Genomic DNA, 72,089 nt, shown 5'->3' with positions numbered 1-72,089 from the left:
ATGCATAACCTTGAATTTTTGAATTATGCTCTTGCATCATGTCATGTTGAATAGGTTGCCTTGGTCCTCTTGGAGCTACATAACATAGCTGCATTGGCAATTAACTTGTTCCATTGTCCTCTTGGTAAACTTCCTTCAACCTTGGTAATGATGGACAATATTTAACATCATGTGATTCTGCATGGACAACACAAATATCAACATCTTCTTTTTCTTCATCTTGCATTCTTAACATTTCTACTTGTTTGGTTAGATTGCTAAGAATTTTTGTTTTAAAATCATCAAACAAATTTCAAAGTTTAGCTTGACTTACCGACCTTGACGCTGATTTACCTACTCTTGCCTTTCCTCTTGATATGTGTTTGCATGTTTCACAAATTTCTTCAAATGATAATTGTTATACATCACCTCCACTCATGAGATCAAGGAGATGAATCCCCTCATCCCTAATTGTTCTAAGTAAGAGGGTTTTTAGTGTGCCAGATCTTAAATGATGTAGTTTTCCCCTCTTAACATTGTACATGAACCTCTCTATTAGATCCTCAAGGCTCGCACCTTCTCTTTGATTCATTCTAAAGATTTCTTCTTTAATATCATGATCTTTATATTTTTCTATAAATGTATTTTTCATATCATTCCATGGTCTTATTGAATTAGTCCCTAAACTCATGAACCATTTAAGAGCTATATCCTTCAAAGTAGCGGGAAACAATCTCAGTTTTTGAGTTTTTAATAAATAACCATAAGATCTACAAACAATCTCAAATTCAAAGATAAAGGTTTCTGGATCCTCTGACCTTAGACCATGAAATTTTGGAAGAAAAAATGGAGGGATGTGCACACTACCATCAGTGTCTTGAATGGGAAATCTGAGAGGATCTTCCTCATCATCTCCATCCATTTCTTCTACATTATTTTCCATCTTCTTCTTCTACCTGCAAAAGTGAATGGTGATGTGGCTCTTACTGCACCACGTGATCGAATGGGGGGGTGGGTTGGTGTTGGAGATTTTTGGGTTTTTATGATTGAATGAAAACTATAATGAAATGCAGTTTTCTATATTTAAAATTAAATATGCCTAATGTAAATATTTTTTTTGTTTTTGCAAAAAATAAAAATAAATGAATCAACTAGGGAAGAAAACCATGCATACTTTGACACCTCCCTGGCAACGGCCAAAAAGTGATGAGCCTTAATATTGCAACAAGAATGTTGCAACTCCCAAGGTTACCGACTTTAATTATCAACCCGGAGTTCATACAAACTCAAGAGGTATCGGCACTATATGTGCAACATACAATGTGTCCTTCATTTGTTGTCATGATGTAATGGAGTGCATGTACTGAAGTCAAATCCTAAACTAATTTCAGAAAATGAAATGGTCGAAATTGAACCTTAACCTATTGTAAGAAAGAAAGTACAACGAAAGAAATCTATTCTAATTGCATAAAGATCACGAACTAAATGTAAAAGGAACCTAGCTTAATCCTATATATCACATGTGATGATTTAAACTCACTAAGCATGAAATCTTATCCAAAGAGTACTAACTGTTGTGTGCATGTGTAAATATCAAAGAACTCATTTTTTAAAATCATTTTGCTTTATAAATGCAAATGTTAATCTTTCCTTGATCTTTGGCAGGGGAGGCAAGTCTAGAACAAGAGGGGTAAAATGTCCTTGATGGCATGGAGATTAAGTAGAGGCTTAATCCCAGCTTCAATGATGATTTTTCTCAATTCGAGCTCAAAACAAGCTTTCCTTCAGGTTGCTGTAGTGATTTCCTACAGGATGCTATAGTGATTTCCTAAAGGATCTCATGATTTACTACAGGATGTTACAGATTTACTATACAAAGTTATAATTCATCGAATGACCAAGCAAATAAAATCAAAATTAGATGGGACAATTTTTTTTATTAACTAGGATGTCTTAGGTCCCCATTCCAAGTGGAATCACTTAAAAATACCTCTGTTAACCCATGCTAAAAAATATAAAAGCATTACTAGTCGAAAATTGAGAAATTCGAAAACTAGTGAGCTAGTAAATCTAAAAAATGCCTGACCTAATAAAGTGAAAATGTAGTGGGGTGATTTTTGTTATGAACTAGAATGTTTTTGTGATCTAATTCAAGTGGAACCAACTCAATTGAAGCTCGTTAGCATGCTCTAAAAAATAGCAGAAATTTACTATTCTTTGCCACAAAGGAGTTCCAGAAATCTAGATTTGGGAATAAGAAAGTTAATCCAAGTAGCTCAATGATTACTATGACCTTCCCATTATTTTCCAAGGATGAAATGATGTTTGTAATCCTACAAAAGAACTTACACTAACCATTTAACTCAATCCTACAACAAGAAATCATTAATACTAAATGTAGAAGAAGAGAGAAATAAAAACAAGAGATGCATGTGAATAAGCAATAAAAAGAAGGAAAGAAAATGATACAAAAGGGATCTGAGGCTCTTTGGATGGCCAAGCCCAAGGAAAAATGGATACCTATGGAGGAGAACAATATTTAGAAGTTGAACATAACACCAATCTTCATTATTTTCATCAATAGAATTACACCCCTGCAAGAAAATACATTGGAGCTACAGAAATACAAGTTCTCTCCACAATGACACTAATGAAAATCTATATCTAGAGGCAAATTCGACTTGGTACTTATAAAAAATGATTAGGAATCATTCCCTATGAAAGGAGGAAGTTTTTCCCACCAAAATCCCTTGATTAGTGGATCTAGTCCCCAATACTATGAATCTGCATTAAATGGCAAGGAACACATTCCTAGATTTTCTCAATCATTGGAGTTCCACAATCTGTGCCATAATTCCATAATATCTTGTTGATTTATTATTTATTATTGATCCTCTTGTAGTAGGGAACAAGTCCCTAAATTATCTCCTCCTCCAAATCTTCATAGTCTGCCCAATATTCTCATAATATTCCACAAAAATAAATAATATTAGGCACAAATATGCAATTATTCATCAACCTTCCTAATGAATATATTAAAGTTAAAAATAAATTATCTAATGCAAAAATAAAGGTTTAATGTGCTGAAGGATGGTCATAGGCCTTAATTTATGTTTAATTTAGAGGCATGGGCCTTAATTTATGTCTAATTTAGAGGCCCATCAGGTGGCCAAGTTTACTGGACACCTTCAGCCTATAAGACATTCTCTCATGTGCATTGAAAACAATTTTTTTACCTTAATATGCTCAATAGGAGAGGTGAAGAACAAATGCATACTTGTGCCTAACAGATGTCAAGCTGATGTAGATGCATTCATGTTATTGCGAGGATTCATATCATGATGGGTTGAAGGAGAGGCATGCATGCTGCTACTAAGTTAATGATCGATCCATGATTCTCTGGAGGTGCTAATTTTCTTTGCTTGCTTCTGCATAGGCCTTCATATGTTGATGATTCTTTGACTGATAAGGTTGTTGTGTGCATGTTTATTTCTCGAGTTCAATCTTCTGCTAATGGAGTGGATGGAATACTTCCTAAGGAGGGTGCTCGCCCTTCTCAATCTTCAGAAATGGCTTCATGCTGCTCAAGGTTGCTAGATCTTCTGCCATGTGAGTGAAAAAATAATTGATGATGAGTTATGTTGTAACTATGCAGGCTTCTTACAGGAGGAATCCTCTTCATGTAGTAATCATTTAATTCTTCTTCAAGACCTCATTAATGCCTGTGGGATTGATGGAAAGTCATAGGAGGTATAAGGATAGGGTTAAATTCATCAAGGGGTAGCGTAGGTGGTGTAAAAGTTGATGACGAAGTTTTTTCTGATTTTTTTCAAGGCATAATGGAATTTGAAGATGAATTTTGGTTAGATGGAGTGGATGAGTGATGAAAGTTGTGTTGGGGGACCTCTCTCAACCTTCCCTAAATAATACATTACCTTTTGAACCCTTTCTCCAATCGGATTGCCTCCTGTAGCTTCTTCTTGGCCATCCTGTAGCAATTCAGAACTTCATGTAGCATTTCAGGACAACCTCCTATAGCAAAACTATTTTATGCCTAACTTTCAAACGATAGACTGGATTGATTTGAAATTAGGTGAGCATGTTGCCATCATCCCTATGCATATCCCCATTAAACCTATTAACCAATGGATGCATGAATATCGAGAAATTTTTAAAATGGTTGTAGGTGATGGAGGTCAATTTCTCGAAAAGTGTGCACTAGAATTTGCTGAAAATTCTTGGGCATGTTACCATAATCCATATGCATCTCCCCATTAAAAATTTCAACAAATAAATGCACAGTTTTTGAGATATGATAAATAAATTTTATGCTCTGTGTATCTTGGCTTCCTGTAGCAAAACAGAGCCTTTCTGTATCATTTTAGGACAACAAGGAAAATGAATGGGAAAATCTTGGGAATGATGGGTCAATGGTGGAAATAAATGAGGGTGATGAATTGGCATGGATTTGGTCCTATTGTAGCATCTGAGCAAAGGAGGAGAAAGTCCAAGTTTGAATTTCTTTGACTAGGCTTTTGATCAACTTTTCTTTTAGTATCTAACTTGATTTTGTTGCTTGCAAAGGTTGGAGAGCACTTGCATTCATCAGAGAGAGATACATGGAGCAAGGATTTTTTTCTTTTTTCATTTTTTCTCTTTTTTCTTAAGCCTATTAGCTGTCTCAATGAGGTTTTCAGCTAGTAGGTCTACCTAGGCACCTCAAAGAAGGTTTTCACCTAGGATCTTTTATTTTTCTCTTTTTCCAACCCATTGACCACCTCATGGAGGTTTTCAATCAATGAACTAATCTCAAATGCCTTAAAAGAGGTTTTCACTTGAGATTTTATTTTTTCCTCTTATTTTTCATTTTTACCATTTTTTTTACCTCTTTTTCTCTATCCTACTCTACTTGAAAAAATAAAATCATTTTCAAGTGTAGGAATATTTCCAATGGATCCACTTGCATAATAGGATGACAGATAAAATCATTTGTAGGCTCAAGACATATGCTTTGACATGTACCTGAATGTGAGATACCAACTAATTTGAATGAGATGAGATCAAAAATTGTTGAAGAAGAGTCTATTGCTACAACTTAAAAAAAAATGGAACCATATTTCAATATAGTTGTGATGCCCCTGGTCCACTTGCTGATTTGGATCATCTTGGATGTCTTCTTCTTCCATGGAATTTAGATCTGCTTCCTTTTGCTGATTATTATCTTGAACACATAGAGGATCTAATGGAAAACATGATGTAACTTCCTTAATCTCTAATTCTGATGTCTTCTCTCCATCAAGTGCAGCCCATGATTCTTTGGTCTTCTCATTTGAATCTTCTTTTTCTACATGTTGTCCCTCAATGACATCAATATAATATATTTTTTTCAATACCTTTCCCGATCTAAGATGACTACCATTTAGATCAAGAGAAGATATTTGGAAGTGTTGTGCCTCAACATTGTAAGTGGGTTGAGCTACTTCCTTGTGTGGGTTTGGAAATGGTGGTACATACAGTTAAGTGGGAGTGGATATTTGAGATGGATATGTTGGGGTTGTGGCTGTGGTGGAGGTGGATGGTAGGGATAACATGGATTTGGGTATGGAAGAAATTGAGGAAAATATTGAGGATATTGTGGATGGCTCCCATAAGTTCCTTCCTAACCTTGTTTCCAAGATTGGTTTTGGGGTTGAGATGGCCAATGTTTCTAAGGAAAGGGTGTGTTACAATCACTTTGAGATGGATGTGCATAACCTTGAAATTATAAATTAGGTTCTTGCATCATACTAGGTTGACTAGGCTACCATGGTCCTCTTGGAGCTACATAACATAGATGATTTTGTGATTGACTTGCTCCATTTTCCTCTTGGTAAACTTCCTTCAACCTTGGTAATGATAGGAAATATTTAATAGCATGTGATTCTGCATGGACAACACAAATATCAACATCTTCTTTTTTCTCATTTTCCATTCTTAATGTTTCTACTTGTTCACTTAGATTGCTAAGAAATTTTGTTTTAAAATTATCAAGAAAATTTCCAAGTTCAACTCGACTTACCAATCTTGATGTTGATTTACTTACTCTTTCCCTTCCTCTTGATATGCTCTTACATGTTTTGCAAATTTATTCAAATGATAATTGGTATATATCACCTCTACTCATAATATCAAGGAGATCAATCCACTCATCCCTAATTTTTCTAAGTAAGAGGGTTTTTATTGTGTCAGATCCTAAATGATGTAATTTTTCCCTCCAAAAATTATACATGAACCTCTATATTAGATCCTATAGGCTCTCATATTCTTTTTTATTCATTCTAAATATTTCTTCTTTAAGATCATGATCTTTGGTTTTTTCTAGAAATATCTTTTGCATATCATTCCATGATCTTATTGAAGTAGTCCCTAAACTCATGAACCATTTAAGATCTCTATGCTTCAATATTGCCAGAAAAAATCTCAACTTTTGAGCATTTAGTAAGTAACCATATGATCTACAAAGGATTTCAAATTCAATGAGAAAGGTTTTTAGATCCTCTAACCTTAGACCATGAAAGTTTGGAAGAAAAGACAAAGGGATGTTCTTCATGTGCACACTAACATCAATATCTTGAATGAGAAATCTAAGAGGATATTCCTCATTCTCTTCATAGCGATCCATTTCTACTACCTTCTTTGTAACCTCTAATTTTTCTACCTTCAAAATGGAATGGTGATGTGGCTCTTACTGCACCACATGATCGAATGGGGGAGGGGGGTAGTTGGTGTTGGAGAATAATTTTTTTTTTATGATTGAATGAAAACACTAATGTAATGCACTTTTATGTTTTTGAAATGAAAGATGCCTAATGCAATTTTTGTGTATTTTTGCAAAAAGTAAAATAAATGAATCAACTAGGGAAGAAAACAATGCATACTTTGACACCTACCCAACAACGGTGCTAAAAAATGACGAGCCTCAGTATTTCAACAAGAATGTTGCAATTCACAAGGCTACCAACTTTAATTATCAACTCAGGGTTCGTACAAACTTAAGAGGTCTCGACATTATATGTGCAACATACAATGTGTCATTCTTTCACTGCCATGATGTAATGGAGCGAATGTAATGAAATCAAATCCTAAACAAACTGCATAAATGGAAATGTTACTTTGAAAAGAAATTAGTCTTAGGATAGAACAACAATTTGTAATTGAAATCCTAAGATCTTGAATTCAAATAAATAGGCCTAATCTACTTTTTAAAAAGACATGTCCTAATTGGTGTTTCACTCTTCCTCAATCATGTGTTTAGATCCTATGGGTTATTATTCAACCCCAAGGGACAAAAACCAAGCGTTTTGAGTAAATCTGGTCAAGTTTACATGTGCTAGAGGAGTGTTATAGGAAGTTACAATGTTTGCTATAGGAAGTTACAATTTTGCTACAGGAAGATATAACTCACCGAATGACCAAGTAAATCAAATCCAAATGGGATGGGTTTTTATTGAATAGGATGTATTTTGTCTCCATTCCAAGTGGAATCACTCATAAATACCCTTTTTAACACGTGCTAAAAAATAACAAAATATTACTAGTCTAAAATCTTGAAATTCGAGAACTAGTGAGATAGTTAACCTATCAAATGACTAACCTAATAAAGTGAAAATGAAATGAGGTGAAAAAATGTATTAACTTGAATGTTTTTATGATCTAATGCAAGTGGAATAAACTCAAATTAAGCTCAATATCATGTTCTAAAAAATAGCATAAAATTACTACTATTTGCTACAAGGGACTTCCAAAATTTTTAGATTTGTGAATAAGCAAACTAATCCAAGTAGCTCAATCATTACTATCACCTTAAAAATATGTTCCAAGGATGAAATAATGCTTTTGATCCTGCAAAAGAACTTAATTCAACCATTAAACCCAATCCTACAACAAGATATCATCAATGCTAAATGCAGAAATAGGAAAAACAAGAACAAGAGATGCATGTGAATAAGAAGTGAAAAGAAGAAAAGTAAATTATAAAAAAAGGGCTCTGAGGCTCCTAGGATGGCCAAACCCAAGGAAACTCAGAGTACTATGAAAAATACCAAGGTTTAGAAGCTAAAAATGGCACCAAACTTCATTATTTCCATCAACACAATTACATCTCTGCAAGAAATGAAAGTGGAGCTGCAAAAATACAAGTTTTCTCCACAAGAAGACTAAGAAAAACCATCCACTAGAGGAAAATTCGAATTGGTACTTATATAAAATTATTAGGAAGCATTCTCCATGAAAGGGGGAAGCTTTCCCCTAAAATCAATCAAATAGTGGATCTAGTTCCCAACACTAGGAATCTGTTTTAAATGACAGGGAACACATTCCTAGATTTTCTCAATCATTAGAGCTTGAAAATTTGTGCAATAATTTCATGGTATCTTGTTGATTTATTATCCAATATTGATCCTCATGTAGTAGGGAGAAAGTCCCTAAATTATCTCCTCCTCCAAATCTTCATAATATGCCCAATATTCTCACAATATTCTACAAAAATAAATCATATTAGGCAAAAATATACAATTATCCATAAACCTTCCCGATGAACATAATAAAGTTAAAAATGTGTCATCTAATGAGAAAAGAGAGGTTTACTGTGTTAAAGTATGGTCAGATAGGCCTTAATTTATGTCTAATTTGGAGGCCCATATGGATCTAATGTACTTCCCAACATCCTGCTGAAGTTTCGGCCAATAAAAATATTTATGCAATACCGCCACTATTTTTTTTACTCTGAAATGTCCAGCGACCCGACTGTAATGTGCCTCCCAAATCATCTTGGCACGCTCTCTTGAAGGAACAAACATGTGTCCCAGGTGGCATAACAGTGCATCCTGAAGGTGAAAATTTGGAACTTTCTTCCCTTCCAGGAGTGTCTGATATGTGCACCCTAATTCTGAATCACTCTGGTAAAGATGCGTCCACCCTGAAGTCTTGTGTCCATGGGAGTCAAGCACAGTGATCATCGCCATTACTGGTGGTTGGTTGAGGTAGTCTGCAAAAATATTGGTGTTTCCCTTCTTATACTTAATGTTCAAATGGAACTGTTGCAGGTAGGTGGACTATTTATGATGGCGATCATTCTACAACTTCTCTTGTGTCTGTATGAACTACAGGGGTCAATGGTCTGTGTGGATGACCGTTTCCTTCCTCAGAATGTAATGCTTCCATTGATGGAAATTTTTCACAATGGAATACATTTCTTTATCATAAGTGGGATACTTTCAGACTGTTTCTGAAAGTGTCTCACTGTGATAAGCCACTAAATGCCCCTGTTGAGTAAGAACTGCACCAATAGCATAGTTTGAGGCGTTTGTCTCAATCTCAAATGGTTGTTGCAGCTATGGTAATGTGAGAACTGGTGCATACTAGATGTGATGCTTCAACTCAGAAAATTCCTTCTTTTAGGTTTTAGACCAAAAAAAAATTGTTTTCGCTCTGCCCTTGGTGACTTGACTTAACGGCCAAGTGATATGAGAGAACCTTAACATGAACCTGCGGTAGAAATTGGTAAGACCCAGAAATTTGTGGAGCTTTGATAGAGTGGTTGGGGCTAGCCAATTGTGAATGACTTTTCTCTTGGTTGGGTCCACATGCACACCTTGGTCATCAATGATGTACCCAAAACATTGAACCTGGGTCATGCCAAAAGTGCATTTCTCTAAATTGGCACACAACTTGTGTTGTCGCAGGGTTTGAAGGACCTGTCAAATATGGTGGAGGTTCTCTTCCCAACTCTAGTTGAAGATCAAGATTTCATCTAAATACACCACCATGAATGCATTGGTGAAGGGTCGTAAGATGTCGTCCATCAATCTCATGAAGGTTGTGGGGGCATTCGTCAACCCGAAAGGCATGAGAAACCATTCGAAAAGGCCCTCCTTGGATTTGAGGGCAATATTCCACACATCAGAGTGTTTTATAGGTACCTGGTGATAACCAAACTTCAATTCAATCTTGTTAAAATATTTGGCCCCCTTGAGCTAGTTCATAATGTCATCAATCCATGTGATTGGGTACCTATTCCGGATAGTGATCTTGGTCAGCACCTGATAGTCAATGCAGAGTCTCCGGGTCTCATCCTTCTTCTATACCAACACAACCGGGCTCCCATAGGGTGATGATCTTGGTTTGATGTGCCCTTTCTATAATAGCTCCTGAATCTTCTTCTTGATCTCATCGTTCTCTAGAAAAGAGCGTCGATAGATTGTTCCATTGGGTAGTGGCGCACCCGAGGTCAGATCAATGGAGTGATTGACCTGAAATTGCAGAGGTACCCCTGTAGGTGAGGCGAAAATGTCCCTATACTCCTCCATGATCTTGTCCATTTTCTGTTGTTGCATGAAGGAGCCCTATCTAGAAGCTGTGGCCATAACCTTCTTCTTGCCCTAAGGGCGAATCATAAGGAAAACAAATTTCCTAGTCCTGGAAATGATCTTAGTGCATTTCTTTTAAGTGATCAAATAGATGGCAGTAGGCAGGGTTACCTCCGGTATCTTGTACAACTTATTGCCCAAAGTAATAATCAAAGAGAGAGGTCTAGACTCATATACATCATGTTGCTTCCACAATTATAGTTGTCATAATAATACATCACAAACTTCAAGAGGGGAAACATCACACAGAACCTCATCTGTGAAGGGTTTGATGTTGTAGGGAAGGCAGAACCGCTGGCTGATGTGACAATCTCGTCATTGGTGAAGCCACCTGATGGTGTATGGTTGTAGATGTGTTGTCATCGGTAGGCCCAACCACTTCATGAACTCTATTGAAATGAGGTTCTTTTGGCTTCTGCTTTCAACAATGAACAACAGTGGAGAAACCTACACCCACATCTATGAGTGGAAGAGGCATTCCCCCTCCTATGGATCGTTAGGCTCATTCTTCTAGATCTTGGTGGTGACCACGGTGGCACTAGGCTCTGCACCAATGATCTGCTTCCCTTTTTCATTCCCCTTGTTGGGTTTTGACTCAGAGTCAGAACATGTGTCTGAATCGAAAGCCTTTAGCTCGACCACCCGTGACTGCTTGAACCGACACTCACTTGTGTTATGAGTGGAGCTCTTATGGAACTCACACCATTTTACCATGATCCAGGTGGATATTGGTGGCCACATGCCTATTCCACTTGGATCCTCACCATTGTTTCTTTCAGTTTCCTTAATTGTAGCACAATTTACTATTTTTGGTAGCTTTTCGGGTCTTGAACTTCCTCAGGGAGATCTTTCCAACGAGGCATCATACGTATCAAACGAAGATAATATGAATAAGTTACGACCCTGGGAAGTTGGCTGCCCAACTAACCCTAAGAGGGCCCATATAATCTTGGTGTTGCATCTCCTCGGGTTAGGGTTTTGGTTTTTTAGGTTTTCTCTTATTATTCAATAATAAAAATATCGTAAAGTGTCATTGTAACTCAATTCAGAGGCAAGTAGCCACCACATCTCTTCTTAGAGATAAGTTACCATCGCTCGAACTATATTATTTCAATTCTGTTTGTAAGCATAGTTCATTATTTTTATATTAATGAAATGACGTGTTTTTCGGCTGCATATCTGTGTTTATAATTATACCTGTAAGTTTTTTTGTTCCTGTTTAAGTTCAGATCAATGGTATTAGAATGGTATGCTCTTTCCCTCTTTTTCTTTGCATGTCCCCAACGAGGTCGGGATATAAGGAGTTAGGTCTTGAACTGGTCAAACCTTTGCAAGACCAGCTCACAAATCTCGATAGCCTCCCATGGAGGATGAAAATAAAGACGAGGGGTAGGAGATCCTATCAAAATCTTGCTTGAAGAATCCCTCGAGCGGCAAAGGAATGCGATGATGGACAACTTTGCCCGAATCCTTCTGCGGCTACCCAAGGGCGATGCATCTACTTTTAGCAGCTACTCTATAATTGCCACACCTTTAAAAGTACAAGTTAATTTTGACATTCCCATATTTGAGGTCCAGATAGATGAAAATGTTATAAATAAATGGTTAAATATGCTAGAAGGATATTTTTTTGTTCATGATTTTTCTAGTCGGGAAAATATCAATTTTTCACTTCTCAAAGTTTCCCCCCACATCAAGAACTAGTGGGAAACCTACTGCGAGCATAAGGATGATAGTATGACCTCACTATTTTCAGCCACACCCACTTGGAACTCATTCCAGGATACTATCAAGGAGTAGTACTTACCTGTCGGAAGATGTGAGGATAAATACATAAATTGGACCACGCCATGGCAAGGAAGGGACCAAGACATGCTATAGTTTACCAATATTTTTCATACCCTTTGCATAAAGTTGGGTATCAAGGATTCTGAGCAGCATTTGGTACTCTAATACTGCGACTGCCTACATAAGTACATCCAGGACAAGATGGAGTTCCTAGACATATCCTCGCTTGGCACGATGTACCGATACGTTGTTAAGATCGAGAAAAAGTTTAAACAAAAGAAGCGAGACTTTGGATCTACGAATCTGAAGAACAAAGGACAAAGCCAAGGCATGGTGACCCAAGACAACCTATCGAAGCTGCAAGAAAAGAGCACCACCATGAAGTCAAAGAAGGACATAGGAAAGTGGTGTGAATTCCATAAGATCCCCACTCACAACACAAGTGATTATTGGACCAAGCTGTCATTGGTGGCCAAGTTGAAGGCTTCAGAATCAAATGCATGTTCTGACCTTGAGTTAGAACCTGACAATGGAATAAAAAAGGGAAGAAAATTATTGATGCAGAGCCCAACGCCACTGTTTCCAACGCTAAGATCTAGAAGAATGAACCCGAAGATCTAGAGAAGGGGGAGCATCTTTGCCACTCACAAATGTGGGTGAAGTGTTCACCACTGCAATTCATTGTAGACAGTGGCAGCCAAAAGAGCCTCATTTCAGTAGAGGTCATGAAGTAACTAGGCCTACTGACCATACCACACCCATAGTCATACAACATTGGGTGTCTTCACCAAGGACGATATCTTTGAGTCAGCCAGTAGTGCCACCTTCCCTACAACATCAAGCCCTTCACAGACGAGGTATTGTGTGATGTTGCTCCTCTCGACGTTTGTGATGTATTATTATGACAACCATACTTGTGGAAGCGACATGTTGTATATGATTCTAGACCTCGCTCTATGATTATTTTGTTGGGTAATACATTATACAGGATATCAGAGGTATCCCCACCTACCACCACCTCTTTGATCTATGCTAAGAAATGCAGTAAGATCATCTCCCAGACTAGGAAACTTATTTTCTTTCTGGTTCGCTCTCAAAGTAAGGGGAATATCATAGCCACATCCATGGCCCCCGGGAAGGGTTCCTCCATGCAATAGAAGCAGGTGGATACAGTCATGAAAGAATATAGGGACATCTTCTCCTCACCCACAGGGGTATCGTTGCACTATTAGGTAAAGCATTCGTTCGATCTGACTCCTGGGAAACCTCTAACTAACGGGCTGATATATCGTTGCTCCATTATGGAAAATGCCAAGTACAAGCAGTGGCATGATCAACATCGGGTGCCACACAAGTTTGAGGTAGGCGACAAAGTCTAGTTGCATTTACAGAAATAACACCTTACAAGAGCCCATCGGAAGCTCAGAACACTCTGATATGGTCCTTACACCATTACCAAGGTTGTGGGAAACAATTATTTGGAGTACAACATTCCCCCATTCCTTGGCTTCCACCCAGTGTTCAATGTAGATCGCCTTCAGCCATATTGTCCACCATTATTGGACACATCTAACATTGCAGAACAACTCACACCAACATATCTCAACTCAAAATGCATGGAATAGGCCACAACTAATCAGATCATGGACACATAGATCAAGAACACTCGGCAATAGAGGATACAACTATATCAAGTTGTCAAAGCAGGCCAACTCCTTGACCAAGCAAAATGGCTCACCAAGGACCAAGTTCAGTAGAAGTTTCCTCATCTCATGGAGGAACTCAACGCAATGGGGACCATTGCTTCCTAAGGGGGAAGAAATGATCCAGGTGGATATGGGTGGCCACCTATCTATTCCACTTGGACCCTCATCATTATTTCTTTTAGTTTTTCGGTTTCCTTAATTGTAGCACAATTTATTATTTTTGGTAGTTTTCAAGTCCTGGACTTCCAAAGCCTTTTTGAGGCCCTAAAAAATGTTTTTTTGGAAAAAAATTCTTAGTGATTTCTAAATCAATCACATTGGCCGATGTAGTCCTCGAAGAGATATTTCCAACGAGGTATCATACGCATCAAATTGAGATAATATGACCAAGTTACGACCCTGGGAAGTTGGCTGCCTAACGAACCCCAACGCGGCCCATAAACTCTTGGTGTTACATCTCCTCGGTTAGGGATTTGGTTGTTTAGGATTTTCTCTTATTGTTCAATAATAAAAAGGCCCTTGAGCCTCATTGTAACTCAGTTCAGAGGCATGTAGCCACCACATCTCTTCTCAGAGATAGGTTATCATCGCCCGAGCTATCTTATTTCCATTCTCTTTGTAAGCATAGTTCAATATTTTTCTATTAATTAAATGAAGTGTTTTTCTATTGTATCTATGTGTTTATGATTATATATGTAAGTTGTTGTGTTCCTATTTAAGTTCGGATCATACCATATCCTTCTTTGTCTTAGTGGTGTCGTTCTTCTCTTATGGATTCGACTGGTTGTCCTAGGTCGCCCTGCCTTGGCTTTGGCCTTTGCTCTATGGTTTGGGGGAACCTTTTCCTTGCTTCGGATTAGCAGATCCAAAGTCTCACTTATTTTGTTTAAACTTCTTCTCAATCTTGACAGCGTATTGGTATGACCAAGCGAGGCGATGTCCAAGAACTCCATCTCATCCTAGATGTACTTGTGTATACAACTGCGGTACTTAAGTACCAAATGCATCTCATAATCCTTGATACCCGACTTTGTGCGAAGGGTATTGAAAACATTTGTGAACCTTAACACATCTTGGTCCCTTCCCTGTCGTAGCATGGTCCACTTTATGTGTTTATCTTTATAGCTCCCGACAGGGTAATATTGTTCCTTGATGGCATCAGAGAAAGAATCCCAAGTGGGTTTGGCTGAAAATAGTGAGGATTCCCTATTGTCCTTTTGTTCACAAAAGGTTTCCCACCAGTCCTTGACGTGTGGGGAGACTTTGAGAAGTGAAAAAGTAGTATTTTCCCGATGGAAAAAGTCATGAACTAAAAAATATCCTTCCAATAAATTCAACCATTTATCTACAATGTTTGCACCTATCTAGCTCTCAAATATTGGAATATCAAATTTAACTTGTACCTTAAAAGGAGTGGCGCCTCCAGAGTGGTCGCTGGATGAAGATGTGCCGCCTGTGGGTAGCCGTCAGAGGATATGAGCAAATTTATCCATCATCGTGTTCCTCTATCGCTCAAAAGCTTCCTTGAGCAATATTTTGAAAGGATCTCCTGCCCCCTCATCTTTCCTTTCTTATGACGTGGGAGGCCATCAGGGTTTAAGAGGTTGGTCTTGCAAATGTTCAACAAGTTCAAACCCTAACTCCTTATACCCTGACCTCGTTGGGGACATGAAAATAAAACATAGAAAGAGTAGACCACTCTGATACCACTGATCCAAAATTAAATAGGAACATAAAAAATTATAGATATAACCATAAATACAGAGATGCAACAAAAATAACTCTTCATTTCATTAATATCAAAATACTGAAATATGCTTACAAACATAATGGAAATAAACTTGCTCGAGAGATGGTATCTTATCTCTAAGAAGAGATGTGGTGGCTACATGCCTTTGAACTGTGTTACAATGAGGCTCAAGGACCTATTTATTATTGAACAATAGGGGAAAACCCTAAAAATCCAAAACCCTAACCCCATAAGATGTAATTCCAAGAGTTTGTGGGCCCCGTTGGGGTTAGTTGGGTAGCCAAGTTCCTGTGGCCGTAACTTGGTCATATTATCTCCATTTGGTGCATACAATACCTTGTTGGAATGTCTCTTCGAGTACTACAGGATTTGCAGCAAGCCCCTATCTATGGCCATGGGCCTGCAACAAACCTCAAAAAAATGTCGTTTAAGGGGTCAAAACTACCCTGGAAATTGAGGACTCGAAAAAAATGCTAAAATAGAAATGTTGAAATAAACAAGGAAAAAGATGAAACTAGCTAGAGGTCTAGGAGGAATAGGCAAGTGGCCACCAATATCCACCTTGATTGTTGACGTAGAGGTTATCTCTAGGAACCATAACATCTTCTGGTGTCATTGTTGGCAAATGAATCAGAATATATCTCTCTGGGTATGATTTTGTGCATTCCTTTGTCTGGTGAGCAAAGGAAGTGTGGGTTGATATTTCTCACATAGTAGAGTCTTTAGACTGTAATCCTTGCTTTTAGGAGGCCTCGCACTCATTCAAATACTTCCCATAAAAAAAAACCCACTTGTACCTAGCCCAAAACGAGTCATCTTCAAAAGAATTTGGAAATAAAGCACCTCCTAAACTCCAAATCCAATTGTTTCTGCCCTAGAAACCTCGATTGATAGCTCTCATAAAACTGAGATAAAATATCCTAAATCCTCATCCATGGATTTGGATTTTTCAGAAGGACGATTTCCCCCACTTGGTTTTTATTTTTCATGACCTAAGTACGAATAGGTCTTTGTCAGTTCTGATCCTTTTGCATTTCATACCTTCCCTAAAGTTGAAGAAATTAAAGATATTCTCATTTCTAGCACATCTCAAACTCACATATCTATTTCACACCCAATCTGAGACTTGAGTTGTTGTTGTTCATTCTTCCCCTCACCCATATTGTACAATAAATCTTCTTCAACATATAGTTTTCCCTATATTTTTACTCAACATATGTGCCCCTCCAAATCTGCAACAACCTATGAATGTAATGCCTCAAGACTATCTCAAACTTCTTCCTAGATTCACTAGGGCAGATGATGTTATAGCCCAAAAACATATTGAGATATTTTATGTATTTGCAAAAAACTTGAATGTTGAACATTTAGATGTGGTATTAAGGTTATTTGTTTAGTCTTTGGATGGGGAGGATAGAAAATTGTTCAAGACCTTTCCTAAAAAATCAATCAACACTTGGGAGGAATTAGAGAAAATCTTCATGCAAAAATGGGGTGAGAAGAAAGACTATGGATACTTTCTGACTGTATTTAATTCAATAGAGAAAAGACCAAATGAAGGTGCCACCAAATTTATAAAAATATCTAACAAATTGTATAACAACTCGCCTGCTGAGATTAAACCCCCACAGGAAACAAATAAGGTGGTTTTTGTTGGAGCCTTTGAATTAGATTTTGGGTTTACTCTAAGAGAAAGGAAATGCCTCACACTGAACCATATCCAGAATGATGATATGGAGGTAGAAGCTAAGTTTTCATCAACAAGGCATAGTGATAGGATAAAGGGGAAGGATGAATCCAATTACTATAGTCAAGTCAAGGAGACTCAAGAGTAGAAATTGGATGATATGAATAAGCTGATCAAAAACTTATCAAATAAGCAAGTGAAGTTGGAATTAGAAAACAAAAACCCTCCTAAACAAATACAACAAGGTACTAACATAAAATTCAATACCCATGAGAGGAGATCTCCATTGCAACTTCTGCAAAGAGAAAGAAAAGACCAGCAATACGAAATATAATGTCCCTTGTATATAGAAGATGACCCCGAGGAAGGCATTGAAGAAGCACTTGAAATTTAGGAAAATCAATACTCAACTCTGCCAGAAGAGGAGCATGAAATATAAGCACAGGGAGGAGAGGACGATGATCCAGGTACTCCTTTGGATAAGAAATAAATAGATGCTTACTACAAGCAATTTGCATATTTCATGCAAGCTGAGCTTATAACTTGAGGTCTAGAAAAAGGCCCCGGATAGAAGACCAAAATGAAGACCTTCCAAAATTTCCATCCCCAAGAAAACCGATAAGGGGAAATAGCCTGTCAGGTTTGATCCAACAACCAAAGGAGAGACCTCCTATTCCACTCATTCTAAGTCTAGATCTGCAAATATAGAGAAACAACCTATAAAAGCCAAGCAAATGCATCAAGAAAATAAAGAGACAGTTGAGTAAGTGAAATCATAAAAGAATACCTCTACCTTTAGTTTGCAAAAAGAATTGGAGAAAGTAGAAATATTTGTGCCTTTGACTGAATTGCTGAAACAACCTTCCTATGAAAGGTAAATTTTTTATTTCATGGATGCATCTCATGTCAACTGAACATAAGACAATTTGAATTTGTGGGAAGAGATGCCTATGGTCATTTTTGGTCCACATGTAGATCAGTAAGGCCCTTCCACCACTCCATTCTATGTTATATTGGTGATTCATGACCTATTGTTGCAAAATTGTATGCTTGATTCAGGGGCTTCTCACAATCTAATGCCTCTATCTGTCATGGAGTAGTTGGGCCTGCAAATAACAAATCCATATAAAGACTTATATTCCTTTAATTCAAAAAAATTAAAATGCCTTGGGATGATCAAGGACTTGGTGGTCAATTTGGCTCAGATCTCTTTGAAAATTGTGGTAATGGACATTGTAGTTGCAGACATTCTTGAAATATTTTGCATCCTTCTTTCGAGATCATGGGGAATTAAGTCGGTAGGATCCATCTAGTGTTTGGTGGAGAAGAATGCAGATTGTATAGGGAATCCAGATTTGTGGAGACTGTCACTAGGGAATATAATTCCAATAATTCTCTAGTACATGGCTAGGAGAAGGGCATTTGATGTTTCTTGTTGGAAATGGATGATCAAATTATGGAGGATACTCAATTGGAAATTCCCTCACAGGTGCATAAGAAGTAAATGAAAAATGATTGTGTTTGGGAGTTACACTTTAATGGGGCCTACTTTAGGGAAGGAAATGGAGTAGGATTTTTCCTTATATCCCCTGAAGGTAACCTCATCCCTTTCTCATATAAGCTATACTTTGAAACTACAAATACTATTGTTGGATATGGAGCATTGGTGTTGGGCCTACAAGCTACTAGAAATATAAAAATTGAATGTTTGATCATTTTTGGGGATTTTGAACTGGTTATAAAACAATTAGGAATCAATTCCAAACCAAACATCCCAAGTTGAAATCCTACATGGACGATGTATGCGACCTGATTAAGAATTTCTTTTTGGAATTTAACATTTACTTTCTACCTAGAGATAAAAACAGAATGTTTGATTCCTTAGCAACAACATCCATCATTTTCAAGCCACCACAAAACCCCTTGCTTAGTTATGAAGTTGAGATTAGGCACAAACTCACTGTGCCAGATAATGTGAAATATTGGTAGGTATTTTAGGATGAAGATCATATTACATGCTTTATGGAAGTGATTGGAGAAATTTCCAACTTCGTAATAGCTAGGAAGGCGAATATATGGAGAAAATTGGAGTTAAGCAGCATGTGCCTTGGGAAGAGTCTATGGCCGAGCATAAACATTTTTAGTTGAAGGGAAATATAATCCCAAAGGGGATAGTTACATTGGAAATATTGTTTGATGTTAATGATGTGGTAGTAAAACCAACCAAGAAGTAGCATGAGGAGGATATATAAGGCTGTAACATTGGTACAAAACAACAACCCAAACAAGTTAAACTGGCCAAGGGGATCCCAAAAGAACACAAGAAATGGTAGCTTGACTTGTTCAAAGAGTATGCTGATATCTTTGCCTGGTCATACGATGATTTAAAAACATATGACACTAGCATGATTCAGCATAATATTCCTTTGAAATCGATAATTAAACCTCACAAATAAAAGCTTAGGCAAATAAATCCCCTGCTTCACCCCTTGATAGAGAAAGAATTCAGGAAACTATTCCAAGCTAAGGTCATTGTACCCTTGAAATACTCAAATTGGGTGGCTAATATAGTCCCTGCCAGGAAGAAAAATGGAGATATCAGATTGTGTGTGGACTTCAAAATTTTGAATAGGGATTCCCTAAAATATAAATATCCTTTTCCAAAAATGGACTATATTTTACAGAAAATGGTATGGTCATTGGTATTTTCCATGATCAATGGATTATCTGATACAGCCTAATTATTGTGCATCATGATGATAAAAAAATGACAACCTTCACCACAACTTGGGGAACATTCATGTATTCCAGAATTCCTTTTAGAATCATGAACGTCGGTGCCACCTTCTAGAGGGAAATGGATATATATTTCATTGGGGATAAGGATAAATTTGTGGTCATTTACTTGGATGATATAATAGTTTTCTCAAAGTCTGATGAGGAAAACTTACAACACTTACAACACAAAATTTGAGAAATGCAGGAAATATGGGTTGTCCCTGAGCCCAAAGAATACCCAATTTTCCCTTAGAGAAGGAAAACTACTGGGGCACATAGTCTCAAGAGAAGGGGTGGAAATTGGCCCAAAAGGGTAGAAGAAATTAATAGAATCCCTTTTCCGAGGAACAAAAAGGAGATACAAATTTTCTTAGGTAGGATAAATTTCTTGAGAAGGTTTGTGCCCAATTATGTTGAGACTGTGAGAAAGATCACAAATATGTTGAAGAAAGAAAAAGAGATTAAATGGAATGCAGAAGCAAAAGAATCATTTGCTAGAATAAAAAAAAACCTTTGGAGAGTCCCCAATTTTGGCTAGCCCTGGTTATCGAAAGCCTTTCCTTATTTTATCATTTGCATTTCCTAACACTTTTGCAGTTGTCTTATTACAAAAGAATGAAAAAGATGAGTAGGTAGTTGAATTTTTTATCCAAGTACTCAGAGATGCAAATTGAAATATAATATTTTGAAAAAACAGGCCTATGCTTTGGTCAAAGCCTTAAAATCTTTCTAGACTTACATTCTGCAGTCTACGGTCATTTCTTATGTTCCCATTGTAGCTATGAAAGACATCCTCACCTAGGTAGATAGTGAAGGCAAAAGAGACAAATGGATAGCCAAAATTAAAGAATATGGCATGGACATCAAGCTCGCCAAATTGGTAAAAAGGCAGGGATTGGCTAAGATTTTTTCAGAAGCGAATTGCTAGGAATTAGGTATGAATTTACTAGCTGAAAATTCAAAACCAGAGAAGCAAGACAAACACAAAAATGAAAAGAGGGAAGTATAGAAAAATGCAATGAAATACTTGATTTATGAATAGTATAAATCATTGTCCATTATTTTATTTTTTTAGAATTCCCACCCAAGTTTGGAAAAACTAGGTAAAAATATTTGAGGTTACAAGCACAAAAAATTGTTATCTCAAATGGTAAGTTGTATTGGAACGACACTGTGGGAGTTTTACTACTTTGTTTGGTTGAGGAAGAAGTCCCCAAAATAATAGATGAATTTCAAGGTTATGTTTGTGGAGGACACTATAGCTAGAAAGTAACAACTCATGAGATTTTGAAGGTTGGTTTCTATTGGCCTAAGTTATTTGGTGATGTGAATGATCGAGTCAAGGATTGCAAAGAATGTCAAATATTTACTAAAAACATAAACTTGCATCCCTTCCTTTAATCCCTATTTTTGTGGAAGACCCCTTCAGACAATGGGGGTTGTATTTTACTGTGGAGATTCATCCACCACATAGTGGGCACGATAAATGGATCCTTGCAACCATAGACTATTTCACCAAGTGGGTAGAAGTTGTCCCTGCAAGGAATGCAACTGATACAGTGGTCATTAAATTCATGGAGGAGAACATTTTAGGAAAGCTTGGTTTTCCAAGGAAAATAATCATTGACAATGCTCAAGTGTTTAAATCTACCAAGTTAATAAGTTTTTGCAAGAGCTATAACATCATTTTAGGGCACTCCACCACTTATTACACACAAGGAAATGATTTGGAAAAATCATCTAATAAGCTCTTGGTGAGGATTCTCAAGAAGACCATAACACGAAATAAGAAAAATTGGGATTCTCAACTCAAATTTGCATTGTGGGCTAATAGAGTCACCACTAAGAGGTCAACTGGTAAGCCTCCATTTGAACTAGTGTATGGGACTTCAACAATTTTTCATGTCCAATTGGCGATGCCTATGGTAACAATGATCCAATATGTAGAAGAGGAGCCTAATTCCTTGACCAAGAGGATAAATCAATTGGTTGAATTGAAATAAAATAGAGAGAAGGTGACTCAAAGTTTAATCAAGTACCAGGACAAGATGACGGCCCTATTTGACGAAAAGTCCATAGAATTTTTTTTTCAGCCAAGTGATCTTATACTCAGGTGGGATGTCAAGAGAGAGGACAAAGGAAAACTTGGGAAATTTGATCCTTTATGGTTTGGTCCCTTGAAAATAGCTAAAGTCAAAGGGAAAAACACATTTCTACTGGAAAATATTGAGGGTGAAGTGTTTGAGCTACCTGTAAATGGACAGTACCTCAAGCATCATTTTCAACACTAGATTCAATTACCCACTTCCATTATAAATACCGGTGAATCATTGTGAGCATTGGAGTCTTTCTTTGATTTTAAATTTTGTATATATACATATATAATGACTCCATGCCCAAGTTGAAGGAACTAATCTGCAGGTTCTAAGTTGGAACTGATGTTGTGTCATCCTCATTTGTCTTTTCAATGTTCATGTTGTAGAGGAAGACTTGTTTTTGTATATAGGGAGCTATTAAAAAAAATAGAAAAAAAAGAGGAAGATTAAAAAAGAAAATCAAACGAAGAAAAAGGAGAAAATACAAGGGAATGTGGACTCCCCTTCTTTCCACATCTAGCGGTTGTTGGGTAGCGCAAGCCCTATGGAACGAGTATGGGGTGTGAAGCCCAGAATTTTGGGTAATATTAGGGCAAAAGACTCTGCGAAAAGCGCAGAGCGCGAACTATAGTAGGTTGAATCAAAGGGTAGTCCGCCCAAAAATAAAGTAAAGAAATAGTAATAGAGTTGGCCCGCGGAGGGATCGCAAGCCAAGGGAGAGTATAAATAGAGTGTGGCTCTATGAGGGAAAAGCAGTTCTTTTGAAATATGGAATGTAATGGGTCCTTAAAGGCAATAGCTTGAAGCGTCTATAAGTTCGAGTCAAGGGAGTAGGGTAGAAGGTAGAGGCTCTGTAGCTGTGTGAGCAAAGGCCTGGAAAGTCCGCAGCTATGTGCGTGGACCCCTGCAGCTGAGTGCGCAGGGTGGATCTAGATGTATTGTTGGAGATTGATAATAAAGATAAGTTTCTTCTGAATTCTGTGTTGGTTGCGACTTTACTCTTTTATGATAAATGAATTATTATGATTTATGATTTTCTACGGTTGAATACATGTGAACTGGATTAATCTTGATGCTTGAAGTAACCAAAAGTAATAAATGTTTGTGTAAAGACTGTTTAACTAGATCAAACCAGTAATAAGTGATTCAATCTATAATAAGCACGATAAGGGTATTCTGATCTGCGCGGATCTAGCATAGTGTGAGGCTGCAGAACAACGTGCGAGCCCCAAACCACATCCAAGACATCCCCAGGGTGTGGAAACCTGGTTCCAGCACCCTCCCCTGCTACCTCGGGTGAGACCTCAGTCTGCGCTTTGCAAGCTGTTGCCGAAAGGGTCAGTAGCTACGAGATTTTTTTGGCTAAATAATTCTTCTAAACTTGGTTCAAGCCCATATAAGCCAACAAATGGTTCCGTTTCCGGGACCATTCTCAAGGCCCAAATGGAAGTTGCGTGGAAAAAGGAGGCAAAACTTAAAGACCGCATTCAGCCATGGATTGATGAAGCGTTTACCGTTTCTACAATGATGGAGGGCAAGATAGTACAGATGCAGGAAATTTGTGATTCTGAGCAAGTAAACCCATTAGACACAGACACATCAATGACCCGAGTGGCACTGGTACAAAGAACCGCTGCAGAATTTGTTGAAGAGACATGCATGGCGCAAAAATTGTTAAACAACCTTCACGCAAAGATGGACACACTAGCTAAGTGACTCGAGACGAGTCACGATGATTGTGTTGGGGGACTGTTGGGTAGCGCAAGCCCCGTGGAATGAGTATGGGGTGCGAAGCCCGGAATTTTGGGTAATATTAGGGTAAAAGACTCCGCAGAAAGCGCAGAGCATGAACTATAGTAGGTTGAGTCAAAGGGTAGTCCGCCCAAAAATAATGTAAAGAAATAGTAATAGAGTCGGCCCACAGAGGGATCGCAAGCCAAGGGAGAGTATAAATAGAGTGTGGCTCTATGAGGGAAAAGCAGTTCTTTTGAAAGATGGAATGTAATGGGTCCTTAAAGGCAATAGCTTGAAGCGTCTGTAAGTCCGAGTCGAGGGAGTAGGGTAGAAGGTAGAGGCTCTGTAGTTGTGTGCGCAGAGGCCTGGAAAGTCTGCAGCTGTGTGTGCGGACCCCTGTAGCTGAGTGTGCAAGGTGGATCTGGATGTATTGTTGGAGATTGATAATAAAGATAAGTTTCTTCTGAATTCTATGTTGGTTGCGACTTTACTCTTTTATGATAAATGAACTATTATGATTTCTACATTTGCTATGGTTGAATACATGTGAACTGGATTAATCTTGATGTACGAAGTAACCAAACGTAATAAATGTTTTCTTAAAGATCGTTTTAACTAGATCAAACCAATAATAAGTGATTCAATCTATAATAAGCGTGATAAGGGTATTCCGATCTACGCAAATCTAGTGTAGCGCAAGGCTACAGAATAGCGTGCGAGCCCCAAACCACATCCAAGACATCCCCAGGGTGCAGAAACCTGGTTCCAGCACCCTCCCCTGCTACCTCGGGTGAGACCTCAGTCCGTGCTTCGTGGGCTGTTGCCGAAAGGGTCGGTAGCTATGGGATTTGTTTGGCTAAATAATTATTCCAAACCTGGGTCAAGCCCAAATAAGCCAACAACGGTTAAACAACATGCACTTATCAGGTGGATCACTGTCCATCCTGAAGCCACCTGATCCTTGAGAGTCTTTGGTGGGGTAACGAGAGTAGAAATTAAGCCCTCGCCTACCCCCTGGAAGGCCAAAGTCAAAAGGTCAAGGGCATCCGATCAATGGTCAAGATTAATTCTAGGGGGTTGAACCTATTCATCCAGGCACCCCGCAGGAGGATGGGGACCAGGTATGCCACTCGTCATTCTAGTGCAACAACAACATAAATAGGTAGGGACTTCCCATCAAGCGAGAATGGTAGGTGAGTGCGGAATTTCATAAGCTATCCACCCTCATCCTACTCCTCATCCAATCCTATGGTGTAACATGTCACCCCCACATAATTTCCTTGTTTTTACCACTCACAAAACTTCTTAAATCGATCGTTACCATTCAAAATTGTCCATTTTTATGTTATTCTTCCATTTGTAAACACCGCTCTCTCAAGCCATCAACCAACACAGAGTCGCCCCCACACCCACAATGTCCGACTGTCTCCATTTACTAGGTAATTCGTGGTCCCTCTTCTTCATAACGTCATTACAATAATTAAAATGAAGAAGTTTGTGCCAAAAACACCCAAAACCCAAGAGACAAAACCATCAGGTGATACCCAACCCCTTATGGACATGGAAGCAAAAATTCAAGACCCCTTTTTCCCTCTACACCTATCAAAACTTTGTTTCGACCTATATGGAAACGACCTAAACAAAGAGGGCCCTTTTTGAGTCGTCAAATCAGGGTTATACTACCTTATCATCCCAATTTTTTAGCCATTCCATGAGTTTGTGGCTTGGCTTATGGCCACCTACATTAAGGAGAAAAATTAATGCATTTTGTCCACAAGGGAGAAGATTCTGGAAGTCACCCTCGAATTGATCCAAAACACCTTTGTTTACCCAAAATACCCTAATTTTGAGAAATTCACAAAGACCACCCTTATTGCTAATTAAAATGAACTCCTAGTTCCAACAGATTTCAGCTCCCATTTCTCATTTGCCTTCAAGCTTAGAAAAGTTCCCAATTTCCTTGTTTTATGAAACTGTGCAGTCCATCCTAGCCTTAACTCTACTGCTATTAGGTGAGGATAAAATAGCTGATGTCAACAAATTTTCTCTAGGGTTATTAAATTTAATGATGAAGCCTAACATTGTTCTTGATATACCGTCATTTCTTGTTTAAGCCATAAAGTTTTAGTTCAACCACTTTTACCTTGCTTCCTATTTCAGATATTATTCCATACTAGTTTATCTTTCCTATACACTCATGTGGAGAAATTTAATTACCTAAGTCTCAACATTGTAGACTCCAACAAACGAAGAAGATCTATAGTTGATTGGGATAGTGCTATGAAGAAGAAACCCAACAATGAGGGGTTTTCCCAGTTTATTTCCACCTTCATTTCTACTGAATATCAAATTATCAACAATGTATCTTCTCCTAGAGTTAAGCCTCAACAGAGAGAGCTCCTCCAGATTAGCAAAGATACCAAGGTAGGTGATTGGTACCTACTTGAAGATTAAACCAAAATTAGAGTATATGGGTCCAAACTGCCTCCTTATCAATTGCTTGTGTTTATGCCCATGAGGATATTTTCCCTGGAGTTTATTAGGCATAGTTTAAATGTTGACCAAATCCACTTTGTCAGAAAGGTTATATGTTTATGCTTGCAAGAATTGTAGGCCATTTCATTGTTAACACCAGGCAATCCTTCCAACAAGTAGAAGATATGTGAAAGGAATTTAATTTTGAGATAGGATAATTTTGGTGCTATGATCCCCATGGGGTTATATAAAAAAGGATGAAATAAATAAATTCTTCTGCTTATGAACACAAGTCTAAACCTAAGCTAGAATTGAAGGCTAATTTATATTATTGGCCTATCAATACAGAGATGGAGGTCGAGACACCAAGCACAAAGGAGAAAGCACGAAAAATGCATATTGATGAGACATGAAATACAATGATGGAGGATGCATCATCAACCAAGAAATCCAAAGTTTATGAGCAAATTCAGGAACATATTGAGGTCAAATTGACTGAGAGGAACCTAGACCAGCTAGGTTTCCAAGTTCTCTTGCAAGATCCTCAACAATCTGCCACCTCTAGTTCAATGAAGGTAGCAATTCTGGGCTCAATAGGAAGTGCATCAACAACATGCCCTAAATGGGAAGAAGGGTAGATGGCAGAGGAGAAAAAATAGAAGATTAGGGATGAAATTCTATCACAACTAGCATCTCATTTAGTTCCATACAAAACCATGCTTCTAGCTACCATGGACTTGGAGAGAAATCAAATGAAGTTTTCTTTTTATCATGCTTTAGTGCAGTCCCTCCCATCTAGGCCACAATTCATAATAGTTGACTTGTCATTAGATATGGCTAGTTTCCCCCCACAAGAAAAAATCAACTTGCACACGCATGCAGTAGAGATGATCTTCATCAGGTTGAGAAAAGGAGCCTTGAATATCAGCAAGGTTGAGAAATTGTTGGAGAAAGCTGCCACCGAAATAAAACAGGAGAAGGCTAATTCAAAGGCCCTCCATTTGTAGAATGAAGGCTTCAAGGAGTTGATTATTAAACTGGGGTATACCCAAATGACAAATTTATTGTAGAGGCTATTCTTCAAGGCTCACAATTTGAGATTCAGTCATTAAGGAAACAACTTAAAATTCCTGCAATAGAGCATGTACAAACAAAGGAGTTGGCCTAGGTAGAAAATGAGAAGCAATTTTTGGCCAAAGAGTTGATATAGAGGAATAATGAGGTGGTGGACCTCAAACTGAAAATTGGAGAGCTTCAACAAACAATTGATTCCCATATGTGTGTTGTGATTGTGCCATACAACCCACACAACCGCACATAACAATTGACCAAGGCTCTCAATGATTTGCAGCTATCAGAGAGAGAGCTCAATAAAGTACAGATCGACTTGGACAACACCAAGTACCTGCTTGCAAAAAAGGAAAAACAACTTGAGTCCACCCAAGGAAGTGTGGAACAAATCAACAAGAAATTATAGGTGGCACAAGATGAAATTAAAACGATGAAGAATTGATTGAAAGGTAATATGTCCCTCATTGAAGCTAGGAAAATAATATGGGATGATATTATTTCTAAAATGAATAAGATATGGGAGCATATGAAATTAGTTGCAGAACAAAAATATGCAATCACGACCACCAAATTTCTCATCCTGTCATCCAAATATGACAACTCTAAAAATGTCAGAACTACAGAAAAATTCATCAGGTACCTCACTGAAAAATCAGTTGATGATCTGAGAGAAATGGATATCATTGATAGGACAGGGGTATTTATTAAAGTTTCCAAAATGATTCAGAGAAGAGAAACAAGAGATAGAGCTGAGGAATGTGTAACTGACTTGGCAAAGTTGGTAACAACATTTTATTCTAGTTTTGATTAGGGAACTAGAGCAATATTGCCTAGTTGTTGGGACTTTCAAGGGAACTGGCTATGATGGAACAATATGAGAAACTGTTGGCTGAGGCCAAGAGTAAGGTGGATTATTCACATGAAAAGACTGCCACTCTCAAGGGTAGAACCATAGTGAATTATCTACAAAGATATTTTCAGCTACTATGGCTCATGAAAACCTTGTTCCTTGCTAAGCCTAGTTACACTGAACTTACAAATTGTAGGATGGCCTACAATACACTCATTCACACTCCCACAATAGACCCAACATTATGGCAGAAGTGTGACCAATTCATCAACCCACCACGAGTTTGAATAATGGAGCCTGGGTCGAGCTCAAAAGATCAAAGGAGTTAGCAATGAAGATATTCTATTTTGGTCATCATTTCACATTCATATAATTTCTGAAATTTGTGAATATTTGATTTTCAAGAAAGGAATCAAGCCTGTTATGTAAAAATTAGGACAACTGGACTAGCTGCACGCTCGCACAACTGAGTATTTTACACAATTGTAGCATTCCAAGATAGTTTTGTAAATCGTTCTTGTTTTGATTCTCCCTGTAAAAAGGGAAAAAAGACTCATTAGTAAGGGTTTTATTTTTTCCAACACAGAGATTGTAATTGATCTACAAGTTTTTAGGCTTATGAGATGTATATCATTTTCAAGATTAATGGAGTTTGTATGTGATTCTATCCTTATTTATCACTTCATATGTGTTTTTCTTCTTTTGAAATTGTGTAATTGTAGTTGTTGGATTCAATCTTAAATAACATATTTACCCATGTTATGTTATGGAAAATGGTACCTGTGATGTGCCATATTGAAGGCCTTAAAATGCGCTCCATGGTTTTTGCATTTTGTTTCCTTATCCTAATTGATGAATTTGCTTAAATTTAGTGCATAGGATTCTGTGTTCAACCCTCTGCACTTGGTTCCTTTTCTTGCATTTCCTCTCCACCTATACTGCAATAGTCAACAAAAAATGCACTATGTTTGTAGGCCACCAGATCTAAGCATTAACTCTTTGGAATCATATATTGTTTGTGTTTACATTGGATTTTCCTTTAAGTAGGGTAATTGAACCAGATTTCATAAATTTATATCTAACTTTTGAGCAAAACAGATCTATCTTTAAGACATATTAATATTTCCTAGGCACTGGCCTCTCTTCAACCCGAAGGTTTTCTCTAGGAACCACAACACAAGTAATATCTGCACACAGTTGATTTATACTAGTATGTTGAGTATAGGTTGGGTAAAGTGTTATTAAACCATAATAAAACCAGAGACAAGCTCCTTATTCGCATGGAGGAGATCCATTTGCTTTATTAGATCATGGATGAAAGAATGGAGAGAATGGAAAAAACGCTAATTCAAGACATAGATCTTCCACCTCTTAGTTAACCTATGCGCCCTACTCCAATTGTTTAGTCTCATGATCTTTCCTTGGTGTGATCCCACTGGCAGTAATCTTACTAGTTTATATGGTCTCTAGTATATGTGTCCTCTATTTTCTATCTATATGGTTTTCATGGCTTCCACAACCAATTTTTGTAATTTTGTAATGATGAGCTTCGTCACCACTAGCTCCTTAGTTTGAAAGCCTTTATCCGTGTTCTTCGTATGATTTCTGCACAAGCATATTAGAATTGATTAAGGTGTTAACCTACAACATACATTGTTCATGTATAATACAAAATCTTAAGATTTAAAAAAAAAACCATTATAAATTCATCTTAATTTATAAATTTTCAATATTATATTTACCAAAGGTTTTTTTCCCTTCTTTTTCCTAATAAAAACAAGATTTTTTATTTATTTATCTTTTAAAAACATATAAATCCAAAATATATTAGATCTACTATTATTTTATGGATTTTTATAAAAAAATATTTTTATCATTAAAACTTTTCAATAATATGTTTTTTAAGAAATATAGTACAATTTTTAAAAAACTCAACTTAGCGTTTGACATATGACACACATATAGAATAACTATAAATCATCTTATTCATAAAAATCTCAATTCTAAATTTCGTTATTAAAAAAAATAAAAATAAAAATTAATTAAAATATTAATAAAAAATCAAATTTTATCCCTTCAAATATAAATAAACTTGAAAAATTTTAATCCCTTCAAACACGTATAGATTCAAAATCATAATAAATTTAAAATCATAGAAAGAGATAGGATTAATGATCTCATTTAGGTGTTTTAATTGGCTATACAAATTTATAATGCTTGAAAACAAAATTTCTTTTATCATTAATGATATGCCATTTTTAAAAGAGATATACAACGCTTTGGGAATGAAAGTCAAATTCACCAATAATATAAAAACATTATAAAATTTTCTTAATTTATGAAATTTTAATCTTAAATGGATTAAGAATTATATTTTTTAAATATTTTTTTATAAAAATAAAATAAATTAATTAAATCACTTAATAAATAATTAAATATTTATTTATAGTTTTAAAATTAAATTAAAACTATAACCAATATATAGTTATATACCAGTTTAGATTAATTCTAATTCTAGATATCTAAAACCATAAGAAATTTAAAATTATATACTGACTTAGATTCATCTTAATTATGTTGAGAGAGACCAAATATTTTTTCACTTTGAAAGACTATATTTGCTTTTCAAGAAATTTGATCCCTCTTTATACTTGGTAGATCGGAAATTAAGATGGAAGCTCCTTTAATTCTTAATAATTGATAATTGTTAATGATTAATTTTATTATATATATTTTTAATTAAATTAAATTTTAACTTTATGTAATTTGACCTAGTCAAAATGTTCGGATAATATAACATAAAAATAACATAATAGGACATTACAACATCTCTTCTTATAACATACTATAACAATAACATGATAAGACAAAACATTACAACATCCCTTCCACAATGTACTAGAGAGTGCTCAAAGAAACTATTTCATTTTATAAATATATATACCCTCTATATACATAAATTCAAGAACACAAATGTGATAAATTTAACCCAATAAAATATATATATATATACAAATACATAGGAAATTCCATTGTAAGTAGATCATAAAGCATAAATAGGTGGGGATACTTCTATTCGCTATTCAAACCGAAACAAGAAATAAAAATAGATCATGTTATTTATTAAATATTTTCTATCCTCGCCCTCAGCTAAAAGAGTTATCTCTTCTGAAAATCCTTCTGTAATATTATTTGTTGGACATATGTATTTGCTCAGAGCTTTAAATTCACATGACGACTTCTTTCTTACACCATATTTTACTTGAATTTTATCAAAGTCTTCTATGTCATCTTCCTCGTACTCAATAACATCAACCATTACTGACAATAGATGATAGCTGAAATTTTGCGCCACTAAACAAGAAAGGTGGAGAATACAATATGTCATCATTTGGAGAGAGTTGAGAGCATGAACCTTTGGTTATGTACCAAAACACCATGCATTCCCTTATAGGGCCATCAAACTCCACCATTGTAACAGGGAAATGCTGGTAAAACCTTTCATTCAATCTTTTTTGGGGTGTCTTCCTACAAAAGAAGTGCCTCTGACACTGACTTTGATGCAATGCCTTTCTTGCTAAGTTCTTAGCTCAAAATCTCAAGCCTCCAGTTGGTCACACAAACTCCTATGTTAAGGACTCTGCTTCCTTTGTGAGGGAGTTAAAAGATATTAGACTTGACCCTATGGATTTGTTGGTAAGCTTTGACGTGGTTTCTCTTTACACTAAAATCCCTATTAATAAGGTCATCAATGTCATAAATCGGATTATTGATGATGACACTACCAAATTAGTTGATGTTTTCCTGACCTCTACCTTTTTTAGCGTCCAGGGTGAATTCTATGAACAAACATGTGGAATTCCATGGGTTCTCCGTTCTGCCCTGTTGCTAACTTATTCATGGAAGATTTTGAGACAAAAGCTTTGGCCTTTGCTCAATTTCAACCTAAGCTCCAGAAAAGTTTTGTTGATAATACTTGTGTCAATCTGGTTCCATGGTCATGAGAAGTTAGATTTGTTCCTTGTTCACCTTAATTCTCAATCTGACTCCATCAAATTCACAATGGAGGTTGAGGTAGATGGTAACCTTTCATTCGTTGATGTTCTTCTTTCTAGAATGGAAGATGGTTCATTGTCTCACAAGGTTTTTTGAAAAATAGCTCACATAGAACAATATCTTCATGCCAATTATCACCATTTCCCGACATAGAAATTTAGAGTTCTTGACACTCTTGCTACCCATGCGCTAAGGATATCATATAATAACCACCTATAAGACGAGAAATCCTATCTTCTTACAATTTTTGAAAATAATGGCTATAGTAAACATCAAGGTCTTATTGGTTTTGAAAGATCCAGTAAAGGTCCAAGGATTAAAAAATGTTCGTGATGAACAAGTTTCAAATGTTCAACTTCTATTCATCCATGGGACCACTGATAAGATTGCTCATATTCTTAAAAGGAACAATGTTTTTTCTACCTTCAATCCCCTTAATACTATTAGAAGCTCCCTTAGATCTATTAAGGACCTTTTGAATCATAAGGACGTGAAAGGGGTTTATTCAATCCACTGCTCATGTGGGATTCCCTACATTGGAGAAATTGGTCACTCCATTAATCTAAGAATCCAAGAAGATGTTGTAGACATTAAGCACAATCATTCTCGCTCAGCTATTTTTGAACATGCAAAGAAAATTAAGCGCCATGTCTGCATTGAGGATTCCAGGGTCATCTCCATGATTGATCATTTCCACCACAAGAAGTTGAGAGAGGCCATTGAAATTAAAAAATAGGTGAAAAATGTCAACAGGGACGATGGTTGTAAATTGAGTAAGAGTTGGATTCTTGCCATCTCATTGTGATGATTTTTTTTTTAAATAATAATTTTTTTGTCGATTAAATTTTTTTTCATTAGATTCTCTGAAAACAAAGATTACAGAAGATGTCTCAATGGCCCCCTTTTCTTCATTCTGACGAGACTTGTTGGAATAAATGGCTAGAGGATGCCATAGGTAGAGCTTTATAAACATTATTTCCGCATGACATAGTAGCAGCCATATAGTGCTTGTAAAAAAACAAAAAACAACATAGACCAACAACAAAACTTCAAGTTGGGAGATACGGAGGGAGCACAAGGGGGGCTGCAATATAGCTATCATGCTCATGCATGTGAAAATCGATATGTTCTACTTGAGCTTCCCGGTCATAGAGGTGGTCATTTTTTCTGCAGTGGTTCTGACAAAGAGAATCCAGTTGTTCCAATATCTCATTCTAACTATACTAAATATCATTCATATATGCAATGAGTTCATTACGGTCTTCAAACCTATGGTCGCAAATGATGTCAATATTGAGTTGAATGTCTCAAAATTGTGTAGCTAAGGATTCCATTGTTGCAGGAGCCTCAATTCTTCCTAGAAAGCGAGCTGGGTGAGCGCGACCTCACCCTCACGCTCCATGTTGAATGAATTTCCCAAAGACGAGTTGTTGTGAGGAGCGGGGCGACCTACATTAATGAAATTTCCAGCCCCACGATGAGGCCTTCCTCACTAACGAGGCATTTTTCTGTAAGTAGGGGTGCTGAGCAACCGAAACTGAGAGCACCCTGAACTGTACCTAAAAGGGAAATATCGATAACACCTACCAGGGGAAAAGGACACCCAATAAGCCTAGGAAGGACCAGAGACGCCACCAAGAAGGAGAAGAAAGGTTACCCAACAATTCACTTAGAAAGGTTCACACCAAATTTCCCTAGCCCACAGACACCACTGAAGACTACCCCAACAACCTAGATGGGCACCCCTAAGATACTAGAGCCAGAGAGAAAGAAATGCAAAATAATAGCAGACCGAAAAGAAGAAAAGGGAAACCCTTTAACCAGGTAACAAATAGAGAGGGTAGGTACATGAAAACTAAGGTAGTTGAATCTACCGTTCCCAAACAGAAGATACCCAAAGGGTAAACCAAAGTCGGTAAACCCATAGTAGCCAAGAAACACTTGCAAACACCAAGCCCAAGAGGTAGAGGCAAAGCCACCCTAGGAATCCCTGAGACATCACATGATGCACAGGATAGACCTCGGGGTCTGATTTAAATAGTAGAGCACAATTACCAATTCAATGCTAGTAAGAGAGACCATCTTGAGTGAGAAAAACCAGAGAAGGCGACTGAACCAAAATTTACAACCCCAGGTAGTACCAAGATGCAAATTTCCTCCCATGAAAGAGCCAGGATCCTAGGTACTTGTTTGAAGGAAAAATTCCAGCCTAGCTAGAGCGGACTGGACTTCCACTATGAGGCATCTCAAAAGCCAAAACCCCGACGAGATGCCATGGTTACCGTCGCCCACTCTATCACCTTACCTCTTTCCTAACATACATCGCCCAAAGTTCCAATAACAATAAGAACTCATCCACATTGCTTAACTGTAACACCATCTAGAAAGATCGCCTGAAAGGAGTACGGGGTAATGAAAACGATGATTAAATGCAGCATGTGTGTTGCGTGGTGGAGGGGGAAAGCCCCGAGGACTAGCCTAGCGTCATTTGATCACCCCCATTAGGTTTATTTTTTTCAATATTAGGTTCAAAACTAGAGGGGGTAAAAATATGTATTCCTTTGTAGACTTAGTAGTCAAATCGCTACACAGAGGTGGATCCCTTGTCCCATAAACAAGGGGGCCTTATACACCAATTTGGTGTCTGGCTTGGTCGTGACCTTAAAATTAATTAATTATATATATATTCCTTATTCTCGTAACTTTTTCTAATTAATCTTGACGCTTCCTATATAGTGTTATATATATTATCCTATTATAATTTTATTTAGTGTTCAAATAATATTATTTGTCAATAACATAAATATTTTTATGAACCCTAATGACTATATATATATTAATATTTTATTCTTCTTCATTTAAAAAAAATTATATTAAATTTATATTCTGATTTAGCTTTGAATAATTCCTTTACCTATTATTATTATTATATTTTTTTTATCCCCAATTTATATTTTCTCTTTAATTTTTTATCCCCAAGTCGATAGCTGTCTTTCACGGTGGGCAAACCCTGTTCAGCCCGCCCAATAGCAATCCTTTATTTTCATCGTCCTCCTCCCCATTATAAATTGCCGCGTGGTAATATAATGACTGCATCAGCCCATACGTGTCCGCCAGGTTCGCAGGCGGTGGAAAACGGTGGAGAATTCTAGGCAGTGTTTTTCATGGTTCAACCTGTTGTTATGTGACCAAACGACAACCATATGACGTGACCAAACAGAAACCATATTACCATTGTGTTAACGTCGACTTCACAGGTTGTTGCGAACTAGACCGCATTACCATCGAAGGATTTGCCACGAATCTTGTTCTCGCAGGTGCGCATGCTATCAACAGATAGTTCATTTTCTCGGCATTGAAATCACGAAGGGGTTTCAAACTGTTCTTGAATTTGGAAGATTTTGGATGAAATTGGTTCTATTAGCAGAAAGTGAGTCGGATTAGGTATGATTTAGGGTTTTCAGGATCCCTGCTTTGAAGAGATTTTGAGGGCACGGGGTTTGAAGAGATTGTCGTTCTGTTTTTCATGCAGTGTTTAGACACAGTTTCCATGGTGGAATGGATGTATAGATTGTTACTCTTTTCAAATACACTGTTATTCTATAATGAATCTTGTTATAATCACCATAAATTTATTCTGATGATTGATTTTATGATGAAAAAATTTGATGTCTTGCAACGTTCTCTGGACAATTTCACATTTAGCTGGTTGTATGTCAACGCTCTGCTCTGCAACATCAAGGTTTTGGCGTTAGGCCAGGGATCCCCCTACCTTACTTGGTTTAGCACTTCCTCAAATGATTGAGGAGCTCACCATTGATACCATGTATGATTTCAGGCCTGTTCGAGCAGACTTGGAGGTAATCTTCGATTGAAATTGCAGTATATTTCCTCCTTACCATTTTCTCTCTGCATTCCATGTTTTTTTAAATGCCATTATTTGTCTGTTGGTTTTATTTTATGTATATAGGGTTCTGAGGTTGTGGTTTTTGTCATTCTCTGTATTTCCTCATTCACATGAACGTGCAACCACGACTTCGGTTTTGTATCCATGGCAGACTGTTCAGCAGCTAAAGGAGGGACCAGAAGTGTGGTTTTGACAATGGTGCAGTAGAGTGGAATAAGACATTCAAACTCTGAAATACAAAGTTAACCTCTTCATTTGAATTTATATTTGTGTCAGGAGCTAGGATAACAGGTATCCATCTTCAATGGTCACCGTTGCGAGGGTAATTTCCCCGAGAATGAGCAATTTCCATCCATTTCCTTGCAATGTCTTTGATACATCATGTACATGCTCTGTTTCCGTGGAACAATCCTAATGATCTGGAGAAATCTGATTTCTGCAGGCACCTTTGTGTTAATTTTTACCATTAATGCACTTCTTGACAACGAAGGATTTGATTTCCATTCTTTAATATATGCATTCACCCCACCTTCTATATTCTTGACAACTCCCGACATTCCTTGGTTCCTAAGCAAATACAAGAAACATTAGGGAAAATATTTCTATTTGGTCTCTATTGCAGTTGCAATATGAGATTATGAACCAATTCTTGTTGATCATTATTTATATCGTCCAGGCTTCATGCTTGCTTTTTTTAATTAATGTGATGCTTATTAAACTGTATTTTTCTTGATCTTCAATTGGAATAGAACCTGCTCTATTTAGTTGGAAATGTTTTCATTTTCTGCATCTGGAATATTTTAAAGATAACAATTCTGAGAAACTACAAATATTCTTGCTAAGCATGCTGAGATCAAAACTATTGTACATTTGAAATGACTTGGTCTTTAATTGAAATAGAAGTGTGGGCTTTACAACCACGTGGCATCTTGTGAAACTGCTTGGCGCTTGCTACAAATTATCTGTTTTCATGCATTTTGATTTTAATGAGATACAAGGAACATAATACTGAGATTTGTGCGTATATCTAGCTAGATGCATTCGGGTCTATAGAAAGTTGATTGTGAGAGCGAGTATTTCAGGATTGAACTTATGACTAATACTATTCATGAACAATTTGGTCAATGTGCTTCTTCATAAAGGAAACATCTGTGTGAGAACATAATGCTTTTAGAGTGGTTCAAGGTGTTTTTATCTGACTAATTCTCTATTAACACTAGTGAAATGAAATCGGTCTCTTATTTTCTAAACATTTTGTTTTATTTAATAGATTTTTAAAGTTTGATTTATATTTTGGGTTAATGCATCCAGGGTGTACTGTATCCTTCACTCTTGAAGACACAACAAACCAAGACGTGTTGACCTATACTACTCCAAATGGTGCATTCGAGCAAGTATTTTCTATTGCATTCATTGGTGATTTTTCTGCAACAAATTTTGTTTATAGTCTTTACATATTTTGTTGTTTAAATTTCCTTTATATTTTGATAGTGGAATCAGGAAAGGAGATGGACAATTGTCTGCCTGTGAGGTGATCCTATTTCATCGCAAAGACATGGGAATCCCATGGGAGATTGCAAAGATTGGGGTCCGCCAAGGAATGTGGGGAGCTGTCAAGAATATAGAACATGGGGTGAATTCCTATATTAAGGGATGTAAATCAAGTATTCCACTGTCAAGAAGTGCATTAATGGCAAGAATTAACACAAAGGTGCGTGCAGATTTCTCGAGATCATTAGGGTTGCCTTCCACAGTAACAGAGGATGTACATGATGTATCAAAGACATTGCAGGGAAATGGATGGAAATTTCTCATTGTCAGGAGTAACAGAGGATGTACATGATGTATCAAAGACATTGCAGGGAAATGGATGGAAATTTCTCATTGTCAGGAGAAATTACCCTCGCAAAAGTTACCATTGAAGATGGATACCTGTTATACCTGTTATCCCAGCGCCTAACACACATATAAATTCAAATGAAGAGGTTAACCCTGTATTTCATAGTTTGAAGGTCTTGTGATCGAAAGCATCTCTATCGAAAATATCCAAGGAAAAACTAAGCGGAGAGGAGAAAGAAGATTTACTTGTACGAAAAGCACATTCTGAAACTTTCACGTTTGATTCGAAAATACGAAGTTGAGTATGTGGAAGCTACTCAAAATTCGAAGATACGTACGGTTCGGTTCCGCTGCAGATTCGGAAATTGCAAATCGGTACGGTATTTTTTTAAATATTTTTTTTTATATTAAAAAAATTATAATGAGTGGTAAATGGTAATTTGAAAATATTAGAATTATGATGGAATTAAGTAATATTATTTTTTATATTAAAAAAATTATAAAGTGTAAAGTATAGGTTAAAAATAATATTATAATTATTATGGAATTGGTAAAGTTTTTTTATTAATATAAAATTTAATATTTAAAAATAGAGATTTCTATATTATTCAAAACATTAAAAATATAAATTTTTAATTAAAAAAAAATTATCTAAAATTTGTTAACAAAAAATTTAATATTTAAACAGAAATTTCTATATTACTCAAAACATTAAAAACATAATATTCAATATCAAAAAACTCGCAGTTACAATTTAAATTGGTAAAGATTTTTGTTAATAAAAAAATTAAATATTTAAAGATTAAAAATAGAATTTCTATATTAGAAAAGTATGGTAAATAGTAAATTGCATATTAAGAAAATTACATTTGTAAAAAACAATAAATCTTATATTAAAATATTGTAGAAAGTAGTAAGTTTATACTTGTTGAATTGAGGTTTCTTTGATCCATATTAGGTTTAAGCGAGATTTTTCAGCGTAAATCACAAGATATTTCATTTGTTGACGCGTTTGGAACCAACAAGTGTGGTTCATTGTCAGGACAAGTTGAATGAACAGATCCTGCTAAGCATGTTAAATAGATAGAGCAAAAACCCCAAAGGCTATGACCAAGTTTATACTTGTTAAAAATAATAATTCTTACAACAAAGGATAATAAATTTTTATTTATAAATATTTATAAAATATATAATCTCCATTTTTTTCTATTTGAATTTCATAGTTCTCTTCTTTTCCATAGTAAAGAAATAGAAACCATTAAAGTTTGTGTGTGCTTCTATCTACACTCTAAACAACTCTTTGAAAAATCTACAAAGAGACATTTAGATTGCTTTAGTTATTAATTAATAATGTTATTTTTCATTTTTAAGCTTTATATTAAAATTTAAGATTTGATTAAGTGATTTTTTTTAAATATATTGTAAATATATATATATTTTTTTTAATTTTAAAAATAATTTAATTTTGGAAGATCTATATTTCCGAATTTTTTCCGTGTTGTATTTTAAGTAGTCAATTTTTTTTTTATCGAATCGAATTCAAATTTGGTACCTATGACTCAAACCCTATTCGTTATCCACAGGATCAAGATTTGGATTTGAGATCTCAGCTTCCACATACTGAATTTGCCATTTATCAAAGAAAGTGCCTACTTTGGATGTTGTTTCTACCTCACATTAATCAATATTCCCTGCTTCCTCATCTGGAGATGCTAGGTGGGCCTGAAGAGCCTCTTAGGGTGGAGGGAAACAAGCGTCTAGGAGAAGAATTTTGACAAGGTTTCGCTCATTCACAGATTCAGAATAAACCCATGGAAATTATGAGAAGAATTTTGATAAGGTTTCGCTCATTCACAGATTCAGAATAAACCCATGGAAATTATGAGAACTTGCCAATATAGGGCAAGCAACAAGGATGGTTTAAAGAGTGTTATATCCTAGGGTTTAAACACTGTCAGTTGCAGCCATGGTTTACATTCACCAAGCTATGGAAGACTTGCTTTCGATGCAGACAAGTAATCTGATGTGCCTACCAGAGAATTACCAAAGAATTACCAAATGAAGTATTATTTCCACCATATCCTCTCATGGCCTCAACTTCTCTATGTGGCTGAGTTACAAAAAGAATATTACAGGTTATGTTCTCGCGAAAATGGATGAGTCCACAGAATGCCATGTCCATATAACTTCTTTGGTCGTGTTGCGCACGCACAGGAAACTGGCCCTCACAACGAAGCTCATGACAACAACCTAGAAGGTTGTGCATGAGGTTATTGGGGCTGAGCATGTTTCTCTCCATTTCTGCAAGAGCAACCGAGTAGAATTCCATTTGTATACCCATACACTGGGCTATAAAATCAATGATATCGAGGCTAAGTACTATGCCAATGGCGAGGATCCCTATGACATGCGTAAATAGTTGAAAATGAAGTCGGAAAGTAAGCAACATCATTCTGGGGGATGTTGCGGTGGACAGGGAGACAAGAAATAACAGGCTACAAAGGTTATACGAAGCAATGAATGAAGCTTAGAGTTACTTTTTAGATTTGCAAGCTTCTCTCTACACTTGGGCGGCAAATGATAATAGTATGTTCGTATTGTCATCATGTGTTTTTGCATTTTCATTTAAGGTTGGAAGAGTTTCGGCTATCTTCGTGAGCTATAAATATTTAGTTGTTGGTACTGCAAAATGTACGTTTTGCATTTTCATTTAAGGTTGGAAGAGTTTCAACTATCTTCATGAGCTATAAATCTTTAGTTGGTATTGCAGAATGTTGTAGGTAGCTGTTAGAAAATTAATTTTATGAGTTTGAAAAAAAATTAAAAAAATATTTTCGTTGATTTCTAAAATATGAAATACCCAATTGTGCATTTAGATATACTCTATAATGTCGCTGATTTCTGAAACGTGAAATACCATTATAATATGATTTAATTATATTTTCAGTTTTGTTGTACTCTTTCTAGCTCACAATGAAATCCATGTGTGGCTTGCTTTGTGGCACATGTTGGAATGTTGGAAACTTTATTTGGTTTCAGATATTGCAAACATCTAGTTCACACAAAAAAAATTATTTTGTCTTTGTTTGATTTATTCCTCGCTTGTATGTTCTATGCGTGGTGGGCTAGATTTGTATTTTTAATAACTTCATTAAAATATGATTTGAATTTGTCATTGGTGGAATTCAAGCACTTTTTCTGCAATTCGATGCATTGCTTACTCTTTGGTTGTGTATTGAGATGGATTCGATTGTTGTCACCTGTGGTGATGAATACCTCATACCCTGAACCTTAAAAGATATAACTAATTGCTTTTTAGGAAAAAAGATAAAAAATATCATGCTTGGTCTAGAGGTTTCTTTGATAATTCTCTAAGATGATGATGTAGATATCTTGGTCACCCGAGCAATGCTGACAAGAAAGAGACCAAACTTCTTTACTTTGATGAAGAATCAAAAGAAGTGGACAACTTGGATCCTTATTCCACACCCTATATATGTACTCTCATCATTCTACAAATCTTTGTTCAATGGAAAACATAGTTGGAAATACTCTGGAACAATATCCATTTGCAAACTAAGATCTTCACAAGCGAAGAATCTCGTCTCATCATGCGTTTTTTCACTTGCCATAATAGTTATTTGTTTGCTTTAGTTTTGTTATGATGTATTTCTATATGAAATTCTCCCCATTTTATAATAATTATCTTATTTTTTATTTTTCTATGATTTATTTTTATAGGTGATTCTCCCCATTCCTATCTCTCAACAACTAGAGGGGGGACCAACGATTCTCCCCATTTTATGTGATTCTCTTTTCTCTGATTTGGAAAATGGACATTGTTACTATTTCCTTCTTCCATATTTTGCAGGTGTGAAGCAGGCAGGCACAATGAATTCTTCATGTTTGTTTGTGTGAAATGACATTCGCTGGAATTTCATACATGGTTATAAATCCATGATGTTAGCTTGGTCAAATGCAATACTAGCACCAAAGATAATAATGCAATCCAAATTTCTATTTAGGGAGAAAAAAAAACCTTTATATTCATGAGATGTACATATGTGTTCCAATTCTTACCATTCAAAGACATCTACATAAAAGAAAATTTGAAACCGTGTGAAGATGAAATTATGAGACGATAGAAACACTAGCTCCGTGTTGGTGGGTTTCCTTTGCCTAAGATCTAAAATATGCCTAATGTTTTAAAATCCATTATATGCCTATTGATTTTGATATTATCCACGGATCATGTGGATGTGGACTAACTACAGCCTGCAGGTAACTAGGTAGTTATGGATGTGAATTACACAAGTAATTATGTTGCAAACTATTCTCGATGCCCTTAATCTAACTAAGTTATGTATCATGGATAGAGGTTTCATAAAGAGTTTGTTTTGAAAAGAAAGCTTGAGTAGTCATTGAGATGATATTCCAGAGTTACTGCATGGATTGGTCTTGAAGCCTCCTTGGAGTTGATTGCTTTTGTACATATCTTGAGGAATGTTCAACTTGATAAACTTGTTAGAGTTTGAGTTTTTGATCGTAATGTTGTTTTGTTCATTAATTTTCTTTTCTAATCATCATGCATTCTAATTTTGGGCTAAGAGCATATAATTGGATCATTTCTTTGATATGATCATTGGTGTTTATAGTGGTTACCTATATATTCTTTTTGTTTTTCTTTATTACTTCTTTCCAAATCAAGCTTCATTCTTGGAAACATTTGGTCTGTATCAACTTGCAAAACTTTGGTGTGCAATTGATGGAACTCCATGATGATGGGATGACCAGTGTTTGGCAACTATTCCTTATGATGAATTTGGCTTGCTTCAGCCTTTGAAAAATCAGAGTTATGTGCATTGTCCTCAACTTGCATTAGGTAGTTTTGGCGTGTTGGTGGTAAATGGAGTGGGGCTACTTGGTGAAGGATTGATCACTAATTTGAATGTGACATCCTGTTAGAAGTATCCACACTTTCCAGGCCCTTTGATTTGTATTTATTATGTTTGTGTGGCCTCAATCTATCATTCTCCTCTCTTCTCTTCTTGTTACAAGGAACTAACTAGATCCTATTAAACATACAATGTTTTCCAATTTGACAATGTATTCAACCAATAGAACAGATAGTAGCACTTCACGGGGCCCCTCAGACCCGCAGGAAAGGTATAACCTCATTCGGAGAAAAAATGCTTCCCTGTCGAATGGATAAATCGGGTTTCCCAATGCTCTTCCACATATTCGAGATACGCCACCTCAAGATGCTTTACTCCTAACCCCTATCGGTTCCGAGATGGGGCTTAACCTGAGTCTCAGTAGTAGATCACACTGACCATTGTGGCATATCCTCTGCCCCAGAGTAACTTTATAAATAAAATGAAAATATCGGAGGATTATAGAGGATTGGTTGTGCGCTTGTCTAATTTTATCTAACTTTTGAATCTATGTGTATTATTAGTTTGGATTTATTAAATTATGTTTAAATTAAATTTGACTATTGATTTTAATTTTAAGTAAGGAGGCCTTCTCTTTGAAACTTGAATCACTGTATAAAATGTGACTAGTTCATCTTTTGTTTAACTTTTTGTCGAAACTAAAATCTATGGTTATATTTAAATTCGACTTTCAATTTTGGTTCAAAGTTGATAGGTTTGATAGATGAAGTAGGTCTCAAACAACTTCAAAGGAAAATAAACCAAAAATATTATTTCTTAGCTGAAATACCTTCTAGTTGCTTATGAGGAGTTTGTATTGTATGACATGGGTTAAATTCATGAAAAAAATAGACAAGAAATTTGGTAGTAAGCTTTAATAATCTCGATCTTCCCTTATCTAGGTAAAGTGTAAACATATTTTTGAAAATGTGTTCAGGACCTATGAACTCAATTCTTGGATTAACGTTCTCACTTCAATGTGGGGAGCCATGAAAGTTGACCAACACATACATTACGTTACAATTTTGTTGAGCCCAAAGGACTTATGTTTCTAGTTACATTTTAAACCAAGGCTAACCAAGTCTTGCTTTCTTAGTTTTCACATACTTCAAAGGGTTGGTTCCGTCACATTTAGCCAAAATTCCCTTAACATTTTATCCTTTGGAATTTTTCGCAAATGCTTATGCTTTCACCTTGATGAATAAATAGGGTCCTCAACATATTCATAGTGTTTCCTTTCCCCAATTCAAATATTGGACATGATTGCTCAATCAATCCCTTATCTCCATTCAACTTTATTCCTAAATCAGGTTTTCCTTCACCTGTTCAAAATGTTCTCTTGACTCGATTCTTAAATCAGGGCATTCTTCACTTGTTTGACTTGTTGCCTTGGTCTGATTTCAAGGATCAACATCAAGTTCCATTTCTCAAATTAGGTCCCTTCTCAATTAAGTTCGAATGTGTTCAAATGCATACATAAAATATTACACAAAATAATGTATGAACAATTGTCTTCCACATTTTCCCATTCCTCCTATAGGCATTCCTTTTCACCTCTGAGTGCAACTGCTAGTATAATGATATAATTATATATTATTAATTTATTTAAAAGTAGTTGTTATTTCCCAATTTTCTCTATTATTTCCTTTTTTTTGTTTCTTTTTATTTATAACAATCAATTGCATTAACCACCTTTATATTTTTAATAGTTTCTTATATATTGACCAAATTATTATTAATATTTTCTTATATATGGACCAAAAACTCTCTTTTAATGTTCATTTTTATTAAAATAATTTACATGTTTTTAATGAGTAATTCTGGAATATGGCGCATCTTTGTTATTTAATCATAATGATATATCGATTTTTTCATCTTGGTCTTGACCTCATTAGAAGGTTCGAAAGTATCAAATATTGTTGACGTGATTAATCCTAAAGTTAGGTTCAAATATCAATATGGATCAGAAAATTTCAAGATCAAATAAAATAATGATAAAAAAAATTGACCCATTGTATTCATGTGGAATATAGTCTATTTAAAGGGGAGAATTAAACCAGTTTAGATCCATCTTAATTATAGATATACCAAGGACCGAGAGGGATCAAATCTCTTTGAGATGAAAACATCTTTTAGAGTGAAAAGAGATTTGATCCCTCTCGGCCCTTGGTAGTAGACTAGTTTAATTTATTATAAATGAAATGTATATTTAAACTGTGATTTATGTAAATGATAAACTATATAATTTATATGATTTTTAATGGTTACACTTAACCATCAAAACTAATCCTAATCCGTAACACTACTATAAAGATATTATATCAATTAAATTTATTTTACTTAAAAAAAATAATATTTTTTTCAAGTTAAATTAAATATAAATTTAATTTTTTTTACTTCTCTCAATATTATATCAACTAAATATCTTAACAAAATATCTTAACAGTGAGGAAAAAATAACTATAAATGTACCTATTCTTACAACTAATTTGATTTTATAAGAGTTATTTTTTAACCATTATCTATCCAATTTAATAATATTTTTTAATAGTTATCCAATAATATTTTTCAATGTGAAGTGGTTTTGCCTTTGTTTCTTTTTTGTTGGCATACAATTATTTGTGAAAATATTATTTTTCAAATGTATTTGATATTCCTTAAAAATCTAGTTTGTATTATAACACTTCTAGATAAAGTTGTAACTGTTTTGTTTTACTAAAAATGACTTGGTAAAGTTGTGGCCAGGTAAAGCCCTAAAATGAATGGTAAAAAATAAATGTCATTTTATTTATTTGAATAAATAACACAAGCTATGGCCAACCATAAAGTTATGGGAAAAAGTGCTAAAGGAGGGCTTCATTTACCAGATAGTTAGAAGACAATTATTCCTCTCCTTGGAGATAAATAATCTAGGTTGGGACAAGGGAGCTAAGAGGGAGAGAGGGAAGAAAACCCGAGGCAACTTTTGTGACTTGGTACTTGGTTTGAGGAGGTCCACGAGAAGAGTTGAAGCTTTAAGTTTTGGAACCTAATAATGGACGTTGTCGAAGGTTGGTAGGGCACTGCGACAAAGACTATTCTTGCGTTGTTTGGTGGCTAGTGGAAACCCTAAGATAGATTTGTGAGCCTGTGAGTTCTTTCGATGGACTTGGATAGCTTTGATGCCTTGAACAAACCTTGTTAGGTCACTGTCAAACAACTTTTCTGGGAAGAAACTGTCTTAGGGGGAGAATTGGACGTAATTTCCATTCTCATTGGTTAGGTGGAACACTCCCTTTCCTGGTGATTTTGTGGCTGGACCAAACAATTAAAAAAAGATAAGTATTTGACCTAATATCTATGATGAATTATTTTTTGTCTCATGTAAGTGATTAATCTTTAGCGTGATAAGATGTGTTATTTCTTTCTATGTACAGAAGTTTGTTGTAATTTCTTGTACTAAAAAAATGAGGATGACTGGTGAAGTAGGTTAGTTTCAGGCCAAATTGATTTAACAGTAGCCGAGAAATAGTCATGGATTTAGACTGGAAGAGGATTGGAATACATGAGCAGGGCCTAGGGATAGGCCTCGCTCATGGAAAATTCCAAATCAATTGTGACAAATAATAACATAAATGACTTTAGCAGATTATAATCACCTAGATTATTTTAAAAATGAATAAAGACAACACAAGTGTAACTTACAACTAAAACCCCTAGAGTAAATCAACAACTATATGTGTTATATCCTAGCCATTCCTATGGCAGTTAATGAGAACTAATTTGAAAAACAAAGATATAAGTTATAGTGAAACCATTAAAAAGGAATGATTTAAAGTAACTATGATAGAATGAACAAATAATACACGCTGATAATGGCAGAGACAAGATATCATAAGTCTTTAAAAATATAATAATGCAAAGGAAAAACTTTATGAGTGAAACCCTAAAAAAAATTACCAGTAGACTACCATTTTAGGAATACCATTGAGCTGTGGATGGTTATGTATTTAAACTATTCAACCAAGGAGAAATACCTGATGGTCGAAATAATGAAGGAGTATGTGCACAAGTATTTATACAATTTCGTTGAGGAGTGAATCAACCAAGAAGATAACAATTAACTTACAAAGTTAAACAATTGTTGCATGCAAAGTAAAATTCTCTACAGAGAGAAAGTATCAAAGATTATATTATTACATGTAACTCCAATTAGATGTGGGCCAAGGGCCATAGCTAGTTCAAAAAGAAAACCAGTCGAACAATCAAACCCTTGGTGCAACCTTAAGGGTTTTACACCCATTGAATAAAATAATAAGTAAATTGTTTTCTTTCCTTTAATTTACAAAAAGGATTCAATGTTGAATCCTAAAAACCCTCTATGGAGCTAACAAAAAGGAAAATTTTTAATTTTGGGCTAATCCATGCAAATAACACAAAATCTTTCAAGAACTTGAGAAATACAGAGTAAATGGGAGTATTACTATCGAAATTTGTAAATCGTGGAGAAAAGTGAAAGTTGTAAGTTCAACAAGCCCGAATGAAGGTGATAAAACCTGGTTGATAATTTCCAACAAAGGAAAGTTAGAAACTAATAAAAAGTGATAAGGTAAAATAGTGAGATAGAGGCTGAGACAATCCACCTATTACATTTTCATCTTAATCGTTATCCCAAGCCTAGAAGACAAAAAGAATACGAGGCTTAGTTTAAGGAGGAACTTAATAAGAAGAAAAAAAAGGATTGTAGAGAAACCCTAAAGAGGAATATGATAAGCCTAATTTAGGACTCTAACTTAAGCATAATTTGTAATTATTTATTTAGCCAGAAAGGTAAAATAAAACCTTACCCAAGTCGAGGCCATTGTAATTGCACGTTGAAGTCCACTTGCCGTGTGAAAAAGCAAGGTAAATCAACTAATGGCATCAAATTAGGATTCACAAAGTAAGGATATGAAAGGGGAAAATATGCCTCCATCTATTGAATGACGATTACCTATCCCAATGGGTGAGGTAGTTCCTATAGAAAAACCTTTAGCCCCTAGCTGAAAGAAAAAGTCATGTTGATGAGCTCCAAAGTCCTCTTTGTTATCCCTTTTCACCCAGCCAGAGTATTTATATAGAAGATCAAGAAATAAATTAGTATACAGTGGATAAATACCATATAAAGAGAAAAGGTAATTGTATGCCTTTAATTCTTCACATAAGGGATGGGAGGAAACCCTCACCTGCAACACAAAATTTCTAAACAATTCAAATGCAGACAGTCGTGCGAATAAGAACAATTCTTGATGAAAAAACTTAGTAAAGGAAGGGTTTGCAATCAGGTATGTAGAGACCAGACAAACCCTACCATATCTAAGGTTTATAGACACCAAGGCCTTCTCTTGTAGAAGTGTTGATGAGAATGAAAGCTCGAGGTTGCAGTGGGAGTAGGTGGTTACTCTAACTAGCCCCGCCTACATCCACACCGTCTATCCTTTGAAAAAAATCTCCATCGCTGGATTGTTGTCTCATGGTCAACTAAGGCCTACCTCGAAGTAAAACCCCCAAATTGTTGTAGGTCAACATTATATGCCAAAGGTATTAACAATTAGACCTCCAATGTAGCATGCTAGGTGAATACCTTTATATGAGTATGTTAAAGGATTCATAGGTTAATCAAATTATAAACATATTAATGAAAAAGAAGAATGCACTAAGTCCTGGAAAGATCTAAGGCCTGTTTTAGGGAAAAATAGTGTTGATTCAAACTGCTAGTCCCACTAAGATGGGTAGCTATCTTAGAAACAAACAACGAAAGCTTTTCAAGAGTTCCTTTAAGTGTGTTAGACGGAAGAGAAGAAAAGAGGACCAACCTGGATCTTCCGCTTTGATCCTAGCTTGATTTCTCCTTTCCTTGATAGAATTTGCCACTCCTCTCTTATTTGTCCCACTTCAAAGAGTACCTGTAGAGTCAAAGTAATAGCAAACTATCAAAGCATCTCTATCTAAAACATCATAAACAATGCGGAATCAGAAACACATTGACCATACAATTGCATTCATAAACAATAAGATTCATAAATACAAGATCATATGGAGGAAAACTCAAAGAACTTTATTAATAGTAATGTAAGAGAGGATTACAACCCAGCTGTCTGATCCAACATCATCCTCCCAGTTGTAGAAGCCCTCTTCACCTCACGAACAAGCAAATCACCCAACAATGCAATGTCTCTTCTCAACAAACCAGCAACACTTTCTTACAAAATACAAATTTCTAGCCTCTAGTTCTCTCAGATGAGGGATCCATTTATAGATGTCTTGCAAGGGTGTGAATCAGCTCTGGGTTTTTGATTAGTGTCATTCCACTAATAGTTCTTGGTTCCACTTGGAGATTTCATGATCTCTTACTCATCCCTGTGCGAATTCAGAGAGGCAAGTGTCACAGGAGAAGTTTATGGAAGATTCCATGATCATCCACCTTGCAAACTATCTCTGCCATTTGTCTATTCTCACTCATCACACCCCACAGAAGGCCATTTGAGTATGCATCACACCTAGCCAGTTAGGCAGTTAGTATGCATTGCACCTTGCCCATGGAGCGATCTGTATGGTCCAGTTTTAGCTAGTTCTAAGTAGTTTTTCAGGTGGAACTTCTGGGAAATGATGTAATCAGTTGACCATGATCCTTTAGGGTGTGAAGCAACACTTTTAGGGATTTAAGGAGCCCTTAGTTTATGGACATATGATTTTTGGGTTGTAGTGCCCAAATATGTCTATAACAACTACCCCCTAAAGCATGAGGTCGTAAATCTTCTGATGTTGGGTGAAATTCTTTATTCATGAGGATCCGAGGTATTAGAACTAGAAGGTGACCTATATAAGATACAATACAATACATCATCATCATATTATTTTCATGATCTAGCTGAGGCGGGAATTCCCATGCTCAACTTTATAAATTCATTTTCATGTACATAGGATAGACAATTGTCTGCTATTGCAAACTTGTGATTCTTCGCATGAAGAGTCATCTTCCTTGGCTAGATGACTATTTGTGCAGCTTTTGTGTACAATTGATGTCTTTATTTTCCTGAATATATTGCAGCCCGGATGGATGAAACTAGATCCGGGGTCGTCAAAACTCATGCAATCTTCACCTGATGTACAAGTCGATCCATGTGAAAAGATTTTCTGAAGTCGAACATGGAAAGACATCGCCTGATTACCAGCCAATGATGTAAGTTGTTAACAGACGTGAGAAGAATCACCAATAATGATGATGACCCTCAAGGTACTACAGTACAATTCACGTGGTGTGAATATATGAGCTGATGTCGAATACCACGCAAAGTATTTCAGTCGAAGGTCATTGATGTAAACCTGTCGCCGGAAGTGAGAAACTTTCCATTGAAGCATGCAAGCTTCAAAGTATTGAAAGGGTTGTTTCTAAATCAACTTCTTGGATAATGCGATGATGTCGACAAGAAGTGACCTATCGTAAGAGGGCCTTGATGTATCCCACATCTACGACGCGAAACGAAGCAAATGATTTTTGTGGAGGTGAAAACGATCTGATGATATGAGGTTCAAGAATGGCGGTCATGAAAAATGAAGCGTGGATGTAATGCAGTGGATGAGGCGTTTTTTGTATGGTGAATTCTCTGAATGACTTCTCTTGAACATATTGGCGACACTGATATGGACTGGTAGTGTTAATCCCATCGATGGCACGGTGGACCAATGGTGATGGTGAACAGAAACCCAACCCAACTCAATCACAATGATGGAGTGAAAGTGTCATGTTCAAGAGGGACTTGCTATCGATAGAGTTCTTCAAGTTTTCTTCCCATTTTTCCCCAGTCATTGCTGACTAGTACCTCTTTATTTTTGACAAGCTTAAGGAGGATAACATATGCTTGGTCTATAATTTTCCCTTCAGGCAAACTTGTCGCTTTGTGTTTAGCGAGCCTAGCATCAGTGAAACTCGTTCGTGTTTGGGTGGACAAGTTTTAGCTATTGTTTTAACGAGTTTAACGACAAAGATAGCTCGATCCTTTTCTTGTTTAGAGAGTCTAAAAATGGACGAAAAGGAGACTCCAACATTCCTTTTTCGTGGCATAATCCCTTAAGTTTGAAAAAGTGTAAAATAATACGAAAGGGATGACTTTTCGATAGTTTTAACGAGCCGACAAAGACAAGTGCTCAATATTTTTGTTTAATAATCCCTCAATTCCAAAAAGATTAAAATATATGAGAGGGATAGCGTTCCCCTTACTTTAACGAGCTGGGAAGGCTAATAGATCGACGATCTTTTTATATTTAACGAGTCTAAGAAGAGTTTAAAAGAGGCTTGTTTTTTAGGAACGAGTGATATTTTTGGGTAGTAGCTGGTTCTAGGTAAGTTTGGAACTTCTCAAAACATGGCAGTGTGAAGAGGGTGGCAATCAGAATCACTCGTCGCAGATGTTCCTCAAAAGGGTAAATAATCAAGTGGAAGCGTATGGTTGGCCATATGAAATGGAGGTGATGGAAGGAACACAACCAAAGTTCAAAAGGGCAGATAGCAAAGCGATCACAAAAGGTTATTTACCAAAGGCGGGTTTATTTTTTAATGAGATTGAACCTTGTGCCAACATGTGCTCAGTGCGGGTTGATTTTTTAACGAGCTTGAACCTTGCGAGAACATTGCTCTTACTAGTCTTTTGATAATGTATCTTGGTAGATTTATTTTTTAATGAGCTTGATCACTACTATAACATGTGCTCATGACCTTTTTATGTAAGCTAGAAACGACCGAGTTGCGAAGTTAAAGGGTTAAGAACCTACAAACTAAGAAAATCAAAGTTTGCTTTTCATTTGCATGCCCCCAGGTCTTTCAGTGAAAGGAGAGTTTCCAGGTTACCAAATGGAAGTTCCTGTGATTAGGCAGGATTGTTTCTGTCGACCAACAAAAACTCTTCCTTTGCTTTGCCCATCGAAATGGACGAAGGTGATTGTTGTGAGCCCCAATCACATAACGTATGAACTTGAATGCTGTGAGCTTCTATTCATAATCATACAAAGGAAATAATCGCTTTAGACTGATCACATAACCTATACAGGAATGTTATTCGGTCCAAGTATTATGACCTTTCAAAAAAATCTCTCTTTTCCTCTGGGTTTGCCTGCCGAAGCAGACTAGGGTGCATGCCCCCTAATCTTCATCACACTCACCGAACTACTCGTGGTAATTAGGTGGATGGGATGAAGATGGAAGAGACATTGTTGATGCAAAGAGGCCATTTAGGGATGATGGTTGATTTATAGTTGTTTTTGAACCAGGAAATGAAAGCTGGTCGACAAGTTGCACCAGTCTGCCTTCATGTGGAAAACACATCACTCAGAAGAATGTGGAAACAATGGCTTCCATGCTATATATATAATCACGTCCAAGGAGTAGATTGTAATCTAGTGGACCTTGGACTACCATCACGTTCACATAAACAATTTTCTTTCTCAAAGTTATTGGTAACTTTGGAAGGATCCCTAATGGTCGACTGGTTCTTTTGTTAAAGTTTGACAAAAAATTTTTATAGGCAAAAGCGATGGTGAACCAAGCACTTTCCAAGTAGTTGAGGAAATGATACTCACTGAAGCCCCTTCATCTATGATTGTGCCAAACATGATCATTTTGTAAACTTGTACTATGAATCAGAATGGTACATTAGATGGAAGGCGAGGTTTCTCTAGTTGGTTCCAATCAAAGAAAATGACTAGACTACTCGGAGGAGGTAACAGATAAATGTCTGGATAAGTTTCATGAAATGGGGGGGTCTCTTCCTATTGTGAAGGAATGGGCGAATTGCCCCCAAGTTCATTAGACTCTATATTGACAAAAAGAATTTGAACAATGTCATTCTCATCCTCTTTGGAAAATATATCATCTGAAGGTGGATTTTCTGAAGGCAAGAATGGGTTGACTTCCATCTTGACCAGTTGACTTTGATCTGGTATGGACTCAGAAGGTTCACTTCCAATGATAGCTGATTCGATCGACAATTGAGTTATGTCAATCGGGTTTTCAACTAGTGAAGGACTTGGCAAGAGTTTCTTGTATCGAGGTGGAAGTTGCTGTAGTGAAGCAGGATGGTTATCCAAAATGCTTTTGGCTTCATCCAGAAAAGGGCAACGGTGAAGAGTATGATCACCCTCACACAACCTACATGGAACTCTAGCTTTTCCTTTCTGTCGATTGACCTCGTTTTCACTAGTTGATGGTGTGCTGTCAACCTGAATGTTAGGGGTTGATAACATTGAATGGTGCAACCGGGGAGACCATTCTCTCAAGATCCATGGGATGCAAGGGCAATCTTGATGGTAATGGTTCTCCTTGCAAATTGCGCATGGATTTTTTGGTTTGGAAACTTTAGTGTGTGGATTTTCGCCAGATGATGCTTTGGTGTTCCCTTGTTTATCTGGCTTCTTCTTCTTCTCCTTCCCTTTCTTTTTCTTCTTAGTTACTTGGTTTTTAGTGTCACTAGTTTCACCAAGTGAAGAGGAAGAAAGGGAAGGAGAAACAAACGAAGTAGAAGGCAAAGGGGTAACTTCAGTATCATCTGGTTGCTGATTAGATTGTTGAGGAATTGCAGTGTTTTGAACGATAGAGGTCAAGAAAAGCCATACCGGTAGGCCGGTTATGATTTCTGGAAGGGACAATGTAGCCATATATGGAGAACCAATATCTCCCCAAGAGGAGAAAGGACTAGGATTCCCTCCAAGGGGAATTCCTTGATTGGTAGACTCCATTATCTCAACCTCAGATCAACGTAGGAACAAGGATGGTATTTCGTTTAAAATAAATTTTAAAGACACTTGGACGTAACTTGCTTTTTCAACTTTTAAGAGTCGAGAAAAAGCTAAAGGCCTTCGATTTTTAATGAGCTTGAAGTGACAAGTGCTCAGATGGACCTTTTCTTTTAAGGAGTTGAAAAGGAACGAAAGTGACTGCTCTGGAAGTCCAGACAGAGGGTTTATCAAATCGATCGTAAAACTGCAAAATACACCTTGGTGATAAATGATAGAGAAATTACCAAGGACCTATGTATGGCAGTCAATCTTCCTGAATGTTGTGTTCAGTGCATTACGATCGATAGGGCGGCAGACACGGCTTCCTAAGGATAAAGGATATCAACCTATTGTGGTCTCCCAATATATACTCGATGGTATAGGGAGCATAAGTCCGTACTGGAACTTGTCGTATCAAAGAGGAGGAATCACCCAACCTTTGATGAAAACGATAGTTACCAGGTTTTATGATGTCGCAACATGTCTCTAGCCTAGACTTCTAGACGTGTTGCGTTAGATTCCAAAGCATTCTTATGTTCATTGAGGTTTATTTTAGAGTTGATCTTGCTTAGAATTTTTTCTTTCAAGGTTCACCACGTGATGTAGATGTGAAATTCCTAAATATGAAATCTAAAATGATAAAAAATCGTTTATGTTCTTTTAGCAATGAAAATCCTAGCTACAAAGGAAAGAAGATAACGATTTTTTCTTTCAACGGAGAGCATAGAGCACACACTAAATGCACTTTCCTAAATCAAATTTTGCAAGTAGTCAAAATGCAGATGCAGATGCATGTATTTTTTTTCTTCTTCCTTAATGTGTGAATGAAAAAAAGAAATCTAAGTACAGATATGAACTATTTTCTTTCAAAGCCACAGTACTAACAATTTCCTTTTTCAAAACGAAAGGAAGACTAAGATGACACCTTTTGATTTCGAATTTAAATTTTTTTTTTTATACTTGAAATACTAATAATTTAAAAATCAAGTACAATGACAAAAGTACAATCGACTATCTAGAAGAGGAAGACTTTACGACACTCTTCTTTTCATTTAGAATGAAAATTACGACACTTGCATCAAAAACGATAGTTCAATTAGGCTAATTTCGACAAAGGAGGATTGAAAATGGTCAACAAATACACAAAAACATTTACAATTCCTAACTGATGGAGGCTGAAATAATGTGAAGGAAGATGGTTACAGCAAGAAGGTTTCGATCATGAACAACAAAAATCCTGAATAAAGCTAAAAACAAAGAGAAAAACCAAATTTCAGAGAATAAAACATACTTTACTCAATCATCGCACCTGAAACACAGGGAAACAGGGATGCATCTCACCTGCAACACACGGGAGGTGCGATGCATCCAGGTTGCACAGTTACAGACAGTGTGATGGGCCAGGGAGCGAAACTGAGCTTGGTTTTTGCTCAAAACTTGCAGCTAAGTTCAGTGATTTAGGCTGAGTAATGATGGACAGTAAACACAAAGCATAAGGGTAGGATTTGATGAGGTTCTGAGCTACCACAAGGGCACTTAAGATGCTTTGTAAGTCAGATGTTCAGTTCATAAACCAACCCGAAGATTGACCGAAGCAGCGTTTATCTACTTCGCAATTGCATAGCAAAGGCATTTTGAAGGCTAGCTGGCTAACTTCAGGCTATGTCTGTAGTTTAAAGCAAACAATAAACAAACAAAACAAACTATTCATTCCCCAGCGAAGTTGCCATTTTGTTTCAGGGAAAACTAGTGTCGATTCGAACTGCTAGTCCCACTAAGACGGGTAGCTATCTTAGAAACAAACAATGAAATCTTTTCAAGATTTCCTTTAAGTGTGATAGATGGTGTTATCACCAGAAACTATAGTCCATGTATATGATAATTGTCCATAAATTTTGAAGAGTCTTGTGGTCTTGTAAATAGCTTTGTTAACTTGTGTCAATTTCAAATTTTGAAAATGCAAGAGTTATGAATGAAATTCGTGTAAAGGCAAGGCATTGGTCATCTTTCATCATAGTTAGTTATGTCATGTCTTGTCAAAAGTACTTGCGCAGTTTCGCAGCGCGGGTGTCATGTCTTAGGTACTTGCGCAGTTTCGCAGCGCGGGTATGATTGGTCAAGTCTGTTGCTCAAATCTGTTTGCGCGTTTTCGTAGCGGCTTGTTTGTCAGCGATTTCGTAGCGCATTCCTTAAATTTGAACTGCCCGCGCTACGAAATCGGGGTTTCGGGTTTTTATGCAGCGTTTTTCCTTAACTGTCTAATCCGAGAGGTGATGAGTCACGTGTCCGGTCATGATTGTTTCCTCACACCATTTGTCTGTCATGATTAGCCATTACTTTGCCATCAGGTTTGATCTCATTGAGTTAGGTGTCAGTTTGGGGGACGTTATAGAAAGTGGTCGTGTCATAATATGTTTTTCATAACAAATGAATGTCCTCTGCTTGATGAAAGCTTGAGCTTTATCCTAAATAGACTTCTGCAAGCGAGCCTGATTTCTACAGCGTAAAATCTGTTATTGTGCTGCAAACCATTGTCATTCCCTCGTGAAGAATTGTGCTAAGAAATATGGAGAAAAAAGAGCATCGTTCAGGGAGATGTGTGAGAACAGAACCGGAGGGATTAGATGTAACCCTCAGGGATGAGGAAATAGCAAAGGCATTCAGAGCTACTGGTTGTTGGCGGTTTTGTGAAAAGCTCAAAGGTGGACATGCAGAAGTTACCAAGGCATTTGCAGTGAATTTTACGGGATTAAATTCAAAAGTGGCCATGCTGGAGTTCCCGGTTTCACCTGAAGTTATTTCTAAAGTCACAGAAATCCCAAGAGGTGGTCAAGAGTGGTTCAAGAATTTCAAGTTTGATATGGGTCCGTGTAAGGAGTTCTTAAAGGCACCATATGTGAATGAAGATCTCTCCAGAGCTGTCCCAAGGAGTTATCTTAAGGAGAATTATGCTACATTATTGTCATGCATTCAGAAGTATTTGACGTGTGAAGGCCGATACAACAAAGTTTACTCATATCATTTCAAGCTGTTGCTACACTTTACTGGTAAGAGCTCCATAGACATACCCTTTTACTTATTCAGGAGTATTTCTAAGATGTGTGATAAAATTCAGTTGAAGAAGGAAGCCTATGAAACTTCTCTTTTCCATCATGGTCTGGTTAAATTACTGGTGTTGGATAGCCTACATAAAATTGGTAAGGACTGGGACTCGTTTGTATTCATGGCCGGTTTCCCTAGTAAAACGGGCCTAACTCCTTTACCTGTAAGAGAAAAAGAAGATAGGAGTGAGGGTACTACTTTGGCTGAGTTAAGAAAAGAAATAACAGACCATAGCAAGTCCAAAGCTAAAACAAAGAAGCCAGAGAGGTCTGCAACAGTCAAAGACACACCTGAAGCTAAAACAAAGAAGACTCCTAAGTTAGCAGTTGAAAAAGCTCCTGAAGCATCAATAATCAAAACTTCAAAGTCATCCAAAGTATCTGAAAAGGAAGCTTCTAAGTTATCTCTTAAAGAAACACCAGAATCATCTAAACAGAAGACTCACAAAGGAAAAGATGAATTTGAGTCTAGTAAAGTGGAAAGGGTTTCAAGAGTAAGAACTAGAGGACAGCTAAATAAAGAAAAGGGAAAGTTAGCTCCTGTGGAAGAAAGTCCTGTGTCTAGGGGTAGTTTAAATGATTTGTTGGAAGCTATTGAATTAGAACAAGAGCACCCAATTCAAGTTGAACCCCTTGAAATTGAACAAGATCAATTGGTATCGCCAATGCATATTGATTTAACACTGTCTTCTCCTGAAAGTTCAAAGAAGTCAAAGGCTTCTAAAAAATTAAAGTTTGAAGAACCAGGGGTAGAGTATGCTTTTAAACCCCGTAGACCAATGACTAGGAGGCAAATGAAGGAAGCAGAAAAGGTTCAAAAAGAGAAAGTCTCTTCAGACTTGCCTAGGACAGAGGCACTTGAAATTTTCTCTGAAATGGTCCAAGCAGCTAAAAACAAGAGTAAGGACAAAAAGGTGGTTATAAGTCAAAGTGGCAATGTGATTGCCATCAAAAAACAAGCTGGAGTAAGTAAGGAGATACCTCAGGTCTCAAATGTTTTTAAAGAGAAGGCAGTAAGGTATACCAATTATAGGAAAGCTGTGATGAAAGGTAAAGCAAGAATGATCAGTCAAGCTAGTTCGGTGTCTGATGCCTATGTATGGACAGTACCAGCTTTAAAACAAGCAAAAACTATGAAACAAGTGAATATAAGTCTGAAAGCAGAGAATAAGAAGTTGAAGAAGGAGGTCATCAGTCTGAGAGAAAAGCTAGACAGGCTAGCTAAATGATTCAAGAAGGATTGTGTATTCTCAAATTTTGATATATTTTGGGTCATTATCTTGTCAAAAGTTTTTGAGACTTTTTGTGTCTTTTTGCTTGTATGGAATGACTGAAGAATTATAAATTTGAAGTGATACTGTTTTGAGGTTCATAAAATTGATTTTAATGACCTACAGCAGTTTCGTAGCGCGCTACGAAACTGCTGTAGATGACTGGTTATGATTAAAGCTTGAAATGGAATGCTGAGGTCAGCATATATTTTAACAAATGGTCAAATACTAAGCCTGGGGAGTATAGAAGATCAGTCAGATATTTTGTTAAAGAGGCCAAGGGTAAATATAAAAAAAAAAGGGCGAAGTTTTGTTTTTTGCTAAAAAGTCACTTTATCTCCGAGAATTTAGGGTTTGGATAGAGCTGCTGAGGTGTAAGATAATACACTTGTCTAGCTCTGGGATGGCTGGTTCATGAATTCTTTTCAATCAGACGAGGTTATCCAAGGTGTAAGAGGCTCAAATATGGATCATTAATATGTGGACACCGAGGGGGGCAACAACCAAGAATATAGGCTTCATTTTCTTTTCGGTTGTTTGAATCATCTCTGCATCAAGAATCCGAAGCTGTATATACATTGAACATGCTTCTAGTTTGGATATGGTTGTTATGGCAATGATACAGGTGGTGAGCTTTGAAGAACATAGCAGGGTATACAAGGAAGGAGACTTAAAGGGCCAGTATGATGGAATCCCCTGTTTTCGTACCATCATAACTTTTGTAATTAATCAGTTGGTTTATGTCATAGTTAAGGTCATTTATGTAAAAAACACGAGCTCCCTTCATGCTCGTTGAGGAGCCTCGTACAGTAGTTTTTGATAGGCTATATATAGGAAGAATTGATATGTAAAAAAGGTTGGATACTTAATAGAAAAAGTGTGTTGTTTTGGGCCACTGTAAGACCTTTTTTGACAGTAATAGTAAAAACAGAGTTATACTCTTCTCAAGATTCTCGAAGTGTTATCATGGTCAAATGAAGTAATGATGGTTTATGTTTTATGTTATTTTATGGTTTTGTTGTATGCAATCACTCAGAACTCATGATTATATGCTCTGATTTCCTGTGTATACAGCCGACTATATGTGGTGGAATTTGTTTGACTTGTGATGTCTAGAGCCTTGATTTCTATGAGATCACTGTGTTTTTTCTTGTTCACTGGATATTGTAGACTCCATAGCCCAATGGGATTCATTTTGGTGTGTTTCCAACCATTTATGTTTTCATAAAAAGACAAAGAGTTAACCCTCTAGTGTGTGAAGAATTTCATTAAGAGTTTTGAGAGAGCCCTCTCTGATCAAAGAGGCTGATCTTTGGTCTAAAGATAGGTTGAAATAGTTACATGAGATCATGCTTAGTTGCAACCCTCTGTGATGGTTTTGTGATAACATTTTGGTGCGTCTGCCGGGAGCTAAAGATTGAATTTCTGAAGGTAGCAGGAGTTCAAATGTTTTTCGAGGTTGCACTCTACCTTGGTGACTCCATTTGTTTTTGAAAAGTTTAAAGGTGGCTTCGAAAGGAAGGTACACAAGGAGTAACCCTGATCCAAATCCGCATAGGCCTGTGGAAAATCCTAACATCATTTCAAGAAGAAAGCAGAAGCTCTCTGATATACCAGGTACTTCAAAATCATTATTTTCTGAGTTTTCTAGAAGTCTTGAAAACAAACTTGTGGATGATAAGGTTCAAGAGGTCATATTAAGGTCTGAAGATGAAGAAGAAGTAATAGGTATTATCTTGGATTTACAAAAGAGAGGTATTGATACCTCTTCTTTAATTTCACAAGAAGATAAAGAGGAGTTTTGGGAAATTGTGTCCTCTGAGCTTTTATTAGAAAGAGAAGATTTAAAGAAGCTTAAGGAGCTTGACCCTTTTGAAATTCTGCTTAATTCAAATATTGGGTTACCACTCCCAAATTGGAGCTCATTTGTTGGTGGGTTACAAAGTCCTAATAGTCCCTTTCGTACTCATATTTTGTCCTCTGCTTCTGTAAGTCCAAACAGTCCTAAACTGTCATCTCACATTAGCTCTGGTCATAACATACCTATTGCTGTTGTTCCTCCTTTCATCATGGCTGTACCTGCAAGGTATGCCCCTTTGGCCCTTCCTGCTGTTTTGCATGACTTACCAAATAAATATGCTTCTAAGATTCCAACCTGGGGAGGGGATGAAGACATCACAGCTGAAGAGCATGTAGATAGATTCAATGACTTTATTGATAGGTATGAAGTAGATGATGAAGATGTCAAATTGAGATTATTTGCTCAGTCCTTTATTGGGGAGGTTAGGAAATGGTTCAAAGCCTTGGGAGCTGGTAGCATTCACAGTTGGATTGAGTTCGAAGATAATTTTTTGAGAAAGTGGGGTAATAGAACTAATCCAGTACAAGCTCTCACTGAATATAATAATTTAAGAAGAGCTCCAGATGAGACTATTCAAAGCTTTTCTAAGAGATTCAATAAGACTTATAATTCTATTCCAGATCACTTAAAACCTCCTGGGGCTTTGGCTCAATTAAGATATGCTGAGTCTTTTGAATCTGATTTTTCCCTCTTACTTAGAGAAAGAGAATCTGCTACATTGGCTGATATGCAAAATGATGCTATCAAAGTTGAAGTAAATATACTTGCTGCTAAAAAGTCTAAGATGGCTAAGACTAAATTTAAGGAAGAGGAGAGGCCTTCCACTTCAGCTCAAGATGAAAAATTTGAAACCATGATGAAGACTATGGAAAAGTTAATGGATCAACTAGCACTTGGGAATACTACTGCTCCTCAAGCACAACAAGAGTCTCGGTTTAGAAATTCTCAGTTTAGGAGACCTCAAAATCAACAACGTCCAAGGGAAAACAGAAATCAGCCAGCTGATCCTCCTGTAAGACCTCCATTTCAGCAAAATATGGTAGATGGTGAGGAAGAGACTGAGGAACCAGAAGAAGCCATTCATTGCCTTGGTGAGGAAGATTCAGAAATCTTTTTAACAAAAGAAGAACATGATGAATCTAGCCAACAGAAAGTTGAGGAAGAACCTTCAGATTTTCTAAAAGGGTATCAGCATGCCATTTTTGAAATTCAAAAGCAATATAATCTCAGAAATAGAGAGGTGCCTGTTTCAGCTAATAAAGCTCAGCCCAAAAAGAATGTTTCAAAAGCAGCGGAGGACAAACAAGAAAAGCCTAAGCAAGCTGATAAAAACAATGATTCTCCTGTTGAGAAGAAGGTTAGTCAAGTTGTTGCTCTTCCTAAGGAAATGGAAAGATCTAATTCTGTGTTTAGCATAGAAAATGAGATGGCTAAAATCAAAATTTCAGTCCCATTTAATGAGATTTTGAAAGTAAACAAATATAGGAGTAAGATTGTGGAAATGCTTAACTCTCCTCCAGGAGGAGCTGATATCTTAAATTTGCAAGAAGACAATCCTATCATTTGTTTAGGCCCAAGGTTAGAAGATGAGCAGAATGATGAATTTCCTCCTTTTTATATTAGTATCAATATACACGAGATGACTCTTCATAATGCCATGCTAGACTCAGGAGCATCTCATAACCTTATGCCCAAAGTCATTATGGAAAGGCTAGGATTGGAAGTGACTAGACCTTATAAAGATCTATTTTCTTTTGACTCTAAGAGGGTTCATTGTATTGGGTTAATTAAAGATGTGGTTGTATCACTAACACAAATCCCAGCCAAGACCACTGTCATGGATATTGTTGTGGCGGATGTCCCACCTAAATTTGGGATTTTACTCTCAAGATCATGGGCAGCTAAGATTAAAGGTACTATGCAGATGGATTTGACTTTTGCTACTATTCCGGTTTTTGGAGAACAGAGAAGATTATACCGTGAAACAAGAATGGCATATATGGTGAGTAGTAAAGACAAACCACAAAATTTTCCAATTTATTCTTGTGACACAGGTTTGGGGTCAGCAATTTTATTTAATGAATCAGTGGGAGAAGAGTCACAGAAAGGAAAGGCAGAAAATCAGTGTGTAGAGCAGCAACAAAATGATAAAGAAGACATCTCTGGTTGCTGGTCTTTGTATTTTGATGGAGCAGCTGGTAAAGAAGGCGCTGGTGCTGGAATTTGGATTATGTCTCCAACTAATGAAAGTAAGTTTTTATCCTATAAGCTCAATTTTGATTGCACTAATAATATGGCCGAGTATGAGTCCTTGGTTTTGGGCTTGGAAAATTTGATTGAGTTAAAGGCAAAGAGCATTGCTGTGTATGGAGACTCTGAACTAGTTATAAAGAAAGTTCAAGGGGCTTATCAAACAAAAGATGTAAGAATGAGAGCTTATAGGAATTTGGTGTTAGAATTACTGGAGAAATTTCAGTCATATACTTTCAATATTAAGACTAGAGATCAGAATTCCATGGCAGATTCCCTTGCTGTAGCAGCTAGTCTTTTTGTCATTCCTAAGATTTCTTCTGATCATTATGAAGTGAAAGTCCGCCATAGACCAGTGATCCCTGACAATATACTGAATTGGCAAGTATTTGAAGATGACCAGCAGGTGAAAAGTTTCCTAGAATTGAAAGGAGAATTTGAGAATTGTCAGATTGATCAACAAAACATGTTAGTGGAAACAAAAGAAAAGTCTGAGGTGTTGCAGCTACAAAATAATCTTATTCCTAAAGGTCTGATTCCACTTGAGAAGCTTTTTGATCAGAATGATGTTTTTAAGGCGCCAAGGTTGCAGGCAAATGAAGAAGAAATAGAGAATTGCAATCTAGGTGATTTAGTAGCGCCTAGATGGGTCAAAATTTCCAAATTTTTATCAGCTGATCTTAAAGTGAAGTACATTGAATTAATGAAGAAGTTTATTGATGTATTTGCATGGAATTATACTGATCTCAAACAGTATGATGCCTCAGTTATACAACATACAATTCCCATCAAACCAAATGAGAAACCATTCAAGCAAAAATTGAGAAGCATAAATCCTTTGCTGATGCCATTAATTGAGAAAGAGGTTAAGAAGTTGTATGATGCAAAGATTATTGTTCCTATCAGATTTTCTAATTGGTTAGCCAACTTGGTACCAGTTAGGAAGAAGAATGGAGAAATAAGGATTTGCATAGATTTTAGAAATTTAAACAAGGCTTCACTTAAAGACAATTACCCTCTTCCTAAGATGGATCTCATGTTGCAAAATATTGTAGGGTCTCAGAGAATGTCAATGTTAGATGGTTTTTCAGGTTATAATCAGATCCTTGTTCATCCAGAGGATCAGGAGAAGACAGCTTTTACCACACCATGGGGCACATTTATGTATTCTGAATGCCTTTGCTATTTCCTCATCCCTGAGGGTTACATCTAATCCCTCCGGTTCTGTTCTCACACATCTCCCTGAACGATGCTCTTTTTTCTCCATATTTCTTAGCACAATTCTTCACGAGGGAATGACAATGGTTTGCAGCACAATAACAGATTTTACGCTGTAGAAATCAGGCTCGCTTGCAGAAGTCTATTTAGGATAAAGCTCAAGCTTTCATCAAGCAGAGGACATTCATTTGTTATGAAAAACATATTATGACACGACCACTTTCTATAACGTCCCCCAAACTGACACCTAACTCAATGAGATCAAACCTGATGGCAAAGTAATGGCTAATCATGACAGACAAATGGTGTGAGGAAACAATCATGACCGGACACGTGACTCATCACCTCTCGGATTAGACAGTTAAGGAAAAACGCTGCATAAAAACTCGAAACCCCGATTTCGTAGCGCGGGCAGTTCAAATTTAAGGGAATGCGCTACGAAATCGCTGACAAACAAGCCGCTACGAAAACGCGCAAACAGATTTGAGCAACAGACTTGACCAATCATACCCGCGCTGCGAAACTGCGCAAGTACCTAAGACATGACACCCGCGCTGCGAAACTGCGCAAGTACTTTTGACAAGACATGACATAACTAACTATGATGAAAGATGACCAATGCCCTTGCCTTTACACGAATTTCATTCATAACTCTTGCATTTTCAAAATTTGAAATTGACACAAGTTAACAAAGCTATTTACAAGACCACAAGACTCTTCAAAATTTATGGACAATTATCATATACATGGACTATAGTTTCTGGTGATAACAGCGGCTCCACTAGGGAAAATGTTATCACAAAACCATCACAGAGGGTTGCAACTAAGCATGATCTCATGTAACTATTTCAACCTATCTTTAGACCAAAGATCAGCCTCTTTGATCAGAGAGGGCTCTCTCAAAACTCTTAATGAAATTCTTCACACACTAGAGGGTTAACTCTTTGTCTTTTTATGAAAACATAAATGGTTGGAAACACACCAAAATGAATCCCATTGGGCTATGGAGTCTACAATATCCAGTGAACAAGAAAAAACACAGTGATCTCATAGAAATCAAGGCTCTAGACATCACAAGTCAAACAAATTCCACCACATATAGTCGGCTGTATACACAGGAAATCAGAGCATATAATCATGAGTTCTGAGTGATTGCATACAACAAAACCATAAAATAACATAAAACATAAACCATCATTACTTCATTTGACCATGATAACACTTCGAGAATCTTGAGAAGAGTATAACTCTGTTTTTACTATTACTGTCAAAAAAGGTCTTACAGTGGCCCAAAACAACACACTTTTTCTATTAAGTATCCAACCTTTTTTACATATCAATTCTTCCTATATATAGCCTATCAAAAACTACTGTACGAGGCTCCTCAACGAGCATGAAGGGAGCTCGTGTTTTTTACATAAATGACCTTAACTATGACATAAACCAACTGATTAATTACAAAAGTTATGATGGTACGAAAACAGGGGATTCCATCATACTGGCCCTTTAAGTCTCCTTCCTTGTATACCCTGCTATGTTCTTCAAAGCTCACCACCTGTATCATTGCCATAACAACCATATCCAAACTAGAAGCATGTTCAATGTATATACAGCTTCGGATTCTTGATGCAGAGATGATTCAAACAACCGAAAAGAAAATGAAGCCTATATTCTTGGTTGTTGCCCCCCTCGGTGTCCACATATTAATGATCCATATTTGAGCCTCTTACACCTTGGATAACCTCGTCTGATTGAAAAGAATTCATGAACCAGCCATCCCAGAGCTAGACAAGTGTATTATCTTACACCTCAGCAGCTCTATCCAAACCCTAAATTCTCGGAGATAAAGTGACTTTTTAGCAAAAAACAAAACTTCGCCCTTTTTTTTTTAATATTTACCCTTGGCCTCTTTAACAAAATATCTGACTGATCTTCTATACTCCCCAGGCTTAGTATTTGACCATTTGTTAAAATATATGCTGACCTCAGCATTCCATTTCAAGCTTTAATCATAACCAGTCATCTACAGCAGTTTCGTAGCGCGCTACGAAAATGCTGTAGGTCATTAAAATCAATTTTATGAACCTCAAAACAGTATCACTTCAAATTTATAATTCTTCAGTCATTCCATACAAGCAAAAAGACACAAAAAGTCTCAAAAACTTTTGACAAGATAATGACCCAAAATATATCAAAATTTGAGAATACACAATCCTTCTTGAATCATTTAGCTAGCCTGTCTAGCTTTTCTCTCAGACTGATGACCTCCTTCTTCAACTTCTTATTCTCTGCTTTCAGACTTATATTCACTTGTTTCATAGTTTTTGCTTGTTTTAAAGCTGGTACTGTCCATACATAGGCATCAGACACCGAACTAGCTTGACTGATCATTCTTGCTTTACCTTTCATCACAGCTTTCCTATAATTGGTATACCTTACTGCCTTCTCTTTAAAAACATTTGAGACCTGAGGTATCTCCTTACTTACTCCAGCTTGTTTTTTGATGGCAATCACATTGCCACTTTGACTTATAACCACCTTTTTGTCCTTACTCTTGTTTTTAGCTGCTTGGACCATTTCAGAGAAAATTTCAAGTGCCTCTGTCCTAGGCAAGTCTGAAGAGACTTTCTCTTTTTGAACCTTTTCTGCTTCCTTCATTTGCCTCCTAGTCATTGGTCTACGGGGTTTAAAAGCATACTCTACCCCTGGTTCTTCAAACTTTAATTTTTTAGAAGCCTTTGACTTCTTTGAACTTTCAGGAGAAGACAGTGTTAAATCAATATGCATTGGCGATACCAATTGATCTTGTTCAATTTCAAGGGGTTCAACTTGAATTGGGTGCTCTTGTTCTAATTCAATAGCTTCCAACAAATCATTTAAACTACCCCTAGACACAGGACTTTCTTCCACAGGAGCTAACTTTCCCTTTTCTTTATTTAGCTGTCCTCTAGTTCTTACTCTTGAAACCCTTTCCACTTTACTAGACTCAAATTCATCTTTTCCTTTGTGAGTCTTCTGTTTAGATGATTCTGGTGTTTCTTTAAGAGATAACTTAGAAGCTTCCTTTTCAGATACTTTGGATGACTTTGAAGTTTTGATTATTGATGCTTCAGGAGCTTTTTCAACTGCTAACTTAGGAGTCTTCTTTGTTTTAGCTTCAGGTGTGTCTTTGACTGTTGCAGACCTCTCTGGCTTCTTTGTTTTAGCTTTGGACTTGCTATGGTCTGTTATTTCTTTTCTTAACTCAGCCAAAGTAGTACCCTCACTCCTATCTTCTTTTTCTCTTACAGGTAAAGGAGTTAGGCCCGTTTTACTAGGGAAACCGGCCATGAATACAAACGAGTCCCAGTCCTTACCAATTTTATGTAGGCTATCCAACACCAGTAATTTAACCAGACCATGATGGAAAAGAGAAGTTTCATAGGCTTCCTTCTTCAACTGAATTTTATCACACATCTTAGAAATACTCCTGAATAAGTAAAAGGGTATGTCTATGGAGCTCTTACCAGTAAAGTGTAGCAACAGCTTGAAATGATATGAGTAAACTTTGTTGTATCGGCCTTCACACGTCAAATACTTCTGAATGCATGACAATAATGTAGCATAATTCTCCTTAAGATAACTCCTTGGGACAGCTCTGGAGAGATCTTCATTCACATATGGTGCCTTTAAGAACTCCTTACACGGACCCATATCAAACTTGAAATTCTTGAACCACTCTTGACCACCTCTTGGGATTTCTGTGACTTTAGAAATAACTTCAGGTGAAACCGGGAACTCCAGCATGGCCACTTTTGAATTTAATCCCGTAAAATTCACTGCAAATGCCTTGGTAACTTCTGCATGTCCACCTTTGAGCTTTTCACAAAACCGCCAACAACCAGTAGCTCTGAATGCCTTTGCTATTTCCTCATCCCTGAGGGTTACATCTAATCCCTCCGGTTCTGTTCTCACACATCTCCCTGAACGATGCTCTTTTTTCTCCATATTTCTTAGCACAATTCTTCACGAGGGAATGACAATGGTTTGCAGCACAATAACAGATTTTACGCTGTAGAAATCAGGCTCGCTTGCAGAAGTCTATTTAGGATAAAGCTCAAGCTTTCATCAAGCAGAGGACATTCATTTGTTATGAAAAACATATTATGACACGACCACTTTCTATAACGTCCCCCAAACTGACACCTAACTCAATGAGATCAAACCTGATGGCAAAGTAATGGCTAATCATGACAAACAAATGGTGTGAGGAAACAATCATGACCGGACACGTGACTCATCACCTCTCGGATTAGACAGTTAAGGAAAAACGCTGCATAAAAACCCGAAACCTCGATTTCGTAGCGCGGGCAGTTCAAATTTAAGGGAATGCGCTACGAAATCGCTGACAAACAAGCCGCTACGAAAACGCGCAAACAGATTTGAGCAACAGACTTGACCAATCATACCCGCGCTGCGAAACTGCGCAAGTACCTAAGACATGACACCCGCGCTGCGAAACTGCGCAAGTACTTTTGACAAGACATGACATAACTAACTATGATGAAAGATGACCAATGCCCTTGCCTTTACACGAATTTCATTCATAACTCTTGCATTTTCAAAATTTGAAATTGACACAAGTTAACAAAGCTATTTACAAGACCACAAGACTCTTCAAAATTTATGGACAATTATCATATACATGGACTATAGTTTCTGGTGATAACAGATGGAAGAGAAGAAAAGAGGACCAACTTGGATCTTCCGCTTTGACCCTAGCTTGATTTCTCCTTTCTTTGATAGAATTTTCCACTCCTCTCCTACTTGTCCCGCTTCAAAGAGTACCCATAGAGTCAAAGTAATAGAAAACTATCAAAGCATCTCTATCTAAAACATCATAAATAATGCAGAATCAGAAACACATTGACCATACAATTGCATTCATAACAATAAGATTCACAAATACAAGATCATATGGAGAAAATCTCAAAGAACTTTATTAATAGTAACTTAAGAGAGGATTACAACCTAGTTGTCTGATCCAGCATCATCCTCCCAGTTGTAGAAGCCCTCTTCACCTCATGAACAAGCAAATCACCCAACAATGCAATGTCTCTTCTCAACAAACCAACAACACTTCCTTACAAAATAAAAATTCCAGCCTCTAGATCTCTCAGATGAGGGATCTATTTATAGATGTCCTACAAGGGTGTGAGTCAGCTCTGGGTTTCTGATTAGTGTCATTCCACTGATAGTTCTTGGTTCCACTTGGAGATTTCATGATCTCTTACTCATCCCTGGGCAAATTCAATGAGGCAAGTGTCACAGGAGAAGTTTCTGGAAGATTCCATGATCATCCACCTTGCAAATTGTCTCTGCCATTTGTCTATTCTCGCTCATCGCACCTCACAGAAGGCCATTTGAGTATGCATCACACTTGGCCAGTTAGGCAGTCAGTATGCAGCACACCTTGCCCATGGAGCAGTTTGTATGGTCTAGTTTTGGCCAATTTTGAGTAGTTTTTCAGGTGGAAATTTTGGGAAATGATGTAATCAGTTGACCATGATCCTTTAGGGTGTGAAGCAACACTTTTAGGGACTTAAAGAGCCCTTAGTTTATGGACATATGAGTTTGGGGTTGCAGTGCCCAAATATGTCTATAACAAGGCCAACCATATTTATATTTTGTAAAGATTACACTCATCTCTCGTGCATTTCAAAATTTTAATAGAATATTCTCAAAACTATTTGCACTTGGGCTAAACATATATGAAAAAAAGTATATATATATATATATATATATCTATATATATATATATATATATATATATATATATATATATATATATATATATGAAAAAGAAATTACCATGATTTCTAGTCGTAATAATATTAGTCATCTAAGGATTTGTTACAAGTGGTATCATAGTTGAAGGGTTCAATATTGTGGTCCGATGAAGGGAAAATAATAGTAAATTCTGTTATGTTTCACATAAAATAGAAGATGGTGTGTGGTGTATGAAATCAACCTGAAACGTTCATGGTTATCTGGATGACGATTACCTATTTCTAGTTGCAAGCCCTTTTTGTTAATAACAAAAAATAAAATAAAAATGTTTCGATACATAATTTCTAAGGCCAATAATCATAAGAATGTATTAAATTAAACCTCTAATATGAATGGTTGAATAAGAGACAAGTGTAAAAGAATTAAAGATATTATTGGTAAGTAATACTATGGATTGGAAAGTAAATATTTGATTGGTATAAACTACCTCCTTGCACATATACTAAATGTTGACCAAGAACCTAGATGAAGAAGTGAATTAAAGGAAATACTTGGTAGTAAAAATAATTTTTAATCCTAACAAAAGAGTAAACTTACCTGTGTATGGAAAGAAAAATGAAAATGGAAGTGTCTAGAGTAACATTGTGACACACCCACAATGGTAAGTACATTGTATGTTTAAAAAAATCTGAGGCTTCTAATCAAACCACAAATAAAAAAAAGGGTATACTCAGAATAAAGTATATATAGAAATTAGAAAAAGAAATGGAAGGGACATAAAACCTTGTAATACCTAAGTGAAAGTTTTTGGGTATTGGTATACTTGAGGAAGCCACCTCCACATACTTAATGATAGAAGTTGTCAAAGATTTACTGAGGATATATAATACTTATGATTACAAAATACATGTATGAATGTGAGTCAATAAAATTTATATTGGGTGATTAGTGCAATGGTTGGAATCCTTTTCATCAAAATTAAGCATTAGCAAATGATATGGCAGACATCGACAATGGTGATAATAAAAATATAACAATTTAAATGTTAATAGTATAACTCAAGAATAAATAAGTCTAATATAGTAATAACTGGATGATACAAACTTATTGACTGATGAAAACAAATAGATGAGAGAATTAATTGACTTCATTGGAAAAGTCTCCTCATAAAAATAACGGAGCCACAGAAAGACAGGTTACAACATTAGAATAATTGGCACAAATCCTAGCATGAAGGATTGCAAAAGTCAAGTAATTGAGAATTACAATAGAATTCCCAAATGAAATATTTGTTTAAATATCAATGAAATAGAACTTGTGATGAGATGTCATAATAATTTGAGATGGAAATGAGACTAGTCTCACAAATAGTGACGTGAGTGGCATATATGAGACTTGTAATTTGAAAAAAACATAATAATAATATTTAGGTTACTCCAAGACATCAAATAAGCACAAAATCACATCAGAACAATGTTGTTGATACGCGAAATGATATCAACTTTACATCAATTTAATGATTATATAGAGAGCCAAATTAGAATTAATTTCAAGAATATAAAAAAATTATGAGAAACATATGCAGTGACCCTTAAAATGTAGAAAAGGAATGTTGACAACTTTTGAGTTCCTTTCCCTAATAGAAATGGGGGGGGGGGGGGACTCAAGATGGCATGAGTTATATAATTGTAATACCGAATCACAAAATGATTCACTAATTGGTTTATTTTATAATTGGCTCACAATATGAAAGATTAAATATGATCAAAATCAAGATGACAAGAAAAATTAAATAAGTGAAATCATTGTTGGTGTAAGATGAAGAGGAACAAATGCAAGTGATATTCCTTGGGAAATCTAGTAGGACTGTAGAAAAATATATATAAATAATAAGACCAAATGATATAATTATAAATTACAAGAGGGAAAAAACTCTTATGCTTATATTTTTTTTTTATTTTTTTGGCAAATATCATAAGTTGGCACAAGGACAACTTGAGAAAAACATGTATATATATAGTACACACCCCAATGAATGTGTATATTAATATCCTAAGGGAGTTGTTGTCTTAACATGACCTAAGGGATGGATAATGAGCATAGGGTGTGTTACACAAGAAAATGACCTCCTCATCCGTATCAGAGGAGAAGAGCAGGATGAATGAAGGACTGACCAAGTTCACAGGCCCATTTGTCAAGCTAACACTATCTAGGAACTAGCAACCTTCTTTATAAAGTTTCCTAGCAAGGCACAGGGTGCGTTAGTGCCTAGGGTAACTTTGTTTTTTACCTCAGGAAGGGCGTTAGTCAACATAAATGAGTTTCTATGGCTCAAAGGAACAAGTTGACCGAGAAATATCCCGAGATTCTCTCCTATGTTAGCTCACAAAAGCAGGGAAACATCAAAACTCGACCTGTTTGGAGGAATTACTAATTCCTAATGGAGTCTACAAATGGGAAAGAGCACAAACCCATGGAAACATCTCTACTTTTTCCCAAAGGAATTCATGAGGGATTTGGCAAGGCTTATCCTCTCATGCTATATATGTGAGGTTAGGGCCATTGTGGAAATGGTCAAAACATTTGAAAGGATTGCCTATTTGACTGTCGAGACTAGTCTTTGACTAAGGAATTAGAAGAGGTTAAGAAGGGAGAGAGAGAGAGGAGCTAGAGGAGTAAGGGAAGGCTAATACAACTGATGGTTGTAATCACCCTTTTCTACATCAATATAGAACTGCAATTGTGTTGTCCACTCCGCGACGTTGGTAGTGTAAT

General features: G+C 36.5%; 1 pseudogene across 1 annotated transcript; it reads left to right on the top strand.

Annotated features, from left to right (window-relative positions):
• The first annotated feature begins 35,589 nt into the window (after nt 1-35,589).
• On the top strand, nt 35,590-40,886 carry LOC149187035 (N-terminal acetyltransferase A complex catalytic subunit NAA10 pseudogene; annotated as a pseudogene). The gene is made up of 4 exons (XR_016255734.1): nt 35,590-35,693; nt 36,082-36,524; nt 37,595-38,497; nt 39,706-40,886. The product of XR_016255734.1 is annotated as an N-terminal acetyltransferase A complex catalytic subunit NAA10 pseudogene (transcript).
• Nucleotides 40,887-72,089: the final 31,203 nt, after the last annotated feature.

This window comes from Pinus tabuliformis, chromosome 3_1, assembly GCF_031772625.1.
Source record: "Pinus tabuliformis cultivar Carrire ecotype Pingquan chromosome 3_1, CPIR1, whole genome shotgun sequence".
NCBI lineage: Eukaryota > Viridiplantae > Streptophyta > Pinopsida > Pinales > Pinaceae > Pinus > Pinus tabuliformis.
This window is presented reverse-complemented; position numbering and strand designations above follow the sequence as displayed.